The sequence below is a fragment of the Vicia villosa genome, linkage group LG2, assembly GCF_029867415.1.
Source record: "Vicia villosa cultivar HV-30 ecotype Madison, WI linkage group LG2, Vvil1.0, whole genome shotgun sequence".
NCBI classification, from domain to species: Eukaryota; Viridiplantae; Streptophyta; class Magnoliopsida; order Fabales; family Fabaceae; genus Vicia; species Vicia villosa.
In genome coordinates, this window is record NC_081181.1 from 17,050,094 (window position 1) to 17,122,182 (window position 72,089).

General features: G+C 39.4%; 2 protein-coding genes and 1 pseudogene across 2 annotated transcripts; all 3 read right to left on the bottom strand.

The window, feature by feature from the left end:
* Window positions 1–11,277: 11,277 nt before the first annotated feature.
* On the bottom strand, window positions 11,278–12,258 carry LOC131648644 (uncharacterized). The gene is made up of 2 exons (XM_058918383.1): window positions 12,096–12,258; window positions 11,278–11,768 (listed from the first exon to the last, which is right to left on the bottom strand). The coding sequence occupies exons 1-2, from the start codon at window positions 12,256–12,258 to the stop codon at window positions 11,278–11,280; spliced, it is 654 nt and encodes a 217-aa protein (XP_058774366.1).
* A 282-nt stretch (window positions 12,259–12,540) lies between these two features.
* On the bottom strand, window positions 12,541–16,339 carry LOC131648645 (uncharacterized; annotated as a pseudogene).
* Window positions 16,340–25,519: 9,180 nt separating this feature from the next.
* Window positions 25,520–29,815, bottom strand: LOC131648646 (uncharacterized). Its single transcript, XM_058918385.1, has 4 exons — window positions 29,292–29,815; window positions 27,730–29,221; window positions 25,967–26,221; window positions 25,520–25,819 (listed from the first exon to the last, which is right to left on the bottom strand). Exons 1-4 carry the CDS (start codon window positions 29,813–29,815, stop codon window positions 25,520–25,522), a joined length of 2,571 nt encoding a protein of 856 aa, XP_058774368.1.
* Between the last annotated feature and the right edge of the window lie 42,274 nt (window positions 29,816–72,089).

Below are 72,089 nucleotides of genomic sequence, written 5' to 3' on the forward strand. Positions count from 1 at the left end.
TTGAAGACTGCATTGTCATTTAGGCTTTCAGTAGCCTGTTTTCCAGTTGAAATTATCTCCGATTCAGCAACATCTATTTCAGACACTTCCACCATGTTGACGTCGAGTGGTTCACACAGGTTAGTGGCAGCAACATTCAAAGGGTCTGTGTCAACCTTCATATGATTCTTGGCTTTATCAGCGAATTTCAGACGTCCATCCTTGATAGCATTCTGAATTAGATCCCTGAAAAGAAAACATTGTGAGGTTTTATGGCCTAAAAAACCATGATATTTGCAAAAGCCTCGCTTCTTCCGTTGTTCTAACGGAGGAACTTTGGAATTGGGAGGCATTATCATCTGGCCATCCTTTACTAACAAATCAAATATTTTGTCACATTTAGTGACATCAAATGTATAAGTTTTCTTAGGAAATCTATCATTTTTATCATTGTCTACTGGATTTTTTCCATTGGCAGGGGTGAGCAATTTGCAAGAATAAGGTGGTGCTTCTTTTAATTCAGCAAGATCTATTTCGACCTCTTCCACGCTGTATGAATCCTCGAAAGATTCGCCATCAATGTCTTCGGCCTCAACATATGCTACTCTCTCCTTCTTGTAACTTTTATTTGCTCTGGCCTTTTCTGCTTTTAGTCGTTCGACTTATCGAACCCTATCTGAAAATTGAGCCATATCCCTTAGGTATTGGGTATCTAGTTTCTTTCTGATTGAATAATCTAGACCACCTGCAGCCATTTCGACTAATTCATGTTCTGGTAGAACCGTGAAGCATCTTGATTTCATCAAACGGAACCTGTTTAAGTAATCATCTATAGGCTCTGTGAACTTCCTCTTGATGCTAGCCAATTCTTTCAGACTTATCTTGGTTTGACCCATATAGAATTGTTCATGGAATAATCTCTCCAAGTGTGCCCATGCGTCTATGGAATTTGGGGGTAATGTGGTAAACCAAGTAAAAGCATTTTTTGTTAGCGAACTAGGAAAGTATTTAATCCTAAGGTCCTCGTTGCCTGCTAAATCGCCGGCTTCCGTCAAATATCTGGCTATGTGTTCCACAGTTGACTCACTGGTGTCCCCTGAAAATTTAGTGAATTTTGGTATTTTGGTACCCCTTGGTAATTATGTTTGCATGATATATTCCGCTATGGGGGACGTATAATTTGGACGTCGAAGTCCAGTATTGGCCATAATTCTCTCTATCAAGGCAGTTTAGTTATTTTCAGTGGCCATATTCTCTCTTCTAACCCTTTAAACTACTTCGTCTGGGTGTTCGTTCCTACCTACTATCCTTAACCTGGGTCTTTCCTCCGCAATATCCTGATGGACAGGAATAGTCCTTTGACTCGAACCTTCTAGGTCTATTACTTGGTTTCTTTCAATTGCTGCTGTTCTAGGTGGGGGAACTATGTCAGTGGTGGTTGCCCTAGGCGGAGGGACTACATCAGCGGTTGTTACTGTAACACCCCACTTTCCCATATCGAAAATAAACGAATTATAAATACATAGATAATCAGAGTAATACGAGTAGGATGTCACATCTTCTAAACAATTCACAATAACATCACTTTATTTAATATTCATTAAAATAGAATATCCTATACCGCAGCGGAATTCAAAAAACAGCTTATTAATTCTCATGGCACCACGGCCCCAACAAATAAATCATATCCACTAAACAAGTGGTCCAACAATAATGTCAAAATCAAGATACGTAACAATTTAACATTTAACTGAAAGGAAAACAAAACACAGCGTATCCCAACATCCCCGTGTTACGTATCAGAGCGACTCCTAAGACTCGATCAAGTAACACTCGAGAAAATCCAAGCACTACTCTGGTACCTGGTTATCTGTACTCCCGAAGAAGCACAGACACAACAACAGAAAAGGGGTGAGAATTACATTCAATAAATATACGGTGAAATATCACATGGTTAAGGAGTAGTATCTACACCACACACAACACACAATCATAAACAGATTCTCACACCATCAATCACACAACAACATCATTACATGACATTTACAAACAGTCAGATGAATGAAAATGTAACTATCGACTCTACATGCATGTGGTACCAACAGAGCATAAGCCCTCAACAGATGCCATTATATTAGAGGCAATAACAAGGCATAAGCCTTCAACAATGCCAATACAGGCCAACAACAGAGCATAAGCCCTCAACGACATATGTATGCAATATGGACATCCAATCAACACAATTCAACAACACAAGGATTCAGCCTTCAACTCGTTGCCATTTAGGCTATCAACCAGCTCAACAACATGCAACTATAATTTTATTATTTTGTAGTTACATTCACAACAGTCAACACAAACTTATCACAATATTTTATGTCCAAAGCATAACTCTTACAGTCTCTCTATGTTTACCTAAGTCCTACAGTTTAAGTAACTCAGAAAGGTATTTATTTCACTCAAGGATCAGGAGAAAATCACAAAAATGGAAAATTCTGCACACTAGCGTAACCATACGCGTACAGCTAAGCCATACGCGTATACCCCCTTGCCCATACGCGTATCATACGCGTTTTGCCAGAATCAGATTTGCACAAAAAACTCCTCCATACGCGTATCACATTCTCATACGCGTATGACCTCTCTCTCATACGCGTACCATACGCATTCCACCAGTAGGTTGTACTATGTTGGGACAGGGCTGCGTATCATACGCGTATAGCCCCCTGGGTGTGTCCCTCATACGCGTATGGCCTCAACCCATACGCGTATCATACGCAAACTGACAGGAAAATTGTCTTTCCAAGTCTGCATTCGCACCAGTCCGTTCTCACTCATTTTCATCACTTCCCGTCTGCGATTTCAGGTCTAAAACATCATAATTTCACCTATTAACTCACACCTTTCATCTAGATTCATTAACCTATTATGCTACATCAATTTTAACATGATAACAACCCAATTCCTACTCATCAAATTGGACAATTTTACACTCAGATTTAGTTCTTTTTATGAACACAACAACAACTCAACCAACACCCAAAACCACACCAAAATTCATCAATCCAGAACAGAATTTCGTCCACAATCATACAATACTCATTAATCATGAAGGACAACATACAATTCAAATCAATTCACACATCAAAGAAGGAATCAACATGTCAATTATGAAACCTAAAGAGGGAAAGGAACCCTCACTACCCTCTCATGTTGTAATCACCATTTAGAGAACCCATTCTCCCCCCTTACCTTAGAATTGAGCTTTGATCCTTCAACAATGGTGGAGTTCTTCTACCTCTTGCCCTAGCCTTTTTCTCTGTTTTCACGTTCCTCTAAATTTTGCCAAAAGAAACTATTCCTTCTAATTTTTATTTATTTTTATTAATCTCTCATTAATCCTTAATTTGCTAATGGGCTTACTACACACCCTCCCAATTACTAATCACTACTTGGCCCAAATAACTAATTAATTATTAAACTAATATAATAAAAATTAAATATAAGTTTAAGACACCAAATACACCCAACAATTACGGAATAAATAAATATCGAAAATTGGGGCGTTACAACTCTCCCCCACTTACGATATTTTCGTCCTCGAAAATCTTACCTCGTTCAAATAACTCGGGATAGGAGTCTCGCATCTTGCTCTCCATTTCCCACGTCATGCTTTCTCCGGTAGTCCCCGTCCATGTAACACCCTATAAAATTCTTTATTTAATTTAATTAATTTTTGGATTAAATATTAGAATTATTTGAGTTAACTGAGAAAAATGGGAATAATGAGACTGATGGGCCAGTGTCGCTTTTAGTAAAGAGGGGGGGGTGTATTGGTAGGCCCTATTACTAATTAAAATAGTTTTATTTTATTTTCCACAAAATAGAGGAATTGTGGGAAAGAGGAATAGAACTAAGGAGAAGAGAAGAGTCTGAACGTGAAAAGAGAAGAGGAGCGGAGAAGTGCGACACGAGGAAGAGCGAAGAATCAACCTTCAGGTAAGGGGGGACTCTTCCGTTTATCTTCTATTATGGGATTATAGGTAGTATGATAGAATTTGATCGTGTTATTCGTATCAATTGGGTTGTGCTTAGGTTATAGAAGTGTTAGGTTTTGGGAGGATTGATGCATAATGATTATATTGATCATGTATTGGTGATAATTGGATGGTTGAATGTATTATGAATGTGTAACTTTTAAACCGTAAACCGGATTTTGGTGCCGTTTCGAGTACAGTGAAGCTAATCAAATAATTTATATAATCAAATGGTGTTTTGAGTTGTGGCTTGAATTATTTTTAAAACACCCGATCTTATTTGTTGTGGTGGGATATGCTTATAGGTACACTAATGAATGTCTTACCTGTATGATGTTGTGGTTATAACTGGTGTTTATTATACATGTATTGTTGGTATGAAATATGTGTTTTATTGATGATTATGACATTGATCGATTTATGTGGGTGATGAGCATGTTATGGTTGATGCATGCATTCATAATCATTATGTGGCTGGTCCTTGACGATGGTGGATCAGTGGTAGCTAATTCCCATTGTGTGGAATTAGTGAGTGGGTGTTACCGTATCCTTGACGATGGTGGGTCGGTGAGTTGGGTTATCCCAGATTTTGGTACCACATGCATGTAGTTGCATGGCATTAGGCTGTTTTGCTATTATAACATGAATGGAAGATTGTCCAATGTTATAATATGTGTTAATTTGGTTGTTTGCTTATTGATTGTATGGTTTGAATCTGATCATAACTGTGATTGGGTGAATGGCATGTGAAATGATATTTTATTATCTATATCTTATAACATTAGTTAAATGTGAATGAGACTCACCCTTACTGTTGTTATTTTTCAGATTGAGGAGTAGCTCTCGTACTTGGTGAGGATTAGCTCGTCAAGTAGTTCGTTAGAGTCAGTTGGGTCCGTGTCATGCTCTGGTCGTGTAACACTGGGGGCGTCGTTTAGAGTTACTTGTTAAACTCTTTCTATTTGGGTGGATTCCTATGTTGGTGTTTTAAGTCTGTGACTTGGCTGTTTGTTATTCAGATGTTAAAGATAATTCCGCTGTGTTAAACATGATGATCTGAATAAATTTGGTTGACGTTCTCTTTTATGGCATGACATGAGTATTATTGTTTAATTATTTGGAAGTTGTAATGCCCTTTTCATGTTTACTCTGATTATTGTTTATTATTTATGCGGGGTATTAGAAGGGTGTTACAATAGTGGTATCAGAGCATAGTCGGTCGTTTGAGTCAGAGTCTTAGTGTCGGTTGACCCCTCGTATGCGATTAGTGTAAGATTGACACTGTCGATACTTCTTGTTCTAATAAATATTGTTTGATATTCAGCAGAACAATGGCCGGAAGAGGAGGAAGGAACGACGATGCGATTGCTGAGGCTCTCGGTATGATTGCTGGTGTGTTGGGAGGGAATGCCAATGGAGCTGGAATTGGTGCTGACAGGCAGCTGGATAGTTTTCAGAGGAACAACCCTCCGTTGTTCAAAGGCACTCACGATCCCGAAGGCGCCCAGAAGTGGCTAAAGGAAATTGAAAGGATCTTCCGGGTGATTGATTGTGACGAAAATCTGAAGGTGAGATATGGGACTCACATGCTGTCTGAAGAAGCTGATGATTGGTGGATGGCTAGTAGGGACGAACTGCAAGCTGCAGGTGTTGCAATCACTTGGGCTGTGTTCAAGAGAGAATTCTTGCGGAGGTACTTTCTTGAGGATGTTAGAGGCAGGAAAGAGATTGAATTTTTGGAGCTGACACAAGGTAACATGACTGTGCCGGAGTATGCGTCCAAGTTTGTTGAGCTGGCAAAGTATTATGTCCACTACAATAATGATGAGGCTAGTGAATTCTCGAAGTGTGTTAAGTTTGAAAATGGTCTCCGTGATGAGATTAAACAGGGTATCAGATACCAGAGGATTCGTAGGTTTGTCGATTTGGTTGACTGCAGCCGAATCTTTGAAGAGGACAATATTAAACTGAAGTCGTCACACTCTCGCGAGTTAGTCGACAGGAAAGGGAAAAAGCATATGGATCGTGGTAAGCCATATGGTAAGGGTAACCAGAAAGCTGGAGGCTGGAAGAAACCTAGTGGGGGAGACTCTAGTGCCCCTATTAAGTGCTTCAAGTGTGGAGAACCTGGACATCGCATTCACGAGTGCAAAAGTGAGGAAAAGAAGTGCTATAGATGTGGAAAGGCAGGGCACATTGCTATTGAGTGCAAAGGGAACACTGTAACTTGTTTCAACTGCGGGGAAGAAGGTCATATTAGTCCTAAGTGTCCTAAGCCGAGGAAGAATCAAGCTGGTGGTAAGGTGTTCGCCTTATCTGGTTCAGAGACTACTCCAGAGGATCGGTTGATTAAAGGTACGTGTTTTATCCATGGCACTCCTTTAATTGCAATAATAGATACTGGAGCAACTCACTCGTTTATTTCATTGGATTGTGCTAAACGACTGAATTTGGAAATATCTGATATTAATGGAAGTATGATCATTGACACTCCTGCGTCGGGTTCAGTGACTACTTCGCTTGCTTGTTTGAACTGTCCAATTGATATTTTTGGTAGAGAATTCGGAATGGACTTAGTGTGCCTTCCGTTGGAACAACTGGACGTTATCCTGGGCATGAATTGGTTGCAATTTAACCGAGTTCATATCAACTGTTTCACGAAAACGGTTATTTTTCCTGAAGATGTCATTGTTGAGGACTTAGAGATGACGGCTAGACAAGTGGATAAAGCAATGAAGGACGGAGCTGCCGTGTTTATGTTGATTGCGTCCATGGAAGTGAAAAAGAAAGAGGTGAGTAGTGACTTACCGGTAGTATGTGAATTTCCGAAAGTTTTCCCAGAAGATGTAAGAGAATTACCGCCAGAGAGGGAGGTGGATTTTGCTATTGAATTAATTCCTGGAACTAGTCCTGTGTCGATGGCACCTTATCGTATGTCGGCATCGGAATTGACTGAGTTGAAGAGTCAATTGGAAGAGTTACTTGAGAAGAAATTTATTCGTCCTAGTGTCTCACCGTGGGGTGCACCGGTGTTACTAGTGAAGAAGAAAGAAGGTTCAATGAGGTTGTGTGTGGATTACAGACAACTGAACAAGGTTACTATCAAGAATCGGTATCCCTTGCCGAGGATTGATGATTTGATGGATCAACTGGTTGGAGCGTGTGTGTTCAGCAAAATTGACTTGAGGTCGGGATATCATCAGATTCGGGTGAAGACGGACGATATTCAGAAAACGGCATTTAGAACGAGGTATGGTCATTACGAATATACAGTGATGCCATTTGGAGTAACCAATGCGCCGGGGGTTTTCATGGAGTATATGAATAGGATCTTCCATCCTTATCTGGATCAGTTCGTAGTAGTATTTATTGATGATATTTTAATATATTCTAAGAATGAAGAAGAGCATGCGGATCATCTTAGAGTGGTATTGGAACTATTGAAGGAAAAGAAACTTTATGCAAAACTGTCAAAGTGTGAGTTCTGGTTAAATGAAGTGAGCTTTCTTGGGCATGTAATTTCCAAGGATGGTATTGCCGTTGACCCAACGAAAGTAGAAGCAGTGTCTCAGTGGGAAGCTCCGAAGTCAGTTTCCGAAATCCGTAGTTTCCTTGGTCTTGCGGGTTACTATAGAAAGTTCATTGAAGGTTTTTCAAAGTTAGCGTTGCCGTTAACTAAGTTGACTAGGAAGGGTCAAGCTTTCGTCTGGGATTCGAAATGTGAAGAAGGATTCCAAGAGTTGAAGAAGAGGTTGACTAGTGCGCCGATCTTGATTTTGTCGAATCCGGCGGAATCTTTTGTTGTTTATTGTGATGTTTCGTTGTCGGGATTAGGAGGTGTACTAATGCAAAATCAACAGGTAGTCGCTTATGCGTCGAGACAACTCAAAGTGCATGAGAGAAACTATCCGACTCATGACTTAGAGTTGGCAGCAGTGGTATTTGTGTTGAAATTGTGGAGGCATTACCTATATGGTTCAAGGTTTGAAGTATTCAGTGATCACAAGAGTTTGAAGTATCTCTTTGACCAAAAAGAGTTGAATATGAGACAAAGAAGATGGTTAGAATTTCTCAAGGATTATGATTTTGAACTGAATTATCATCCGGGTAAAGCAAATGTTGTTGCCGATGCATTGAGTAGGAAGTCCCTGCATATGTCTATGCTTATGGTGAGAGAATTGGATTTAATTGAGCAATTCCGAGATTTGAGTTTAGTATGTGAAGACACTCCTACCAGTGTTAAATTGGGTATGCTGAAGCTGACTAGTGGTATTCTTGAGGAAATCCGAGAGGGTCAGAAGACTGATGTAGAGTTAGTTGATAAGTTGACTCTGATTAACCAAGATAAAGGAGGTGAATTCAGAATCGATGAGAATGGTATAATGAGGTTTGGTAATCGTGTTTGTGTTCTTGACATTGCCGAATTGAGGAAGAGTATTCTTGAAGAAGGACATCGTAGCGGATTGAGTATTCATCCTGGTGCTACCAAGATGTATCATGACCTAAAGAAGCTGTTTTGGTGGCCTGGAATGAAAAAGGAAATAGCTGAATTTGTATATGCTTGTTTGACTTGCCAGAAGTCGAAGATTGAGCATCAGAAACCATATGGAGCTATGCAACCGTTATTTATTTCGGAATGGAAGTGGGATAGTATATCGATGGATTTTGTTTCAGGTTTGCCGAGGACGGTAAGAATTGTGAAGCTATTTGGGTTATTGTGGACAGGTTGACAAAGTCTGCTCACTTTATACCAATGAGAATGGATTACCCAATGGAGAAGCTGGCTCAATTGTATATTGAAAGGATAGTGAGTTTACATGGTATTCCTTCGAGTATCGTGTCAGATAGAGATCCAAGGTTTACATCCAGATTCTGGGAAGGTTTGCAGAAGGCTTTGGGTACTAAGCTGAGATTGAGTTCTGCTTATCATCCACAGACGGATGGACAGACAGAATGAACTATTCAATCACTAGAAGATTTGTTGCGTGCTTGTGTGTTGGAAAAGGGCGGTGCTTGGGATAGTTATCTACCCTTGATAGAATTTACTTACAATAATAGTTTTCACTCGAGTATTGGTATGGCTCCGTTTGAAGCTTTGTATGGTCGGAGGTGTATAACGCCTTTATGTTGGTACGAATCTGGCGAAGGTGCTGTGATTGGGCCGGAAATTGTTCAGGAGACAACAGAAAGGATTAAGATGATTCAGGAGAAGATGAAGACTTCTCAGAGTCGTCAGAAGAGTTATCATGATAAAAGAAGAAGGACACTTGAATTTCAAGAAGGAGATCATGTGTTCTTGAGGGTGACTCCTACAACTGGTGTTGGTAGAGCACTGAAGTCAAGGAAGTTGACTCCGCATTTTATTGGTCCGTTTCAAATTACGGAGAGGGTTGGAGAAGTGGCGTATCGCATTGCGTTGCCACCGACACTTGCGAATCTGCATGATGTATTCCATGTATCGCAGTTGAGGAAATACATTGCTGATCCATCTCATGTGATCCAAGTCGATGATGTACAGGTAAAGGATAATCTGACAGTTGAAACTTTGCCTATGAGGATTGAAGATCGGAAGGTGAAACAATTGCGTGGCAAGGAGATAGCATTAGTCAGAGTAGCTTGGGGAGGACCAGCCGGTGGAAATGTTACGTGGGAATTGGAGAGCCAGATGAAGGACTCCTACCCGGAACTCTTTGCCTAAGGTATGTTTTCGAGGACGAAAACTTTTCTAGTGGGGGAGAGTTGTAACACCCCTTAAAATTCTTTATTTAATTTAATTAATTTTTGGATTAAATATTAGAATTATTTGAGTTAACTGAGAAAAATGGGAATAATGAGACTGATGGGCCAGTGTCGCTTTTAGTAAAGAGGGGGGGGTGTATTGGTAGGCCCTATTACTAATTAAAATAGTTTTATTTTATTTTCCACAAAATAGAGGAATTGTGGGAAAGAGGAATAGAACTAAGGAGAAGAGAAGAGTCTGAACGTGAAAAGAGAAGAGGAGCGGAGAAGTGCGACACGAGGAAGAGCGAAGAATCAACCTTCAGGTAAGGGGGGACTCTTCCGTTTATCTTCTATTATGGGATTATAGGTAGTATGATATAATTTGATCGTGTTATTCGTATCAATTGGGTTGTGCTTAGGTTATAGAAGTGTTAGGTTTTGGGAGGATTGATGCATAATGATTATATTGATCATGTATTGGTGATAATTGGATGGTTGAATGTATTATAAATGTGTAACTTTTAAACCGTAAACCGGATTTTGGTGCCGTTTCGAGTACAGTGAAGCTAATCAAATAATTTATATAATCAAATGGTGTTTTGAGTTGTGGCTTGAATTATTTTTAAAACACCCGATCTTATTTGTTGTGGTGGGATATGCTTATAGGTACACTAATGAATGTCTTACCTGTATGATGTTGTGGTTATAACTGGTGTTTATTATACATGTATTGTTGGTATGAAATATGTGTTTTATTGATGATTATGACATTGATCGATTTATGTGGGTGATGAGCATGTTATGGTTGATGCATGCATTCATAATCATTATGTGGCTGGTCCTTGACGATGGTGGATCAGTGGTAGCTAATTCCCATTGTGTGGAATTAGTGAGTGGGTGTTACCGTATCCTTGACGATGGTGGGTCAGTGAGTTGGGTTATCCCAGATTTTGGTACCACATGCATGTAGTTGCATGGCATTAGGCTGTTTTGCTATTATAACATGAATGGAAGATTGTCCAATGTTATAATATGTGTTAATTTGGTTGTTTGCTTATTGATTGTATGGTTTGAATCTGATCATAACTGTGATTGGGTGAATGGCATGTGAAATGATATTTTATTATCTATATCTTATAACATTAGTTAAATGTGAATGAGACTCACCCTTACTGTTGTTATTTTTCAGATTGAGGAGTAGCTCTCGTACTTGGTGAGGATTAGCTCGTCAAGTAGTTCGTTAGAGTCAGTTGGGTCCGTATCATGCTCTGGTCGTGTAACACTGGGGGCGTCGTTTAGAGTTACTTGTTAAACTCTTTCTATTTGGGTGGATTCCTATGTTGGTGTTTTAAGTTTGTGACTTGGCTGTTTGTTATTCAGATGTTAAAGATAATTCCGCTGTGTTAAACATGATGATCTGAATAAATTTGGTTGACGTTCTCTTTTATGGCATGACATGAGTATTATTGTTTAATTATTTGGAAGTTGTAATGCCCTTTTCATGTTTACTCTGATTATTGTTTATTATTTATGCGGGGTATTAGAAGGGTGTTACAGTCCAGACTACTTTCACCAACGGGATATCTTTACCTCTAAGGGACTTTATCTCACGATCTGTGATCCGAATTGGCATCGTCTCTACTGTAAGGTTCTCTCTCACTTGCACATCATCCATATGAATCACGTGAGACGGATCTGGAACATACTTCCGAAGCTGTGACACATGAAACACATCGTGCAGATTCGACAGGTTAGGCGGTAACGCCACCCTATAAGCGACAGTACCAACTCTCTCTGAAATCTGATAAGGACCGATAAATCGTGGGGTCAACTTCTTTGACTTCAGGGCACGACCAACACCAGTCACAGGCGTGACTCTTAGAAACACATGGTCACCTGATTCAAATTCTAACTCCTTTCTTCGCTTATCATGATAGCTCTTCTGTCTACTCTGTGAAGCCTTCATCTTTTCCCGAATCATCTTTACCTTCTCTGTGGTTTCTCGTACAATTTCCGGTCCAAGTACTACACCTTCGCCAGATTCGTGCCAATATAGCGGAGTTCTACACCTCCGACCATACAACGCTTCAAAAGGTGCCATCCCGATACTAGAATGATGACTGTTATTATAAGTAAACTCGATCAATGGAAGATAAGTGCTCCACGAGCCTCCTTGTTCGAGAACACATGCTCTCAACAAATCCTCTAGAGACTGAATAGTCCTTTCAGTTTGACCATCCGTCTGAGGATGATACGCCGAACTTAACCTCAACTTAGAACCCAAACTTTCTTGCAAGCTCTTCCAAAAATCTGAAGTGAATCTCGGATCTCTATCCGACACAATGCACAAGGGAATACCATGCAACTTCACAATCACTCGGACATAGATCTCAGCTAACTTTGCCACCGGATACGTGATGTTAATAGGTATGAAATGGGCTGATTTGGTAAGCCTATCAACAATCACCCATATCAAATCGTGTCCACTCGCAGTATTAGGCAACCCCGTTACGAAATCCATCGAAATGCTATCCCACTTCCATTCTGGAATTTCTAACGGTTGCATCAATCCTGCAGGCTTTTGGTGTTCAATCTTCGATTTTTGACAAGTTAAACAAGCATATACAAATCGTGCCACGTCTTCTTTCATTCTCGGCCACCAAAATATCTTCTTCAAGTCTTGATACATTTTAGTAGCTCCTGGATGAATACTCAAGTTACTTCGATGACCTTCTTCTAAAATCATCCTTTTCATATCATTGTCATCAAGGATACATATTCGATCCTGCAATCTCAACACTCCTTACGCATCCACCCTAAAATCACTCTTCTCGGATTTGCCACAACCCACTATCATGTCTACCATTTTCACATCCAATTTCTGAGCCTCTTTGATACTGTTCAGAAAGTCATTATCAATTTTAAGCATTCCCAACTTAACACTCTGCGGTGTCACTTCACAAATCAAGCTCATATCTCGGAATTGTTCGATCAGTTCTAATCCTTTAACCATCATAGCGGACATGTGCAAGGTCTTTCGGCTTAAGGCATCAGCCACAAAATTCGCCTTACCGGGGTGATAATTCAACCCGAAATCATAATCTTTCAGCAGTTCTAACCATCTTCGCTGTCTCATGTTCAGCTCCTTCTGGTCAAACAGGTATTTCAAACTCTTATGGTCACTATAGACTTCAAATCTAGAACCATAGAGATGATGCCTCCAAATGTTTAGTACGAAAACAACAGCAGCGAGTTCCAAATCATGTGTAGGGTAGTTCTTTTCATGAATTCTCAATTGTCTCGACGCATAAGCAATTACCTTACCATTCTGCATAAGTACACCACCTAAACCCATCAAAGAAGCATCGCAATAAACTACAAAAGGTTCTCCTGGGTTCGGTAACATCAAAACCGGAGCTGTCGTCAATCTCTTCTTCAATTCCACAAAACTTTCTTCGCATTGTGCATCCCATATGAACACTTTACCCTTACACGTCAACTTAGTTAACGGAAGTGTCAACTTAGAAAATCCTTCAATAAACCGTCTATAGTAACCGGCTAAGCCCAAGAAACTTCTAATCTCGGTAGCTGACTTTGGAGTCTCCCATTGTAACACAGCATCTACCTTAGATGGGTCTACAACAATGCCACTACCAGATATGACATGTCCCAGAAAACTGACTTCTTTCAACCAAAATTCACACTTGGACAACTTCGCATACAACTTCCTTTCTTTCAACACTTGCAATACCGTCCTCAAATGATCTGAATGCTCTGGCTCTGATTTAGAATATATCAAGATGTCGTCTATGAACACCACGACGAACTGATCTAAATATTCATGGAAGATACGGTTCATATATTCCATAAATACTCCTGGCGCGTTCGTAACACCAAATGGCATCACTGAATATTCATAATGTCCATATCTTGTTCTGAATGCTGTCTTCTGTACATCTTCATCTTTAACCTTAATCTGATGGTAACCCGACCTCAGATCGATCTTGCTAAAAACACTCGCACCCACCAATTGGTCCATCAAATCATCTATTCTCGGTAGCGGGTATTTATTCTTAATGGTTACTTTATTCAGCTGTCTATAATCTACGCAAAGTCTCATGCTTCCGTCCTTTTTCTTCACTAACAGCACTGGGGCTCCCCACATCGATACACTTGGTCTGACAAACTTCTTCTCCAGTAAGTCTTCTAATTGCTTCTTTAATTCTGTCAACTCAGATGCGAACATCCTGTACGGTGCCATAGAAATAGGTCTGGTACCAGGTACAAGATCAATCGTAAACTCAATTCCTCTTTCTGGCGGCACATCGGGAATCTCATCGGGAAAAACTTCAGGGAATTCACATACTACCGGTAGCTCACCGATGATGTTCTGATTCTCGATTGACAATGTTGCCATCAACGAGAACATCTCTACCTCTTCCTTCAGCAATTGTCGTACCTGCTTAGATGACACTAAACCAGCTCCTTCTTCTTCGGCAGTTGAAAATCTCACAGTCTTGTTATAACAATTGATATGAGCATAGTTATATTCTAACCAGTTCATTCCCAAAATTACGTCCAGCCCGGCTAACGGTAAACATACTAAATCAACAGCAAAGTCCCTGTCGAAGATCGACAACGGACACTTCAAACAAACAAGAGATGTAGTCACAGATCCTTTAGTTGGAACCTCAACTACCATCTCGCCATTCATCGAAGATAGCACAAGACCCAACTTTTCAACACATTCAGCAGCAATAAAACAATGAGTAGCACCAGTATCGATAATAGTAATTAAAGGCATACTATTGATGAAGCAAGTACCTCTAATGAGTCAGTCCTCAGTGGTTGTCTGAGTACCAGCCAATGCGAACACCTTACCACCAGCTTGTGCCTTCTTTGGTTTCTGACATTGACTTCCAATGTGTCCTTCTTCACCGCAATTAAAACAAACCACTTCTTTATGTCTACATTCAGACATCATATGACCAGTCTTGCCACAACGGAAACACTTCTTAACGTCAACAGTGCAATAAGTACTCTTGTGACCAGCCTTGCCACATTTAAAACACACAATCGGGGCGGGAGCACCTCCCCCACTTGTTCTCTGGCCCGGAGCAGCTCTCTGTTTGCCCTTGCCAGCTGGAGTGTCATAAGGCTTGCCATGTTGCTGACTCTGCTTACCTCTTCTATCACTGACAATCTTATAGTGAGCAGCATTATCTTCCTCAAAGATTCTGCAGCTGTCTACCAAGTTAGGGAAAACGCGGATCTGCTGATACCCTATAGCCTTCTTGATCTTCAGAGCGTAACCCATTTTCAAACTTAACGCATTTTGAAAACTCTGCACCCTCTCCATCATAGTATGGATAAAATTTGGCCAATTCAGTGAACTTTGCAGCATAGTCAGTCACTGACATGTTCCCTTGTTTCAGTTCGTGGAACTCGATTTCCTTCTTGCCACGGACGCTCTCAGGATAATACTTCCTCAGGAATTCTCTTCGGAATACGTCCTAAGTGATCTCTTCACCTGCAGCTTCTAGTCTAGGACGTGTTGCTAGCCACCAGTAGTCAGCTTCGACTGCTAGCATATGCGTCCCATAGCGAAGTTTTTGAGCCTGAGTACAATCCATTACACGAAAGATCCTCTCGATCTCTTTCAACCACTCTAGGGCTCCATCAGGGTCGTGCTTGCCTTTGAAGACCGGCGGGTTCTCCCTATGGAAAGTAGCCAAACTGCGAGACCCAGCATTCTCACCAGCATTAGGTTGATGTTCCAGAGCTTGAGCCATAGCCTCCAAAGCAGCAGCAATCGCAGCATCGTTTCTTCCAGCCATTTCAACTAAACACTGCAACAGAAACATAGTTTAGATAACGAGATTAACAATACTCGATTTGTTAGCGACTCAACTACTTGGTCGGACGGACCGAACTGCTCTGATACCAATTGTAACACCCCACTTTCCCATATCGAAAATAAACGAATTATAAATACATAGATAATCAGAGTAATACGAGTAGGATGTCACATCTTCTAAACAATTCACAGTAACATCACTTTATTTAATATTCATTAAAATAGAATATCCTATACCGCAGCGGAATTCAAAAACCAGCTTATTAATTCTCATGGCACCACAGCCCCAACAAATTAATCATATCCACTAAACAGGTGGTCCAACAATAATGTCAAAATCAAGATACGTAACAATTTAACATTTAACTGAAAGGAAAACAAAACACAGCGTATCCCAACATCCCCGTGTTACGTATCAGAGCGACTCCTAAGACTCGATCAAGTAACACTCGAGAAAATCCAAGCACTACTCTGGTACCTGGTTATCTGTACTCCCGAAGAAGCACAGACACAACAACAGAAAAGGGGTGAGAATTACATTCAATAAATATACGGTGAAATATAACATGGTTAAGGAGTAGTATCTACACCACACACAAACACAATCATAAACAGATTCTCACACCATCAATCACACAACAACATCATTACATGACATTTACAAACAGTCAGATGAATGAAAATGTAACTATCGACTCTACATGCATGTGGTACCAACAGAGCATAAGCCCTCAACAGATGCCATTATATTAGAGGAAATAACAAGGCATAAGCCTTCAACAATGCCAATACAGGCCAACAACAGAGCATAAGCCCTCAACGACATATGTATGCAATATGGACATCCAATCAACACAATTCAACAACACAAGGCTTCAACCTTCAACTCGTTGCCATTTAGGCTATCAACCAGCTCAACAACATGCGACTATAATTTTATTATTTTGTAGTTACATTCACAACAGTCAACACAAACTTATCACAATATTTTATGTCCAAAGCATAACTCTTACAGTCTCTCTATGTTTACCTAAGTCCTACAGTTTAAGTAACTCAGAAAGGTATTTATTTCACTCAAGGATCAGGAGAAAATCACAAAAATGGAAAATTCTGCACACTAGCGTAACCATACGCGTACAGCCAAGCCATACGCGTATACCCCCTTGCCCATGCGCGTATCATACGCGTTTTGCCAGAATCAGATTTGCACAAAAAACTCCTCCATACGCGTATCACATTCTCATACGCGTATGACCTCTCTCTCATACGCGTACCATACGCATTCCACCAGTAGGTTGTACTATGTTGGGACAGGGCTGCGTATCATACGCGTATAGCCCCCTGGGTGTGTCCCTCCTACGCGTATGGCCTCAACCCATACGCGTATCATACGCAAACTGACAGGAAAATTGTCTTTCCAAGTCTGCATTCGCACCAGTCCGTTCTCACTCGTTTTCATCACTTCCCGTCTGCGAATTCAGGTCTAAAACATCATAATTTCACCTATTAACTCACACCTTTCATCTAGATTCATTAACCTATTATGCTACATCAATTTTAACATGATAACAACCCAATTCCTACTCATCAAATTGGACAATTTTACACTCAGATTCAGTTCTTTTTATGAACACAACAACAACTCAACCAACACCCAAAACCACACCAAAATTCATCAATCTAGAACAGAATTTCGTCCACAATCATACAATACTCATTAATCATGAAGGACAACATACAATTCAAATCAATTCACACATCAAAGAAGGAATCAACATGTCAATTATGAAACCTAAAGAGGGAAAGGAACCCTCACTACCCTCTCATGTTGTAATCACCATTTAGAGAACCCATTCTCCCCCCTTACCTTAGAATTGAGCTTTGATCCTTCAACAATGGTGGAGTTCTTCTACCTCTTGCCCTAGCCTTTTTCTCTGTTTTCACGTTCCTCTAAATTTTGCCAAAAGAAACTATTCCTTCTAATTTTTATTTATTTTTATTAATCTCTCATTAATCCTTAATTTGCTAATGGGCTTACTACACACCCTCCCAATTACTAATCACTACTTGGCCCAAATAACTAATTAATTATTAAACTAATATAATAAAAATTAAATATAAGTTTAAGACACCAAATACACCCAACAATTACGGAATAAATAAATATCGAAAATTGGGGCGTTACAACTCTCCCCCACTTACGATATTTTCGTCCTCGAAAATCTTACCTCGTTCAAACAACTCGGGATAGGAGTCTCGCATCTTGCTCTCCATTTCCCATGTCATGCTTTCTCCGGTAGTCCCCGTCCATGTAACACCCCATAAAATTCTTTATTTAATTTAATTAATTTTTGGATTAAATATTAGAATTATTTGAGTTAACTGAGAAAAATGGGAATAATGAGACTGATGGGCCAGTGTCGCTTTTAGTAAAGAGGGGGGGGGGGGGTGTATTGGTAGGCCCTATTACTAATTAAAATAGTTTTATTTTATTTTCCACAAAATAGAGGAATTGTGGGAAAGAGGAATAGAACTAAGGAGAAGAGAAGAGTCTGAACGTGAAAAGAGAAGAGGAGCGGAGAAGTGCGACACGAGGAAGAGCGAAGAATCAACCTTCAAGTAAGGGGGGACTCTTCCGTTTATCTTCTATTATGGGATTATAGGTAGTATGATAGAATTTGATCGTGTTATTCGTATCAATTGGGTTGTGCTTAGGTTATAGAAGTGTTAGGTTTTGGGAGGATTGATGCATAATGATTATATTGATCATGTATTGGTGATAATTGGATGGTTGAATGTATTATAAATGTGTAACTTTTAAACCGTAAACCGGATTTTGGTGCCGTTTCGAGTACAGTGAAGCTAATCAAATAATTTATATAATCAAATGGTGTTTTGAGTTGTGGCTTGAATTATTTTTAAAACACCCGATCTTATTTGTTGTGGTGGGATATGCTTATAGGTACACTAATGAATGTCTTACCTGTATGATGTTGTGGTTATAACTGGTGTTTATTATACATGTATTGTTGGTATGAAATATGTGTTTTATTGATGATTATGACATTGATCGATTTATGTGGGTGATGAGCATGTTATGGTTGATGCATGCATTCATAATCATTATGTGGCTGGTCCTTGACGATGGTGGATCAGTGGTAGCTAATTCCCATTGTGTGGAATTAGTGAGTGGGTGTTACCGTATCCTTGACGATGGTGGGTCGGTGAGTTGGGTTATCCCAGATTTTGGTACCACATGCATGTAGTTGCATGGCATTAGGCTGTTTTGCTATTATAACATGAATGGAAGATTGTCCAATGTTATAATATGTGTTAATTTGGTTGTTTGCTTATTGATTGTATGGTTTGAATCTGATCATAACTGTGATTGGGTGAATGGCATGTGAAATGATATTTTATTATCTATATCTTATAACATTAGTTAAATGTGAATGAGACTCACCCTTACTGTTGTTATTTTTCAGATTGAGGAGTAGCTCTCGTACTTGGTGAGGATTAGCTCGTCAAGTAGTTCGTTAGAGTCAGTTGGGTCCGTGTCATGCTCTGGTCGTGTAACACTGGGGGCGTCGTTTAGAGTTACTTGTTAAACTCTTTCTATTTGGGTGGATTCCTATGTTGGTGTTTTAAGTCTGTGACTTGGCTGTTTGTTATTCAGATGTTAAAGATAATTCCGCTGTGTTAAACATGATGATCTGAATAAATTTGGTTGACGTTCTCTTTTATGGCATGACATGAGTATTATTGTTTAATTATTTGGAAGTTGTAATGCCCTTTTCATGTTTACTCTGATTATTGTTTATTATTTATGCGGGGTATTAGAAGGGTGTTACAATAGTGGTATCAGAGCATAGTCGGTCGTTTGAGTCAGAGTCTTAGTGTCGGTTGACCCCTCGTATGCGATTAGTGTAAGATTGACACTGTCGATACTTCTTGTTCTAATAAATATTGTTTGATATTCAGCAGAACAATGGCCGGAAGAGGAGGAAGGAACGACGATGCGATTGCTGAGGCTCTCGGTATGATTGCTGGTGTGTTGGGAGGGAATGCCAATGGAGCTGGAATTGGTGCTGACAGGCAGCTGAATAGTTTTCAGAGGAACAACCCTCCGTTGTTCAAAGGCACTCACGATCCCGAAGGCGCCCAGAAGTGGCTAAAGGAAATTGAAAGGATCTTCCGGGTGATTGATTGTGACGAAAATCTGAAGGTGAGATATGGGACTCACATGCTGTCTGAAGAAGCTGATGATTGGTGGATGGCTAGTAGGGACGAACTGCAAGCTGCAGGTGTTGCAATCACTTGGGCTGTGTTCAAGAGAGAATTCTTGCGGAGGTACTTTCTTGAGGATGTTAGAGGCAGGAAAGAGATTGAATTTTTGGAGCTGACACAAGGTAACATGACTGTGCCGGAGTATGCGTCCAAGTTTGTTGAGCTGGCAAAGTATTATGTCCACTACAATAATGATGAGGCTAGTGAATTCTCGAAGTGTGTTAAATTTGAAAATGGTCTCCGTGATGAGATTAACAGGGTATCAGATACCAGAGGATTCGTAGGTTTGTCGATTTGGTTGACTGCAGCCGAATCTTTGAAGAGGACAATATTAAACTGAAGTCGTCACACTCTCGCGAGTTAGTCGACAGGAAAGGGAAAAAGCATATGGATCGTGGTAAGCCATATGGTAAGGGTAACCAGAAAGCTGGAGGCTGGAAGAAACCTAGTGGGGGAGACTCTAGTGCCCCTATTAAGTGCTTCAAGTATGGAGAACCTGGACATCGCATTCACGAGTGCAAAAGTGAGGAAAAGAAGTGCTATAGATGTGGAAAGGCAGGGCACATTGCTATTGAGTGCAAAGGGAACACTGTAACTTGTTTCAACTGCGGGGAAGAAGGTCATATTAGTCCTAAGTGTCCTAAGCCGAGGAAGAATCAAGCTGGTGGTAAGGTGTTCGCCTTATCTGGTTCAGAGACTACTCCAGAGGATCGGTTGATTAAAGGTACGTGTTTTATCCATGGCACTCCTTTAATTGCAATAATAGATACTGGAGCAACTCACTCGTTTATTTCATTGGATTGTGCTAAACGACTGAATTTGGAAATATCTTATATTAATGGAAGTATGATCATTGACACTCCTGCGTCGGGTTCAGTGACTACTTCGCTTGCTTGTTTGAACTGTCCAATTGATATTTTTGGTAGAGAATTCGGAATGGACTTAGTGTGCCTTCCGTTGGAACAACTGGACGTTATCCTGGGCATGAATTGGTTGCAATTTAACCGAGTTCATATCAACTGTTTCACGAAAACGGTTATTTTTCCTGAAGATGTCATTGTTGAGGACTTAGAGATGACGGCTAGACAAGTGGATAAAGCAATGAAGGACGGAGCTGCCGTGTTTATGTTGATTGCGTCCATGGAAGTGAAAAAGAAAGAGGTGAGTAGTGACTTACCGGTAGTATGTGAATTTCCGAAAGTTTTCCCAGAAGATGTAAGAGAATTACCGCCAGAGAGGGAGGTGGATTTTGCTATTGAATTAATTCCTGGAACTAGTCCTGTGTCGATGGCACCTTATCGTATGTCGGCATCGGAATTGACTGAGTTGAAGAGTCAATTGGAAGAGTTACTTGAGAAGAAATTTATTCGTCCTAGTGTCTCACCGTGGGGTGCACCGGTGTTACTAGTGAAGAAGAAAGAAGGTTCAATGAGGTTGTGTGTGGATTACAGACAACTGAACAAGGTTACTATCAAGAATCGGTATCCCTTGCCGAGGATTGATGATTTGATGGATCAACTGGTTGGAGCGTGTGTGTTCAGCAAAATTGACTTGAGGTCGGGATATCATCAGATTCGGGTGAAGACGGACGATATTCAGAAAACGGCATTTAGAACGAGGTATGGTCATTACGAATATACAGTGATGCCATTTGGAGTAACCAATGCGCCGGGGGTTTTCATGGAGTATATGAATAGGATCTTCCATCCTTATCTGGATCAGTTCGTAGTAGTATTTATTGATGATATTTTAATATATTCTAAGAATGAAGAAGAGCATGCGGATCATCTTAGAGTGGTATTGGAACTATTGAAGGAAAAGAAACTTTATGCAAAACTGTCAAAGTGTGAGTTCTGGTTAAATGAAGTGAGCTTTCTTGGGCATGTAATTTCCAAGGATGGTATTGCCGTTGACCCAACGAAAGTAGAAGCAGTGTCTCAGTGGGAAGCTCCGAAGTCAGTTTCCGAAATCCGTAGTTTCCTTGGTCTTGCGGGTTACTATAGAAAGTTCATTGAAGGTTTTTCAAAGTTAGCGTTGCCGTTAACTAAGTTGACTAGGAAGGGTCAAGCTTTCGTCTGGGATTCGAAATGTGAAGAAGGATTCCAAGAGTTGAAGAAGAGGTTGACTAGTGCGCCGATCTTGATTTTGTCGAATCCGGCGGAATCTTTTGTTGTTTATTGTGATGTTTCGTTGTCGGGATTAGGAGGTGTACTAATGCAAAATCAACAGGTAGTCGCTTATGCGTCGAGACAACTCAAAGTGCATGAGAGAAACTATCCGACTCATGACTTAGAGTTGGCAGCAGTGGTATTTGTGTTGAAATTGTGGAGGCATTACCTATATGGTTCAAGGTTTGAAGTATTCAGTGATCACAAGAGTTTGAAGTATCTCTTTGACCAAAAAGAGTTGAATATGAGACAAAGAAGATGGTTAGAATTTCTCAAGGATTATGATTTTGAACTGAATTATCATCCGGGTAAAGCAAATGTTGTTGCCGATGCATTGAGTAGGAAGTCCCTGCATATGTCTATGCTTATGGTGAGAGAATTGGATTTAATTGAGCAATTCCGAGATTTGAGTTTAGTATGTGAAGACACTCCTACCAGTGTTAAATTGGGTATGCTGAAGCTGACTAGTGGTATTCTTGAGGAAATCCGAGAGGGTCAGAAGACTGATGTAGAGTTAGTTGATAAGTTGACTCTGATTAACCAAGATAAAGGAGGTGAATTCAGAATCGATGAGAATGGTATAATGAGGTTTGGTAATCGTGTTTGTGTTCCTGACATTGCCGAATTGAGGAAGAGTATTCTTGAAGAAGGACATCGTAGCGGATTGAGTATTCATCCTGGTGCTACCAAGATGTATCATGACCTAAAGAAGCTGTTTTGGTGGCCTGGAATGAAAAAGGAAATAGCTGAATTTGTATATGCTTGTTTGACTTGCCAGAAGTCGAAGATTGAGCATCAGAAACCATATGGAGCTATGCAACCGTTATTTATTCCGGAATGGAAGTGGGATAGTATATCGATGGATTTTGTTTCAGGTTTGCCGAGGACGGTAAGAATTGTGAAGCTATTTGGGTTATTGTGGACAGGTTGACAAAGTCTGCTCACTTTATACCAATGAGAATGGATTACCCAATGGAGAAGCTGGCTCAATTGTATATTGAAAGGATAGTGAGTTTACATGGTATTCCTTCGAGTATCGTGTCAGATAGAGATCCAAGGTTTACATCCAGATTCTGGGAAGGTTTGCAGAAGGCTTTGGGTACTAAGCTGAGATTGAGTTCTGCTTATCATCCACAGACGGATGGACAGACAGAATGAACTATTCAATCACTAGAAGATTTGTTGCGTGCTTGTGTGTTGGAAAAGGGCGGTGCTTGGGATAGTTATCTACCCTTGATCGAATTTACTTACAATAATAGTTTTCACTCGAGTATTGGTATGGCTCCGTTTGAAGCTTTGTATGGTCGGAGGTGTATAACGCCTTTATGTTGGTACGAATCTGGCGAAGGTGCTGTGATTGGGCCGGAAATTGTTCAGGAGACAACAGAAAGGATTAAGATGATTCAGGAGAAGATGAAGACTTCTCAGAGTCGTCAGAAGAGTTATCATGATAAAAGAAGAAGGACACTTGAATTTCAAGAAGGAGATCATGTGTTCTTGAGGGTGACTCCTACAACTGGTGTTGGTAGAGCACTGAAGTCAAGGAAGTTGACTCCGCGTTTTATTGGTCCGTTTCAAATTACGGAGAGGGTCGGAGAAGTGGCGTATCGCATTGCGTTGCCACCGACACTTGCGAATCTGCATGATGTATTCCATGTATCGCAGTTGAGGAAATACATTGCTGATCCATCTCATGTGATCCAAGTCGATGATGTACAGGTAAAGGATAATCTGACAGTTGAAACTTTGCCTATGAGGATTGAAGATCGGAAGGTGAAACAATTGCGTGGCAAGGAGATAGCATTAGTCAGAGTAGCTTGGGGAGGACCAGCCGGTGGAAATGTTACGTGGGAATTGGAGAGCCAGATGAAGGACTCCTACCCGGAACTCTTTGCCTAAGGTATGTTTTCGAGGACGAAAACTTTTCTAGTGGGGGAGAGTTGTAACACCCCATAAAATTCTTTATTTAATTTAATTAATTTTTGGATTAAATATTAGAATTATTTGAGTTAACTGAGAAAAATGGGAATAATGAGACTGATGGGCCAGTGTCGCTTTTAGTAAAGAGGGGGGGGGGGGGGGGTGTATTGGTAGGCCCTATTACTAATTAAAATAGTTTTATTTTATTTTCCACAAAATAGAGGAATTGTGGGAAAGAGGAATAGAACTAAGGAGAAGAGAAGAGTCTGAACGTGAAAAGAGAAGAGGAGCGGAGAAGTGCGACACGAGGAAGAGCAAAGAATCAACCTTCAGGTAAGGGGGGACTCTTCCGTTTATCTTCTATTATGGGATTATAGGTAGTATGATAGAATTTGATCGTGTTATTCGTATCAATTGGGTTGTGCTTAGGTTATAGAAGTGTTAGGTTTTGGGAGGATTGATGCATAATGATTATATTGATCATGTATTGGGGATAATTGGATGGTTGAATGTATTATAAATGTGTAACTTTTAAACCGTAAACCGGATTTTGGTGCCGTTTCGAGTACAGTGAAGCTAATCAAATAATTTATATAATCAAATGGTGTTTTGAGTTGTGGCTTGAATTATTTTTAAAACCTTCGATCTTATTTGTTGTGGTGGGATATGCTTATAGGTACACTAATGAATGTCTTACCTGTATGATGTTGTGGTTATAACTGGTGTTTATTATACATGTATTGTTGGTATGAAATATGTGTTTTATTGATGATTATGACATTGATCGATTTATGTGGGTGATGAGCATGTTATGGTTGATGCATGCATTCATAATCATTATGTGGCTGGTCCTTGACGATGGTGGATCAGTGGTAGCTAATTCCCATTGTGTGGAATTAGTGAGTGGGTGTTACCGTAACCTTGACGATGGTGGGTCGGTGAGTTGGGTTATCCCAGATTTTGGTACCATATGCATGTAGTTGCATGGCATTAGGCTGTTTTGCTATTATAACATGAATGGAAGATTGTCCAATGTTATAATATGTGTTAATTTGGTTGTTTGCTTATTGATTGTATGGTTTGAATCTGATCATAACTGTGATTAGGTGAATGGCATGTGAAATGATATTTTATTATCTATATCTTATAACATTAGTTAAATGTGAATGAGACTCACCCTTACTGTTGTTATTTTTCAGATTGAGGAGTAGCTCTCGTACTTGGTGAGGATTAGCTCGTCAAGTAGTTCGTTAGAGTCAGTTGGGTCCGTGTCATGCTCTGGTCGTGTAACACTGGGGGCGTCGTTTAGAGTTACTTGTTAAACTCTTTCTATTTGGGTGGATTCCTATGTTGGTGTTTTAAGTTTGTGACTTGGCTGTTTGTTATTCGGATGTTAAAGATAATTCCGCTGTGTTAAACATGATGATCTGAATAAATTTGGTTGACGTTCTCTTTTATGGCATGACATGAGTATTATTGTTTAATTATTTGGAAGTTGTAATGCCCTTTTCATGTTTACTCTGATTATTGTTTATTATTTATGCGGGGTATTAGAAGGGTGTTACAGTCCATACTACTTTCACCAACGGGATATCTTTACCTCTAAGGGACTTTATCTCACGATCTGTGATCCGAATTGGCATCGTCTCTACTGTAAGGTTCTCTCTCACTTGCACATCATCCATATGAATCACGTGAGACGGATCTGGAACATACTTCCGAAGCTGTGACACATGAAACACATCGTGCAGATTCGACAGGTTAGGCGGTAACGCCACCCTATAAGCGACAGTACTAACTCTCTCTGAAATCTGATAAGGACCGATAAATCGTGGAGTCAACTTCTTTGACTTCAGGGCACGACCAACACCAGTCATAGGCGTGACTCTTAGAAACACATGGTCACCTGATTCAAATTCTAATTCCTTTCTTCGCTTATCATGATAGCTCTTCTGTCTACTCTGTGAAGCCTTCATCTTTTCCCGAATCATCTTTACCTTCTCTGTGGTTTCTCGTACAATTTCCGGTCCAAGTACTACACCTTCGCCAGATTCGTGCCAACATAGCGGAGTTCTACACCTCCGACCATACAACGCTTCAAAAGGTGCCATCCCGATACTAGAATGATGGCTGTTATTATAAGTAAACTCGATCAATGGAAGATAAGTGCTCCACGAGCCTCCTTGTTCGAGAACACATGCTCTCAACAAATCCTCTAGAGACTGAATAGTCCTTTCAGTTTGACCATCCGTCTGAGGATGATACGCCGAACTTAACCTCAACTTAGAACCCAAACTTTCTTGCAAGCTCTTCCAAAAATCTGAAGTGAATCTCGGATCTCTATCCGACACAATGCACAAGGGAATACCATGCAACTTCACAATCACTCGGACATAGATCTCAGCTAACTTTGCCACCGGATACGTGATGTTAATAGGTATGAAATGGGCTGATTTGGTAAGCCTATCAACAATCACCCATATCGAATCGTGTCCACTCGCAGTATTAGGCAACCCCGTTACGAAATCCATCGAAATGCTATCCCACTTCCATTCTGGAATTTCTAACGGTTGCATCAATCCTGCAGGCTTTTGGTGTTCAATCTTCGATTTTTGACAAGTTAAACAAGCATATACAAATCGTGCCACGTCTTCTTTCATTCTCGGCCACCAAAATATCTTCTTCAAGTCTTGATACATTTTAGTAGCTCCTGGATGAATACTCAAGTTACTTCGATGACCTTCTTCTAAAATCATCCTTTTCATATCATTGTCATCAGGGATACATATTCGATCCTGCAATCTCAACACTCCTTGCGCATCCACCCTAAAATCACTCTTCTCGGATTTGCCACAACCCACTATCATGTCTACCATTTTCACATCCAATTTCTGAGCCTCTTTGATACTGTTCAGAAAGTCATTATCAATTTTAAGCATTCCCAACTTAACACTCTGTGGTGTCACTTCACAAATCAAGCTCATATCTCGGAATTGTTCGATCAGTTCTAGTCCTTTAACCATCATAGCGGACATGTGCAAGGTCTTTCGGCTTAAGGCATCAGCCACAACATTCGCCTTACCGGGGTGATAATTCAACCGAAATCATAATCTTTCAGCAGTTCTAACCATCTTCGCTGTCTCATGTTCAGCTCCTTCTGGTCAAACAGGTATTTCAAACTCTTATGGTCACTATAGACTTCAAATCTAGAACCATAGAGATGATGCCTCCAAATGTTTAGTACGAAAACAACAGCAGGGAGTTCCAAATCATGTGTAGGGTAGTTCTTTTCATGAATTCTCAATTGTCTCGACGCATAAGCAATTACCTTACCATTCTGCATAAGTACACCACCTAAACCCATCAAAGAAGCATCGCAATAAACTACAAAAGGTTCTCCTGGGTTTGGTAACGTCAAAACCGGAGCTGTCGTCAATCTCTTCTTCAATTCCACAAAACTTTCTTTGCATTGTGCATCCCATATGAACACTTTACCCTTACACGTCAACTTAGTTAACGGAAGTGCCAACTTAGAAAATCCTTCAATAAACCGTCTATAGTAACCGGCTAAGCCCAAGAAACTTCTAATCTCGGTAGCTGACTTTGGAGTCTCCCATTGTAACACAGCATCTACCTTAGATGGGTCTACAGCAATGCCACTACCAGATATGACATGTCCCAGAAAACTGACTTCTTTCAACCAAAATTCACACTTGGACAACTTCGCATACAACTTCCTTTCTTTCAACACTTGCAATACCGTCCTCAAATGATCTGAATGCTCTGGCTCTGATTTAGAATATATCAAGATGTCGTCTATGAACACCACGACGAACTGATCTAAATATTCATGGAAGATACGGTTCATATATTCCATAAATACTCCTGGCGCGTTCGTAACACCAAATGGCATCACTAAATATTCATAATGTCCATATCTTGTTCTGAATGCTGTCTTCTGTACATCTTCATCTTTAACCTTAATCTGATGGTAACCCGACCTCAGATCGATCTTGCTAAAAACACTCGCACCCACCAATTGGTCCATCAAATCATCTATTCTCGGTAGCGGGTATTTATTCTTAATGGTTACTTTATTCAGCTGTCTATAATCTACGCAAAGTCTCATGCTTCCGTCCTTTTTCTTCACTAACAGCACTGGGGCTCCCCACGGCGATACACTTGGTCTGACAAACTTCTTCTCCAGTAAGTCTTCTAATTGCTTCTTTAATTCTGTCAACTCAGATGCGGACATCCTGTACGGTGCCATAGAAACAGGTCTGGTACCAGGTACAAGATCAATCGTAAACTCAATTCCTCTTTCTGGCGGCACATCGGGAATCTCATCGGGAAAAACTTCAGGGAATTCACATACTACCGGTAGCTCACCGATGATGTTCTGATTCTCGATTGACAATGTTGCCATCAACGAGAACATCTCTACCTCTTCCTTCAGCAATTGTCGTACCTGCTTAGATGACACTAAACCAGCCCCTTCTTCTTCGGCAGTTGAAAATCTCACAGTCTTGTTATAACAATTGATATGAGCATAGTTATATTCTAACCAGTTCATTCCCAAAATTACGTCCAGCCCGGCTAACGGTAAACATACTAAATCAACAGCAAAGTCCCTGTCGAAGATCGACAACGGACACTTCAAACAAACAAGAGATGTAGTCACAGATCCTTTAGCTGGAACCTCAACCACCATCTCGCCATTCATCGAAGATAGCACAAGACCCAAATTTTCAACACATTCAGCAGCAATAAAACAATGAGTAGCACCAGTATCGATAATAGTAATTAAAGGCATACTATTGATGAAGCAAGTACCTCTAATGAGTCTGTCCTCAGTGGTTGTCTGAGTACCAGCCAATGCGAACACCTTACCACCAGCTTGTGCCTTCTTTGGTTTCTGACATTGACTTCCAATGTGTCCTTCTTCACCGCAATTAAAACAAACCACTTCTTTATGTCTACATTCAGACATCATATGACCAGTCTTGCCACAACGGAAACACTTCCTAACGTCATCAGTGCAGTAAGTACTCTTGTGACCAGCCTTGCCACATTTAAAACACACAATCGGGGCGGGAGCACCTCCCCCACTTGTTCTCTGGCCCGGAGCAGCTCTCTGTTTGCCCTTGCCAGCTGGAGTGTCATAAGGCTTGCCACGTTGCTGACTCTGCTTACCTCTTCTATCACTGACAATCTTATAGTGAGCAGCATTATCTTCCTCAAAGATTTTGCAGCTGTCTACCAAGTTAGGGAAAACGCGGATCTGCTGATACCCTATAGCCTTCTTGATCTTCAGAGCGTAACCCATTTTCAAACTTAACGCATTTTGAAAACTCTGCACCCTCTCCATCATAGTATGGATAAAATTTGGCCAATTCAGTGAACTTTGCAGCATAGTCAGTCACTGACATGTTCCCTTGTTTCAGTTCGTGGAACTCGATTTCCTTCTTGCCACGGACGCTCTCAGGATAATACTTCCTCAGGAATTCTCTTCGGAATACGTCCCAAGTGATCTCTTCACCTGCAGCTTCTAGTCTAGGACGTGTTGCTAGCCACCAGTTGTCAGCTTCGACTGCTAGCATATGCGTCCCATAGCAAACTTTTTGAGCCTGAGTACAATCCATTACACGAAAGATCCTCTCGATCTCTTTCAACCACTCTAGGGCTCCATCAGGGTCGTGCTTGCCTTTGAAGACCGGCGGGTTCTCCCTCTGGAAAGTAGCCAAACTGCGAGACCCAGCATTCTCACCAGCATTAGGTTGATGTACCAGAGCTTGAGCCATAGCCTCCAAAGCAGCAGCAATCGCAGCATCGTTTCTTCCAGCCATTTCAACTAAACACTGCAACAGAAACATAGTTTAGATAACGAGATTAACAATACTCGATTTGTTAGCGACTCAACTACTTGGTCGGACGGACCGAACTGCTCTGATACCAATTGTAACACCCCACTTTCCCATATCGAAAATAAACGAATTATAAATACATAGATAATCAGAGTAATACGAGTAGGATGTCACATCTTCTAAACAATTCACAGTAACATCACTTTATTTAATATTCATTAAAATAGAATATCCTATACCGCAGCGGAATTCAAAAAACAGCTTATTAATTCTCATGGCACCACAGCCCCAACAAATAAATCATATCCACTAAACAGGTGGTCCAACAATAATGTCAAAATCAAGATACGTAACAATTTAACATTTAACTGAAAGGAAAACAAAACACAGCGTATCCCAACATCCCCGTGTTACGTATCAGAGCGACTCCTAAGACTCGATCAAGTAACACTCGAGAAAATCCAAGCACTACTCTGGTACCTGGTTATCTGTACTCCCGAAGAAGCACAGACACAACAACAGAAAAGGGGTGAGAATTACATTCAATAAATATACGGTGAAATATCACATGGTTAAGGAGTAGTATCTACACCACACACAAACACAATCATAAACAGATTCTCACACCATCAATCACACAACAACATCATTACATGACATTTACAAACAGTCAGATGAATGAAAATGTAACTATCGACTCTACATGCATGTGGTACCAACAGAGCATAAGCCCTCAACAGATGCCATTATATTAGAGGAAATAACAAGGCATAAGCCTTCAACAATGCCAATACAGGCCAACAACAGAGCATAAGCCCTCAACGACATATGTATGCAATATGGACATCCAATCAACACAATTCAACAACACAAGGCTTCAGCCTTCAACTCGTTGCCATTTAGGCTATCAACCAGCTCAACAACATGCAACTATAATTTTATTATTTTGTAGTTACATTCACAACAGTCAACACAAACTTATCACAATATTTTATGTCCAAAGCATAACTCTTACAGTCTCTCTATGTTTACCTAAGTCCTACAGTTTAAGTAACTCAGAAAGGTATTTATTTCACTCAAGGATCAGGAGAAAATCACAAAAATGGAAAATTCTGCACACTAGCGTAACCATACGCGTACAGCTAAGCCATACGCGTATACCCCCTTGCCCATACGCGTATCATACGCGTTTTGCCAGAATCAGATTTGCACAAAAAACTCCTCCATACGCGTATCACATTCTCATACGCGTATGACCTCTCTCTCATACGCGTACCATACGCATTCCACCAGTAGGTTGTACTATGTTGGGACAGGGCTGCGTATCATACGCGTATAGCCCCCTGGGTGTGTCCCTCATACGCGTATGGCCTCAACCCATACGCGTATCATACGCAAACTGACAGGAAAATTGTCTTTCCAAGTCTGCATTCGCACCAGTCCATTCTCACTCGTTTTCATCACTTCCCGTCTGCGATTTCAGGTCTAAAACATCATAATTTCACCTATTAACTCACACCTTTCATCTAGATTCATTAACCTATTATGCTACATCAATTTTAACATGATAACAACCCAATTCCTACTCATCAAATTGGATAATTTTACACTCAGATTCAGTTCTTTTTATGAACACAACAACAACTCAACCAACACCCAAAACCACACCAAAATTCATCAATCCAGAACAGAATTTCGTCCACAATCATACAATACTCATTAATCATGAAGGACAACATACAATTCAAATCAATTCACACATCAAAGAAGGAATCAACATGTCAATTATGAAACCTAAAGAGGGAAAGGAACCCTCACTACCCTCTCATGTTGTAATCACCATTTAGAGAACCCATTCTGCCCCCTTACCTTAGAATTGAGCTTTGATCCTTCAACAATGGTGGAGTTCTTCTACCTCTTGCCCTAGCCTTTTTCTCTGTTTTCACGTTCCTCTAAATTTTGCCAAAAGAAACTATTCCTTCTAATTTTTATTTATTTTTATTAATCTCTCATTAATCCTTAATTTGCTAATGGGCTTACTACACACCCTCCCAATTACTAATCACTACTTGGCCCAAATAACTAATTAATTATTAAACTAATATAATAAAAATTAAATATCAGTTTAAGACACCAAATACACCCAACAATTACGGAATAAATAAATATCGAAAATTGGGGCGTTACAGTTACTCTAGGAGGAGGAACCGTATTTTGAACACGTTCCATAATGGGTTCACCCTTTCGATAAGGGGGTTGATTACTTTTTCGCCTAGGTTGTGGTACTCCTAAGAAATCCGCCATTCGCCCTATTTGTGACGATATTTTTTGATATGTTTCCACATTGTCTTGGTTAGTCCTTGTAATGTTTGCTACTAATGGATTGAAAATCGACCCCAATTCTCTAGCGAGGACTCTTAACATATCATGGTAACTTGCATCCATCTCCTGTCGAAATGCTGCTTGACTATTTGTGGTTAAGGGAGGTATTTGGGCATAGAAACCAGTGTTTTGTGCGCTTCGACCTATCGAACCGACATTAGGCGAAAACGCTATTGGGTTAGTTGTAGTGTATGTAGGACATGTTCCTCGTAATCCTGCCATGTATGAATATGGCATTCCATATGGGTTGTTGGGTCTCCAACCTTCGAAAGTGGTTGATGGTCCTGGGGTAAATAATTGACTTGCGGCGTTTGTCGAGAAAAGTGGTATCTCGTTTACGCCTGTGAGTGGAGGCACGGTAGTCGAACATGAGACTGGAACAATCCCTGTTGTCCCTGAAATATTCTCGGGTATAGCCTGGGAACTACTTATGGGTCCAGACCCTGTCGAAACCGGTATATCCTGCGCCTCTTGAGTAGAAGTCGAAACGTGCGTGGAATTTGCCGCTACTGTTCCTGACCCCTGTGGGGGATCTTGATCTCCCCCTCCACTGGCCGCATTGACCATTTTCTTGTTGTACCTTCGTTTAGGAATCAGTTGTGCACTGTTGGTTAATTTACCGTTCCTAAGGTTCATACAAGGTCTTGATATTTTCTAGATAAAACAAAACAATCAATTAATAACAATCTGTTTGACACTGTCCCACTGGGCGTGCCAATTTGTTTACGGTGATTTCCGGTAAACAACCGCTAGTCCTCCAAACTATAAAATATACTTTGGTTACTTGCAGGATCGACTAGATTGATCCTAGGAAAAAGTCAAACAATTGCCTCTCGATATGATTTGATTCATGTTTGTTTGTTCTGACTTCAAGAAAACTTGTTCGTGATGTGATCGAATGAATATTTACTTAAAAACAACACTTGTTACATATGTTAATATGTCTTTTGACAAAAGAAACGTAAACAAAAGCATGTAAATTGCAGGAATGTAAAGTGCAGAAATACAACGTGCAAGAATGTAAAATGCAGAAATGTAAAGTGCTTCGAAATGAAAGTTAAACAAAGAAAATAAAAGGAATTGAAAAGATACTTGAATAAAGAAAGATACAAATGTGTTTAAAATGGTGTTGGTGTCATACGTACATTTCTCAGCGAACCCGTTCTCTAAACACTTGATACTTGAGTGATTTATGAGTGATTTGTACAAAATGAACACACAGAATCCTAACATTAAGACCCTTATTTATACTAATTTCGACCCTAACGGTCCTACACTAATCTGATGCCACGTTGCCCACAAGAATCCCTGGGGCGCCATCTGTCCTTGTGCAGTTACACAAACTACCTAGAAATTCAAATCCTCCCGCCTGAATCCTCTTTCGACACGAAACACGTTCAGCCTCAGTACCTTACGTATTTCGCAAAACGTTTAAGTCTTTAAAGATAATTCACTTTGAATTAGCTCCAATTCTAACCATCCTTACTCCAACTCAAACAATAATTCTCGAAACATGGCCATCAGTAGCCATTTTTAATCTCAAAAATGGTCATCAGTAACCATCTTCCTTCGAATTCTAACTCTTCAAAGAATATCCTTTCTAAACGAAATCTTCAGCCAACACATTCATCGACTCTTCGGGGTTTAAACAATAGACAAACTCTCTTTCTGAAGAAGGACTGCCACTTGCCAACTCTGCTGAGGAATCCGAACTATCTTCCTGGAGAAGGTCTCCATTCATCGACTCAGCCACTTGTTGGGGAATCCTTGGAGGTGAATAAACTATCCTCTGGAGGAAGACTGCCATTTGTCAATTTCGTGGGGAAATCCAAAAGTGAACAAACTATCTCTTGAAGAATTTTGCCATCTGTCGATCTGCAGGAGAATCTCAGTTGGGGAATCCCAAAAGTGAACAAACTATTTTTTTGAAAAAGATCGTCATTTGTTGACTTTGCTCGGGAGTAACAACGGAAGTGAACAAACTATCTCTATGAGGGAGATTACCAATTGCTGAATTGCTGGGGATTTCCAAAAGTAAACAAACTATCTTCCTGAGGAACACTACCATTTGTTAACCTTCTTGAGGAAATTCCGGCGGATGAACTGTCTTTACGAGGAAGACTGCCCTCTCATGGCTCGCAGGGGGAACTCGAGTTGAGGTCCAAGTGACTCGGGCAATAATAGGATCAAAGCTTTAACTAGACAATGCTGACTATGCAACCATATGATATGATGCGTGAAACATGTATGAAGGTTATGATAATCATAAAATGTAAAGTGAATGTGAATAGAATTGTCGCGGATGTGAAATACTGTAATACGACTTGAGTTTTTGTTGATCATAAGACGTCTTCTTCTTGAAAAGTGTAGTTTGCACTCCGTTGGGGATACCGGGTCATCGGTGGTCCGCTGTTTGAAGTGAGTGAAATGATATGAAGTGAAGACCCGTCATCGGGAGATGTTCGCAAAGCGACCTCACGGGAAAATTTATTCTCGGAGTCTCGACCGTTCTCGGAGCAACTGTTGAAGGATAGAAAAACACTTAGAAAGGGGGGGGGGGGGTTTGAATAAGTGTGACTTTAAAAAATCTTAAGATAAAAACAATGAACACAATATTTTTATCCTGGTTCGTTGTTAACGAAACTACTCCAGTCCACCCCCTTAGAGTGATTTACCTCACCTGAGGATTTAATCCACTAATCACACAAGATTACAATGGTTTTCCACTTAGATACCCTCTAAGTCTTCTAGAGTATTCTGATCACAACCTGATCACTCTAGGAACACAATGCTTAGATACCCTCTAAGACTTTCTAGAGAATCCAATCACAACTTGATCTCCTCTAGTTCTTTACAAATGAATGTAAACAAATTCTTACAAGAGTTATACAATGCTTCTTAAAAGCTATAATCACAACTGTGATATTTCTCTTAAAGTTTAAGCTTAATCTCACTAAGATATTACAACAGTAATGAAGTGAGGTTGAAGATGAAGTTTGAGAGCTTTTGAATTTGACAGCGTTTCTGTATGTTTGCGCAAAATGTTGTATATAGCTTCTCATCAGAACTTCTATATATAGGCGTTTGAGAAGATTACCGTTGGGAGCATTTAATGCGTTGCGTGATCCGTACAACATTGCATTTAATGTTTCACTCTTTTGTCAACTACCTCGAGCCTTGCTTTTCCCGCTATTACTGACTTTACCGTTAATAGCTTCTAACGTTCCTTTTGTCAGTCAGCATAGCCTGCTATCTTGTACTTACTTCTGATCTGATCTTTGTAGATACAACATTTGAATATATCAGAGTCATAGCAGCTTGGTGCAGAGCATCTTCTTGTCTTCTGACCTTGAAGTGCTTCTAGCGTGATACCATGAGAACTTCAGTGCTTCTGCTTCTGATCTCAAGTTCTTCTGATGCTTTAATAGACCATGTTCTGATTCTGCTTGACCATCTTCTGATGTCTTGCCAGACCATGTTCTGATGTTGCATGCTGAACCTTTTGAGTCAGTGCTTCTTGCGCTGATTTTGTGCATACTCTTTATATGTTTCCTGAAATGAAAATTGCATAGGATTAGAGTACCACATTATCTTATACAAAATTCATATACATTGTTATCATCAAAACTAAGAATATTGATCAGAACATTCTTGTTCTAACAATCTCCCCCTTTTTGATGATGACAAAAACATATATAATTGATATGAATTTGCAATCAGAATATCAGACGGCTAAAGACAATTACACAGTTATAGCATAAGCATATAAACATAGTGTGTGAATATGTCTCCCCTGAGATTAACAATCTCCCCCTGAGATGAATAATATCCCCCTGAAATAAATACTGGAAGAAATTATAAATAAAGGACTTCCCTGAGTATTTTTCATTTCAGTTGAGACGTTCACATATGCTTAGAACTTCAGGACATTCAGAGCTTCTGCTTCTTGCTTCCATAGGACAGCTTCAGAGCTTTGAATTTCTTCTTGAATCATTACATGCTAGATTGTATCAGAACATTGTTGAATGTACCAGAGCATCATCAGAGCATCTCTACATCCTGAAATGTTTCAGAACAAACTAAACGACAAAAGTCAGAGCATGAATGAATCAGAACACAAAATATGTATCAGAGCATATAGTATGTATCAGAACACATAAAATGCATCAGAACATATAAGAGATAAGAATGTGTTATAGCATATTCTGCCACGAGAATATCAGAACATTCTTCCTTCTTGCTTATGATCTTGAAGCTTCACAACACTAAGCTTGCTTCAATTTCCATGAGCATGTTTCTATATAGAATTGCTTTTCCCCATGTCTTTGCTTATCATGTTGAGCTTTTTAGAATGTCTTCAATCCTGCAAAAAACTCAAAGACATAGAACTTGCAAATTCTGTTAGAAATGTGGAGACTTACTCCCAACAACTGATATAATTAATCAAATCAATTATCACATTTTGTCCCCCTTTTTGTCATAACATCAAAAAACATAAAAGATTCAGATGAAAAACAAACAATATGAGAGAAGAGAATATTTCATTGATCATTAGAAGATATCAGAAGATACAAAAGCATATGCAGGAAACTGATGCAAGAAGAACAAGAGACAACTAAGACACAAAAGACTACGACTAGCCTAGCCTAGAGACTATCTTGGCCAAAAGGTCATGAATCTCAGAAGTGCTTTCAGTTTGCTTCTTCATGAAGGTCCGGAACTCATCATGAGTGTCTTCATGCCTATCCAAGCGAGAAGCTAGAGCATCTTGATTCTGTTGAAGAACCTCCAAAGTCTTCTCCAGACGAGAGGGTTCACCAGAAGAAGCTTCACTACCAGCATTCAGTGGGATAGCATTACCAGCAGCAGCATCCCATGTGAGAACATCATCTTAATTTTCCTGAACAGGAACTTCCTCAGCAGGATGATTCTCAACATCTTCCATCTCAACATCTGAGTCTGACTCGGAAGCATCTTCAGCATATTCTAGATCAGGGATCTCAGAATCTTCATTCTCCAGAGCTTGAAGAATCTCAGCCAGATTCTTTGGAGGAATGGGAGCAGAAACTTCTGAAGGATAGACAACTTCAGGAATGACCATGTTAGGTGCCTTCTTGGAAGGATTCACCTTTAGCCAGTTGAACAGCCATTGGAAATCTCCAGTCAGAACAGGATACTGAGGTTTCCATACAACAATCTCCCAAGAATGTGCTTCTTGTTCAGCTTCAGGAACTTCTGCAAGTTCATCAACAAAAGCTTTCTCTTCAAAGAAATACCTGCCTCCAAGAGGTCTATGCCAGAACTCTTCATAGGATCTCAGGATTCCAAGATGATCAGGAGCTTCTGCTATGCATTCCTTCTGAAGTTTCATAAAATCAGAGTCCATTTTCCTTTTGAAGATCATTCAGAGATTTCTTAATTCAACATCATCCATCCTGACATGATGTGCTGCCTTTAGCGTCTCTAAACCTGTCTGCATTCTCAGAGCGTCTCTAAACCTGTCTGCATTCTCAGATTTAATAGTTCAAAACATACACCAACAGAAAATTCCCGGCGGGATTTGAGTATGGTGACAGCAAAATTTGGTTTTAGAAAGAAGTAGGGTTGAGGTTCTCTATCGATACAGAGAGAGGATTCTGCTTCATTCTCAGAGTCTAACACAACCAGCTCATGTGACTCAAAATTTGGGATGTCAGATAAGGAAGGATTATTTTGTGTGGGGGAAGAGATGGGTTCATAGTTAGCATGAGGAGGAGGTTGAGAAGTGGAGATATTTGAATGAGGAGGAAAACGAGTTTGAAGGGATTGGATATCAAGAACAAGAGTTTCAAGGGGATGGTCAGAAACATTGTTGGTTATGGGTGAAGGAGGAGGAGTAAGAACATTTGTAAAGGGAGAAGAAGGAGAGGTGAGAACATTGGTGTGTTGGGGTGATTATGCTGGGGCTGTTTCTGGTTGATTTTCTGGTTGAGGAGTAACCGAAACTTCTATTGGTACAGGTTCTGAAATTAAAACAGAGACAGATGCAGGTTCAGAGATATGTATACCTTTGGATATCTTCTGAGATCCTTCAGAATCATTTTCCAGCCTTTTTCTTTTCTTCTTCTCATAGACTGATTTTAACTTGCCCAGAGCAATTTCTCTCTTTCTGGCAGTTTCCATCAGTTGCTCTTCCTTATTCAGCTCTTCTTGAAACACTTCTTCTACTTGCTGATTCACAGCTTCTAGAAATTCTTCTTCTTCAACAATAACTTCCTTTTTCTTTTTATTTTTCTTCATCTTCTTCTTTTCACCTTCCTTCTCATCCTCTGCTTTCTTAGACTTTCTCTTCTTCTTCTTTTTCTTAGCAGCTTCTTTTTCTGTATTTTCAACTAAGACTTCTTGATTTTCTTCAGCTACATCTTCTTCCATAGCTACATTTTCATTTTTCAACTTCTGCAGCAGCTTCTTCTTGGATTTCCTTCTCCTGGTTAACAGAAGGACGATCAAACTTACGCTTTGTCCTTCTTTCTTTGTTGACAACAACTTCTGGAGCAGCTTCTGAAACATCTTCTGAAACTGCAGGCTTGGAAGTGGAAGCTTTCTTTCGACCAACTTTAGCCGGAGCATCTTGTGCTTCACCTTCCTTGAGAGTGTTAAGATATAGAACCTTAACTTCTGGCAGCTCACTTCTGAAAAACATTTCAAACTCAGCAAGAACAGGGCTTCTTCTGCTTCTTGCTCCAGGGAGAGGTTGAGGAATAACTCTAACAGCTTGAATAAGATTCATATTTCTCAAGGTGTTGGCATTCAAGCAGCTTCCTGTAGCAGTAACATGATCCTTGATGATTCCTTGAGCTTCCAAGTCTTCAATAGTCTTGGTATGAACCAGAAGATTGGTAATGATTCTTCCAAAGGGAATAATATTTCCTTTCTTTGTTCTGAACGTATTTCTGGAGTCCCTTACAACATGCCACATATGATTGAAAATTATGTAGATAATATCAACCTTCTTCCGAGTGCCAATGCAGTACAGAATGTATTGCTGCTCTTTGTTAACAAAATCTGGGGAATGGGTTGATTTTCTGTGATAGAAACACCCTAGAAGAATCTTGGTCCAGACTTTGTAAAGATCCTTCATATCTTTGACATGCTTTGTTTTCTTCGCATCTGTGTATAGTACAGTTAGAACATCATCCCAATCCGTTCTTTGATCAAATTCAAAGACACCTTCAGGGTTTCTCAAATCGAACATCATTCTCAGAATGTTCTCAGTGATGACGACCATTCTTCCATGAACAAAAGATATAATCGATTTAGGCGCTACGACAGCATGAACCCAAAATTCTTTTACCAGTTATGGGTAAACCGGTCCACAGAACTCAGAAAATAATGACGTCCAACCTTGAAAGAGCATGTTATCCTTGAGATGAAACTCATGTTCTTCAAGACTGTCGAAATCAACCACTAATTCACAAATCACTTCTAACTCATTCCTAGGAATCGAGCAAGTGATTACAGGAACAATCTGTTGTTCTTCTCCTTGTTGAAGTTGCTGAGAAGATGAACCAACGACTTGTGATGAAGAAGCAGCCATTTTAGCACAACTGAGATTACTGGATTTCTTTTTGGGTTTATGTTTAGGGTTAGAGAAAATGGCGAACAGGTTGCAGAAATGCATGCAAGGAGAGAGATAATGAGAGCGAAAAAGATAAACGATATGATTTGAAATGAATATATAGAGGCGGATTTGAAAAAGAAATGCAATGAAATTATGAGAATGAACAGTTACAAAATCAAAAGGAATCAAGTGCATTAAATGATGAATGATGTTAGGTGAGAGAATGTGATATTTGAAATGATACGCACAGTTACCTAGGGCGGCGTCCCATCAGTTACACGCACGCTTTTACCTATCATGTGAACACGTGTTCACCATCAGAAAGCGCTTGGTGAAAGTTGTTTTACATTGAATTTGCTTCTGATGAAATATGGAACTTCTCATCTTCTAATTTTGATCAAATGTTTTGACTATCATTCTTTAGAGAAGATCTAGTTCTGATAGGATCATCCTTCTTTCCAAGAATGACATCTTTTGAGTGAGCAGAAGTGAGTCTAGAAGATCTTCTGACTATTGGCTCTTCAGAAATTCTGAGATTCTCTAAAGATGCAGCAACTTGATCTTCTGATCCTTTGCTTATGAGATCTTCAGCTTCTGATACTTTGCTTCTTGGTTCTTCAGCTTCTGATATATCAATATCTAAATCTGCAAAATTCTCAAACTGCTCTGGCTTTTCAAGACCAAGCTTATCATCAAATCTGATATTGATTGATTCTTCTACAACCAATGTTTCAGTATTGTATACTCTGTAGCCTTTAGAGTGTTCAGAATATCTAAGAAGGAAACACTTCTGTGCTTTAGAATCAAACTTACCAAGATGATCTTTAGTATTCAGAATGAAACAGATACATCCAAAAGGATGAAAATATGAAATGTTGGGCTTTCTGTTCTTCCACAATTCATAAGGAGTCTTATTTAGAATAGGTCTTATAGAGATCCTATTCTGAATGTAACATGCAGTATTTATTGCTTCTGCCCAGAAATGCTTAGCCATATTGGTTTCATTGATCATGGTTCTGGCCATTTCTTGTAGAATCCTATTCTTTCGCTCTACAACTCCATTTTGCTGTGGAGTTCTAGGGAAAGAGAAATCATGGGCAATACCATTTTCTTTGAAGAACTCCTCAAAGAATCTGTTCTCAAGTTCGCCACCATGACCACTTTTGACCTTTATGATTTTGCACTCCTTCTCAGATTGAATCTGAGTGCAGAATTCAAAGAACACTAAATGAGACTCATCCTTGTGTTTTAAGAACTTTACCCATGTCCAGCGGCTATAATCATCTACGATGACTAATCCATATTTCTTCCCTCTAACAGATGCTGTTTTGACTGGTCCAAACAGATCAATGTGCAGAAGTTCTAGCGGCCTAGAGGAATAGACAACATTCTTAGATTTGAATGCAGGTTTGGAGAACTTGCCCTTCTGACATGCTTCGCAAAGAGCATCTGATTTGTATTTCAGATTTGGGAGACCTCTGACTAGATTTAGTTTGTTAATCTGAGAAATCTTTCTCAAACTAGCATGGCCTAATCTTCTGTGCCAGACCCATTGCTCTTCACTAACAGACATAAGGCAAGTCACCTTCTACTTCTCAAGATCAGAAAGATCAATCTTATAAATGTTGTTCTTTCTCTTGCCTGTAAATAGGATTGAGCCATCCTTCTGACTTACACCCTTGCAAGACTTTTGATTGAAGATTATGTCATAACCATTGTCACTTAATTGACTTATGGACAATAAGTTATGCGCTAACCCTTCTACAAGAAGTACATTAGATATGGAAGGAGAGTTACCAGTACTTATGGTTCCAGAGCCAATAATCTTGCCCTTCTGATCTCCTCCAAACTTGACTTCTCCACCAGACTTAAGCATCAGGTCTTGGAACATAGACCTTTTTCTCGTCATGTGTCGCGAGCACCCAGAGTCCAGGTACCCTGACATGTTGTGCTTTGTCTACTTTGCTGCCAAGGATATCTGCAACAGAAATTATCTTCTCCTTAGGTACCCACAACTTCTTGGGTCCTTTCTTGTTATTTTTCGTCAAGTTCTGATTGAACTTGGGTTTAGCATAATAAACAACAGGAGGTACAACATGATATTCCTTAGGTTTAGCAACATGATATTTTCTAGGTTATGTCACATGCTTCTTAGTGTGTGTAACATGAAAGCTTTTGGCATGTGAAGTGAGCCTAATATCATGTGAGTGGCCATACTTGAATTGATCATACAATGGCTTGTATGTGATTTTCATATCATCTACAGGTTCAAATTTATGTGGGGTATCACCCTCATAGCCAATGCCAACTCTTTTGTTTCCAGAAACACCATATATCATAGAAGCAAGATGACTTCTGCCAATAATTCTAGATAAGAACTTCCTAAAACTCGAGTCATATTCTTTCAGAATATGATTGAGACTAGGAATGGATTTTTCTGAGTCAGAAGGAGATCCAATATCTTTGGATAATTTTAAAACTTTTTCCTTCAGTTCAGGATTTTCCACTTCCAGCTTCTTAGTTTCAGAATCAAACAACTTTTTCAGCTTTTTGTATTTGATACTAAGATGAGCCTTGAGTTCCAGAAGTTCTGTTAAACTGGAAACTACCTATTCTCTAGATAGTTCAGAAAATACCTCTTCAGAATCTGATTCTGATGTAGATTATGATCCATCATCAACTGTGGCCATCAGTGTAATGTTTGCCTGCTCGCCTTCAGAGTCTGATTCTGATTCTGAATCTGAATCATCCCATGTTGCCATAAGACCTTTCTTCTTATGAAACTTCTTCTTGGGATTCTCCTTCTGAAGTTTTGGACACTCATTCTTGTAGTGATCAGGCTCATTGCATTCATAGCATGTGACCTTCTTCTTGTCAGATCTTCTGCTTCTAGAAGATTCTCCTCGTTCAATCTTCTTAGAACTTTTAAAGTTCTTGAACTTCCTATGCTTGCTCTTCCAGAGTTGGTTTACCGTTCTGGAGATCATGGACAGTTCATCTTCTTCTTCTGATTCTTCAGAATCTTCTTCTTCAGCCTGAAAAGCGTTAGTGCATTTTTTATAATTAGATTTTAATGCAATAGACTTACCTTTCTTCTGAGGTTCATTAGCATCCAGCTCTATTTCATGACTCTTCAGAGCACTGATCAATTCTTCAAGAGAGACTTCATTCAGATTCTTGACAATTTTGAAAGCATTCACCATAGGACCCCATCTTCTAGGCAAGCTTCTGATGATCTTCTTGACATGATCAGCCTTGGTGTATCCCTTGTCAAGAACTCTTAATCCAGCAGTTAGCATTTGAAATCTTGAGAACATTTTCTCAATGTTTTCATCATCCTCCATCTTGAAGGCTTCATATTTCTGGATCAAGGCAAGAGCTTTGGTCTCCTTGGCTTGGGCATTTCCTTCATGAGTCATTTTCAATGATTCATACATATCATATGCAGTTTCCCTGTTAGATATCTTCTCATATTCAGCATGAGAGATAACATTCAGCCAAACAGTCCTACACTTGTGATGATTTTTGAATTGCTTCTTTTGATCATCACTCATCTCTTGTCTTGAGAGCTTTACACCACTAGCTTTCACTGGATGTTTGTAACCATCCACCAGAAGATCCCATAAGTCACCATCTAAACCAAGAAAGTAACTTTCGAGTTTATCCTTCCAATATTCAAAGTTTTCACCATCGAATACTTGTGGTCTAGTGAAGCCATTTTTACCATTTCCATTGTATTGCTCAGCAGAGCCAGATGTAGATGTAGGTGTTAGAGTTTCAACCATCTTGACTTAGCGTTTTTCTCTTCCTGAATCTTTTCTAAACACGGTTAAGTGCTTTCACCTTAGAACCGGCGCTCTGATGCCAATTGAAGGATAGAAAAACACTTAGAAAGGGGGGGGGGGGGGGGTTGAATAAGTGTGACTTTAAAAACTCTTAAGATAAAAACAATGAACACAATATTTTTATCCTGGTTCGTTGTTAACGAAACTACTCCAGTCCACCCCCTTAGAGTGATTTACCTCACCTGAGGATTTAATCCACTAATCACACAAGATTACAATGGTTTTCCACTTAGATACCCTCTAAGTCTTCTAGAGTATTCTGATCACAACCTGATCACTCTAGGAACACAATGCTTAGATACCCTCTAAGACTTTCTAGAGAATCCGATCACAACTTGATCTCCTCTAGTTCTTTACAAATGAATGTAAACAAATTCTTACAAGAGTTATACAATGCTTCTTAAAAGCTATAATCACAACTGTGATATTTCTCTTAAAGTTTAAGCTTAATCTCACTAAGATATTACAACAGTAATGAAGTGAGGTTGAAGATGAAGTTTGAGAGCTTTTGAATTTGACAGCGTTTCTGTATGTTTGCGCAAAGTGTTGTATACAGCTTCTCATCAGAACTTCTATATATAGGCGTTTGAGAAGATGACCGTTGGGAGCATTTAATGTGTTGCATGATCCGAACAACATTGCATTTAATGTTTCACTCTTTTGTCAACTACCTCGAGCCTTGCTTTTCCTACTATTACTGACTTTGCCGTTAATAGCTTCTAGCGTTCCTTTTGTCAGTCAGCGTAGCCTGCTATCTTGTACTTGCTTCTGATCTGATCTTTGTAGATACAACGTATGAATATATCAGAGTCATAGCAGCTTGGTGCAGAGCATCTTCTTGTCTTCTGACCTTGAAGTGCTTCTAGCGTGATACCATGAGAACTTCAGTGTTTCTGCTTCTGATCTCAAGTTCTTCTGATGCTTTAATAGACCATGTTCTGATTCTACTTGACCATCTTCTGATGTCTTGCCAGACCATGTTCTGATGTTGCATGCTGAACCTTCTGAGTCAGTGCTTCTTGCGCTGATTTTGTGCATACTCTTTATATGTTTCCTGAAATGGAAATTGCATAGGATTGGAGTACCACATTATCTTATACAAAATTCATATACATTGTTATCATCAAAACTAATAATATTGATCAGAACAATTCTTGTTCTAACAACTGTTTGTATTCTTCCTATTGTTCGCAAACTTTTAGAAAGAAATTTCACCATTTTGCAAGTAAATTCATTTCATTTTTTTTTTGAAAATGTTTGTTTCAAGAAAATGACTGTAAGACTTAAAAAAATGTAATTTTAAGAAACTGAATAAGACTCGATTGCAAAGAAAAGGCATAGAGCTCAAATTGTTATTTATGGAATGGTTATCAGCCAAAGGCTCGATTCCATGGAGTATTTACAAGGTTGGAAATTGGTAATTTTCGGGAAAAGGACTACACTGAAACGTGACGACCGTTATCTTTCCCTTCCACTCTGAATTGCACTGTATTCGTGCTTCATAGAAGATGACCTACTGATGATGAATACTCCGCCATGGACTTTCAGAATAACCAAGTTTGTCCTGAACACAATTACTTGCCATATATCCCTAACTTTTGCGTAGATTACCATTTCGGGTTTTAAATCTACCGGGATTGATTATTATATTTTTTATGTCTCTAACTTTTTCCTGAATCGCTCTTTCAGGTTTTCGATTCACCGAGACACTCTTTTTTGCCTAAGTCGTTCTTTGCGAGTTTTCAACTTAGCGAGCTGTTCTTTTGTTTATTTAGGTGAAGTATTTCTTGACTGTGTCAACGTTCACAGGACGGGTGAATTATTCTCCATCCATAGTCGTGAGTATTAGGGCTCCTCCTGAGAATGCTCTCTTGACCACGTATGGGCCGTCATAATTGGGAGTCCATTTGCCCCTGGAATCTGTGAGAAAATATTGAATCTTTTTTAGCACAAGGTCGCCTTCTTTGATTGTGCGAGGTCGAACCTTTTTGACGAAAGCTTTCTTCATTCTTTGTTGATATAGTTGTCCGTGGCATAAAGCTGTCATGCGCTTTTCTTTGATTAAATTCAACTCATCGAATCTGCTTTGACACCACTCGGCTTCTATTAATTTTGCCTCCATCAAGACTCTCATTGATGGGATCTCAACCTCTATCGGTAGGACTGCCTCCATGCCATACACAAGGGAGAAAGGAGTTGCTCCAGTTGAAGTAGTCTATGGCTACCAAGATGAAGTGATGTCCATTGGACGTTTTTGGCTCGATCATTCCAATCATGTCGATTCCCCACATGGAGAAAGGCCAAGGGGAAGAGAGTATATTGAGAAGAGATGGTGGCACGTGAATTCTATCTGCGTAGATCTGACATTTGTGACACCTCTTTGCATACTGGTAGCAATCTGACTCCATCGTCAGCCAATAATATCCTGCTCTCAGTATTTTCCTTGTCATGGTGTGTCCATTGGTGTGAGTACCAAAGGAACCTTCATGTATTTCTCTCATGAGTGTTTCTGCTTCGTTTTTGTCAACGCATCTGAGCAGAATCATGTCAAAATTTCTCTTGTACAGAACTTCATTTAGGAAGAATCTGCCAGCTAACTTTCTCAAAGTTTTTCTATCTTTCTTTGATGCCCCAAGAGGGTACTCTTGCCTTTGAAGAAAGTTTTTGATATCGTGATACCACGGTTTGTTGTCGATGATTGCTTCTGCTGTGAAAACATGAGCGGGCCTATCCAGGCGTATGACATTGATCTGAGGAATGTCATTCCAATGATTTATCCTGATCATGGAAGAGAGTGTGGCTAATGCATCAACCAAGTTATTTTCTTCACGAGGAATGTGATGAAAATCTACCCTGTCGAAGAATGGTAACAATCTTCTTGCGTAGTCTTTGTAAGGGATTAGCCCAGGTTGGCGTGTTTCCTATTCTCCTTTGATTTGATTAATGACCAAAGCAGAATCTCCGTATACATCCAAGTGTTTGATTCTTAGATCCACAGCCTCTTCGAGACCCATGATGCAAGCTTCACATTCGGCCTCATTGTTTGTGCACTTGAAAGTTAATCTGGCGGTAAATGGAACATGGGTACCTCGAGGGGTAACAATGATTTCCCCAATTCCTCGTCCATAAGCATTGACGGCTCCGTCAAAGATCAAGCCCCACTGGGATCCTATCTCAGGTCCTTCGTCTGGTAGTGGCTCGTCGTAATCTTTAATCTCTCATCCGGAAAGTCGAATCCGATTGATTCATGATCATTGAGTGGGTGGTGAGCCAAGTGCTCAGCTAGGATGCTTCCTTTCACGGCTTTTTGAGCGTGATACTCAATGTCGTATTCTGATAACAGCATCTGCCAACGGGCGATTCTCCCAGTTAAGGCAGGCTTTTCGAAGATGTACTTGATTGGATCCATCTTGGAGATCAAACAAGTATTATGTCGAATCATGTATTGGCGGAGACGCTTGGCAGCCCAGGCCAAAGAACAACAGGTTTTCTCGAGCATGGAGTAGCAGGATTCACATTCGGTGAATTTCTTGCTCATGTAGTAGATGGCATGCTCTTTTCTTTGTGTCTCGTCTTGCTGTCCAAAGACACATCCCATGGAATCTTCTAAGACGGTTAAGTACATTATCAAAGGTTTTCCTTCCACTGGAGGAGACATGATGGGTGGTTCGAGCATATATTCCTTAATGCTGTTGAACGCTTTCTGACTGTCGCCTCGGTTTTTTTGTGGGATGCGAACTGACTCTTCTTTTATTTTTGAGTTGTGAAAATTAGAGAGTCGCCACCGACTTTTATTTTATCTAATTAAGGAAAGGTTTATAAAAGAAACAGAAAAGACCTTAAAGAGATTTTGGGTTCGGGGGTAGGTTATACATGGGCTCTTAATTGCTTAGCTCACTTGTTTGAATTGTTTGCTTTGCTTGAAATGCTTGTATGTGGTTTTAAATATTTTGTAAAGAGTTAACTATGTAATGATCCTTGTGCGGATGTATACAAAGTATTTATCTTTCGAAAGAAGTTTTGATGGTTTGAAAAAGATTTTTAACTTCGTAATGATCCTTGTTTGGATCTATACAAAGTGTAGTCTTTTGAAAGTTTGTTTTGGAAAAACAGTGATATGTGAGAACTTTTGTTGTTTTTGATTGAGCAAGCAATTAGGAGGTATACCCTAAGTTTATAAGGTTTTTTCCCATTTCTTTAGAAAGTTTTCTTTGACTGGATACAGAAGAAAAATTTGAACTTTTGCATTTGAAATAATATGATTGGTTTTGAAAAGAGTAACAGAGGGATTACTCTAAGAGGTGCAAGTGTGATTGTGTTTTGTTTTCAGATATGTTTTGTCTGGAGATTAGTGATCTAGTGCTTCAGTTATTATTCTTGACATACACGCAGTTTTATATGTACTGAAATTTAAAGTGCGGGAATGTAAAATGTGGAAAGTAAATCTACGCTATTACATCGATTGTGCGAGAAATGTAAACTATGCTATTTACATGAATTTGACAACCTATACACTTATCTATGAATTTAAATTGCAATAAGATAAAGGGAAAATATTTTTGGATTTTTTGGATTGGTTAATTTAATTATAATTAAGGCATATTTAATTTAATTAAAAGGTTAAGAATTAGAAATAAAATTTAATCTAAAAAAATTTAAGTCTAAAATATGTTCAAATTGTTTGTTAATTAATTTTAAAATAAAATTAATTTTTTGTGATTTTTGAAATTGTTTTGGAGATTCTTAAGTTAATTAACATATAATTATACAAATAATTATACACATAAATTAAACTTAAAGATAAAAATATTCTAATTATGTACAAAATTATTTCATGATATGTAAACTTAATTTAATAAAAGAAAATATTTTTTTTCTGATTTTTTGATAGGTTAGAAATAATGAAAAGATAAATATATAAGTATTATCTAATTAATTAAACATAATATTTTAATTATGAAGAAAAATATAATATTTTTGTGTAAAAAAATAATACAATATTTTATCAACCTAAAAATGTTTTTTATATATTTTTTTTGATTTTTTAAACTATTTTTAAATAATTTTGCAAAGAAAATTAAATAAAATGGAAAATATAAAATCAATGGTCATGTGTGGTTGAAGGGGGAGTCCATGGTATGGACTGGCATGTCATGTGCGTTGGATTGAGTAACCAGATGAATCTGATGGTGACTGGAGCGAAGGCGTATGGCACAAACATAACCTGCAAAGCACCGGATCAGAGATTTTAAAAAAAATAAAACGCGCGTGCCCTCTGGCCAATGGGAGGGAGCCACGTCTCATCTTCTTCCTCAGAAAAGCTTTTTACACCGCTCATTTACAGGGAGCTGTAAAAAGCTTCAATCTTTTACACCTGTGCAACACAAATAGGGGTTAGACACAAAAGAAATTTGGCGCGAGGTCATGGTTCGATTCGTCTGGTTCATACGAGTTTAATAGTACCACTTAGAACCTGCAATTTTGCCTAAATCCTAAATCCCTAATTTTGAGCTCAAGAACCCTAAAATGGTAATTGCTCGTACAGGTGTCCAAACACCAATTAAGTTTCCAGAAACGATCAGAACATCAAAACAAACTTAAATATATGATTACATCGTGTTAAATATGCATGTGCAATCGTATTTTTGTAAGTTTTTGTTTGAACAAACCGTAGGCTTTAATGGATGATTCAGGGCGTTTTGATTATTGGAAAGGATTGGGATAGTTTCAGAATTACTTGAGGAACGTGTTTGGATGTTTATTTGTACTTGAAATTAGCTTAAACTCAGAATTCGAAATTTATATTTCTTTGAAAATTTCAAGTGTGATACAAGTATAATATTGGCTCTGAATTTGTGTGTGTTTGATGCTGATGGACTCAAGCTACTTATAGGCAATATTGAATGCTGAGAACTTAAGCAACCATGCCTTTCTTCCATACTTGAGTGCTTTTGAATCTTTGAATTTTTTATGAATAAAAACTTTGAAAATCTTGGCCATGGCTTCAATTTTCTTCACCCATCTTGCCATAGGTCTTCTGTACATCTCTGCCCCATGATTTGAATCAATCTTGGTGACTCATGCTAGAGACAAAACCTTGGATAATTGTCTTGGATCATTTCTTTTTTAATTTAACTTTAAATGAAGTAAAATTAAATCAAAAAAGAAATAAAAATGTCATGGGCCTAAGGTTGGTCGTGGGTGGCCTTAAACATCCTTAGGAACATGTTTGGATCACAAATGCTTGGGCCCTTTTGGAAAAAAAACAAATTTGACCAATGTTGGTTTCATGCATTTCCCCAAAAAAATGGACAACTTCAACAAGGCATAACTCCCTCACTTTTGATCATATGAAGAAGTTCTTGTACTTTTTAGAAACCTCAAGATGTCCTCTACAAGCTACTTTGGAAGCTTTTTTGCATTTGGAGAAGTTATCTTGATGTTATGGGCTTTGACAAAAAACTGCTTTTTGTTGACTTTGAAAATGACCTATAATGTCTTGGCTCATATTTTCCAAATGGTAAATCCAATGACCATGGGACCAATTTCATTTGAAAGATAATTGAATTTCCTTCAAAATGAGCTTTGGTTGGAATTTTTCGGATGAACGAGGAGAGAGTTATGGCCGGTCAAAGTTCAGTTGACTTTTTAGGAGAAAACCCTAATTTTGAAACTTAGAGTTTTGTCGATTTCTGAACTTTTCTTGATGAATTATGATCAAGCATTTATCAAATGATGAATATTTTTACAAAATGTGGATGTTGACAAAAAATTGCATTTTTGACTGTCTGTTGACTTTTCGGTCAAACTGGTCGTCTGTTGACTGTTTGAGCTGTTGACTGTGCGTCCGAGCGAATCGAAGTTTGAAAATTTGTCTGGTGGTACTTTGAGACATATGGAGATCCATGAAATCCATTTTGAGGTCTCAAAAACTTTTTCTCCTGAAAAAAAAGCAAAAACCCTAGTTAGGGACTGTTTGTGTAGGAGACAGTTAGGCGTACCTGATTTTTGTGCAGTGTTGAGTCTCTGCTGATCATGTGATTATCAGAAGACTTCTAGAACAAAAATCTTGGAAATTTGAAATGCAAAAGATTGATTTGACTGATGGTACAAACACGGAGAATCGTGCTGTCAGCGGGTTTGACTGTTAACTGGCTGTCCGGATATTATCATAGCAGTTAAAGGGAAAACTTAACAGTTAAAGTTAATTTTTTTTTTGTTTTTGTTGTGTTAATGGTGAAAAATTATTTACATGAGTTGTTAGAAAAACATAAACATAATAAATAAATAAAATATACTGTATGCGAACGAAAATACCGATAATAAAATTGAAAAGGATTTAATGCACAAAAATAAATATTTAACTAGCAATAAACACACATAATATTATCTCGATAATTAAACGACGGTACAACAGATAGTACAATATTTAATACTGACAGTACAAATATTACATAAAAATATAGCGAACAGTACGACAAATATAATGAACGGTACATTATTTGAAAGCGAAAGATACGACAAACTTTAAGTATGACGATTAAAAATCCATGCTATAAACAACAGTATATAGATGTACGGGAGTGTAAACATCCCAGGTCCGCATTTTTCAGGACTATGCAGACAGAAAAAGGACATGATCACCACAAAAACAGTGATGACCACAAGAAGAAACGTATCCACCCACTTTGCCATTTTTTGCCGGGGAAGAAGAGGAAATGATTAGGAGATAGTATGATAGAAATTTGGGAGATGAGTGAAATTTGATGTGAGAATTTACGGAAAAAATGAGGGGTATCTATAGAGTGAAAAGAGAGAGAGACGTTGGGGAATGGAGTGGTACCGTAAAAGGAAAATTTGAATGATAGTAGGATTTGAAAAAAAAGAAATATGGTAGGGTTTGAAAAGAAAGATGTATAGAATAAAGTTAGGATTTGATTTGAAAGAAAGAGATTTGAAAAGAAAGAAAGAGATTTGAAAAGAAAGAAAGAGATTTTTGAAAAAGAATATAGTATAAACATTAGTGGGAAACAAAAAACCAATAATAACTTAATTGTTACCAGTATGATCTGAAACCCCAGACTCTGCGCCTGCAAATTTAATTCTGTACCAACTGCGTCAGTATTATTTTTCTGAAAATAAATCTCAAATAAACAGTGTATGAAGTGATAAACAGTATTTGGCGTTTGTGTAAGAATAAATTCAACAGCGAACCAAAATACCGTATAAAAAATATTCTAAAAACTGAGTATTCATAAAATCAGGATATTTATGAAATAAGATCCAAGATTATATAACACTCCAAATTTTTAGACAGAAGTCTGTTGCATTCTCTTTGAAAAAAGATGAGGGCAAATTTTGGGGTATAACACTGACCATCGTCTGTCCAGACACAACTTTGATTTTTCCGTAGAAGTTTGAAAATTGGAGCACAAGATGCAGTCATGAGATATATGAATCTCGAGATGTAATTCAGACGTCCAAGAAATCCTCTAACTTGTTTCTTGATTCTGGGCGAAGGCATTTCTTGAATTGCCTTGACTTTGTCTGGATCTACTTCAATTCCTCGCTTGGTGACGATGAAACCAAGGAGTTTTCCTGAGTAGACACCAAAGGTACACTTGTTGGGATTCAGGCGAAGCTGAAACTTCCGTAAGCGTTGAAATAACTTTGTCAGATTCTGTATATGATCTTCCTCATTTTCTGATCTGGAAATCATGTCGTCCACATAGACTTCCATTTCTTTATGCATCATGTCGTGGAAAAGTATAGTCATGGCTCTTTGATAAGTTGCCCCTGCGTTCTTTAGTCCAAAAGGCATAACGCGGTAGCAGAACGTTCCCCAGGGGGTGATGAAAGTTGTTTTCTCCATGTCTTCAGGTGCCATTTTGATTTGGTTTTATCCTGAAAATCCGTCCATGAACGGGAAAACGTTGGATTTTGCTGTACTTTCAACCAACATGTCAATATGTGGTAGAGGAAAGTCATCCTTAGGGCTTGCTTTGTTCAAATCTCTGTAGTCGACGCACATGCAGACTTTTCCGTCTTTCTTAGGAACAGGAACAATGTTGGCTAACCACTGAGGGTATTCTGAGGTGACGAGGAACCCAGCGTTGATTTTATTTTGAACTTCCTCTTTGATTTTCATGGCCATCTCCGGATGAGTTCTTCTCAATTTCTGCTTGACCAGAGGGCATTCTGGATTTAATGGCAAGTGATGCTCCACTATACTGGTATCCAACCCTGGCATATCCTGATAGGACCAAGCGAAGACATCCGAGAATTCTTTGAGCAGTTGTATCAAACTCTCTCTGATCTCTGAACTGAGCGAAGCTCCAATCTTAACCTCTTTTATGTTTCCATTGGAACCATGGTTAATGATCTCTAAAGGTTCACTGTGCGGCTGAATGGCCTCTTCCCTTTGTTGAAGTAACCGAGAAATTTCCTTTGATATTTCTTCGTCTTCTTCTTCCTCTGCCTCGAATACAGGAAACCCAAAGCTTGGAGAAGTCATACGATCTGTAGCAACCTGCCTAAAAATTTCAGCTTTAGAGTCGCCACCTATTCTGAAGGGCGAATAGGAAACCCTGCGCAGATAAGAGATTGAGGGTAAGTTATTATAATCAGGCTGAGGGAAGGTGTTAGGCACCCTCAGCCCTTTCCTAAAGGCTAATGTTCAAAGATTAGGGTTGCATGGCAGGGTTTGTAAAGAAATGTGGCAAACAGAATTTTAATGACATGATTGAGATTTTGAAGAGGGGGACTCGCCTTGTTGCCAAGTGCCTACGTACCTCCTTAGGGAGGATCAGAGTCTACGTAGTTCGGGGAAGGTTGTACGCCATTAGAATTGAATTTGATTGAAGATGTATTTTTTAGAGGCTTTTTGGATAGCCTATCGTAGTTTGATTGTATTGTAGTTTTGAATGGATTTTAAAATTATTTTAGGGTTCGGGCGTACAACCCTGATTTGGCACAATTAACCGCAATGATCAATAGGTTTGATCACCATAGTTAAAAGATTAAGGTTTGCGTCATTACCGATTCAAACCGATTGATTCGATTATCACTAATAATGACTTATTGTATTTTATTATTTTACGAATTTTATTTTATACTGTTACCTCTCATGACCGGTTAATACGGTCACAAATAATAACAGATTAATTATAGAACGAGGCAGGATTAATCACCACAATCAATAAGATAATTGCAGCCATTTAATCGAATATAGTTTGATTTTATTTTAATTTAACATTATTTTAATTAAAATTATTGTTAACCACAGCGATCAATCGATTTAATCGGCGCGAATAACAAATTAAAAATTTTATATATAAATGTCATGCATTGATTTTATTTAAAAAAATAATTATAACACAATATATATAAAAATAAATGTTTTAATTAAAGATAATACAATAATCAAAATTTATTAAGTTTTTTATTAGGGATTTGATTAAGTGTGGTATTTTAGGAGGCTCATGTTATAAGGACTCAACCAGGGGCGTTAGATCTGAAGTTAATGGGATTGTATGGTCAGATCAAGAGGGTGTACGATGAGAGCCCTGATGAGGAGCGCACAGGATCATGTAGGAAATTTTAGAAAAATAGTATGTTGGAGGGGAGGCTCGAACCTGCGACCTCACCCTCCCATGTACGCTTGCCAACCAACTCAGCTAAGCCATCAATTTGTTTAACAAACACATTCAAAACAATATATATTAACTCAACACACGCCACTGGAAACGCGCGCCGCTTTTTGAACCGGCGAATCAGACCATGACAACTCATCATCACCTACCTCCAGACACATGAAACCTGTACATTTAGCTACGACTTCGCTAGAGGTATTTCGTAGCAACCCAAAACCACCAAAAATAACGAATAGAGTATAAGTGCAAATAAAAAAGGCGCGACCCCTTAATCCTCTTCGTCTGGATCATACGAGTCTAACCCCACCCTTAATTCGTTCCAATTTCACTTCTAACAAAAACGCCCAAATCAAACCCTAGAAACTCGATGAAGACGTTAATGGCAGAACGAGTTTCAACCACACAAACTCCACAAAATTAACCCAGAAACAACCCATGCATCAAGACAAAACAGGATATACAATCAAATCATCATGAGGATGCCTCTAATATGCTAATCGAATCCAAGTTTGAGGAGACTTACTTTGACAAAATTGAGGTAATTCTGGGGGTGTTGTAGTAGTGTACCGATCCGATCACCTTCAGAATCACTTGAGGAAGCTTTTAGGGCCTTTGAATCTCCTTGAATCCTCTTAATTTGCCGAATTCGAATTTGAGTTTCTTGAAGATTTTTTGTTCTTGCGCCTTTGCTCCTGATTCGAATTCTTTCAACCCCTATTCATGTGGTATGTGCTAGGTACTTATAAGCAATGAATTAGGTTAAGAAAGAAAGCCCAAAACTCCTTTGGATCCACTCTTGCAAATTTGAGAAAATTTGATTTTATTCTTGCATGACAAACTTCTATTTTGGTCCAAATATTGCATCAATCCTTTCCATATTCTTTTGTCACGAAAATAGACTATATTTTGCCATTAATATTGATTGAAAAACAATCAAAACATATTTTCTACCAAATATTTGATTTTTCATTTAATTAAATCATTAAAAATTAATTTTAAATGAAATAAAATTATGTAAAATCAAATAAAAATGATATAATTCATGGCATATGTTTTGGATAGCTTGTGGACCAAGTTTGGGTCATAAAATGTAGGCCCATTTGTAAGAATTTCAATTTTTTGCCTTCTTATTTCACATTTAGTCCCTCAAAATCCCCTGACTTTGATCAAGCATATCTCCTCCAATTTTTAAGCTATGAGGGAGTTCTAATACTTTTTAGAAACCTCAAGAGGTCCTCTATAAGCCACTTTGGAACATATTTCTCATTTGAAGCTTTTATCTTGATCATATCCTCTTTGGAAAAAAACTGTTTTTGAAGGATGCTTGGAAATGACCTGTAATCTTTTGCTTTGTATCTCTTAAATGAAGCATTTCTAGCCCTGGCTTGTGAGACACAAAGTTGTAGAGAATCCAATTTCCTTCAAAATAGGCTTTGAGTGGGAAATTTTTGATGTTCCATGTGAAAGTTATGCCCAGTCAAAGTTGGGTTGACTTTCTCCTGAAGAAACCCTAATTTGAACCTTTTTGTATTTGTTCATCTCTGAGTTTCTATTAATGGAATCATTATCAATTCTTGATCAAATGATGATTATGCACCCTATACTTGATGTTTGCCCAATGATCATGGTTTGAATCATGCTTTCATATTAGTTGACCTTCCAGTTTGAATTAGTTGACTGTGAATTATCTGGATCATTTGAGTGAGCCATGTCTTGAGATTTGAACTTGGCCTTTATTATGAGAGAGGTGTGGGAGGTAAATTTTGGGGTATGACAGCTGCCCCTATTTAATTACCTTGGATTGAATGACTAGAGGGTGTATAGACCTCGCGTCGTTCAAATCAAAGGGTTATTAAATACTGGAAGACCCTTAAATTTGCCTTGAGTTTGAGTATGAGTGAAGTGAAATGTCCTGCTAAGGCCTGAGTCTTACATAGCGAGGACTTTTTGTAGGTTGTGTAATTGGCTTGCTATGGTCAGCAAGCCTCCGCAGTTTGTGAACCCCCACTTACTATAGTTCTAGTAAGTTTCCGTAGTTTGTGGACCCCAAATAGGATTGCTTGCTATAATTCTAGCAAGTTCACCTGCTCCGACAGGGTTATCTGCGAATATCATCGCAGAATTTACCTGTGTCACCAGGGTTATCTGCGAGTGTTATCGCAGAATTTACCTGTACCACCAATAGGGTTATTCGCGAGTGTTGTCGCGAAATTTACCTATGTCACCAGGGTTATCTGCGAGTGTTATCGCAGAATTTACCTGTACCACCAATAGGGTTATTCGCGAGTGTTGTCGCGAAATTTACCTATGTCACCAGGGTTATCTGCGAGTGTTATCGCAGAATTTACCTGTACCACCAATAGGGTTATTCGCGAGTGTTGTCGCGAAATTTACCTATGTCACCAGGGTTATCTACGAGTGTTATCGCAGAATTTACCTGTACCACCAATAGGGTTATCCGCGAGTGTCATCGCGAAATTTACCTATGTAGAATTTTGTTTTGTAAATGCGTATGCATCATGCTTATGCGTTATGCACATGCCCCTGTTGTTTGTATAATGCGTATGTGTGAATGCTTACACATGCATATGTTGTATGTATATTGATGAATGTATGTAATGATGTATGTATGATAACCCCGCCACCTTATCTCCTTATCACTCATCTCCTTATCACCCATTGCCTTTGTTTAACCTCTTTTGAATTGTTTGTGAACTCTGGCTCAGTTCGTATTCGAATGACTTGCCGACCCCCTTTTTTGTGAAAGGATCAATCTGGGGTAACACCAGTGCAGGGCGTGTGTAGCCTTCCGGAGATTTTGTCTTTTTGCTTTTGTGTTGCAAGTTTGCAAGTTTCTCATGTTAAATCCATGTTAAAGTTTATAAAAATAAATTATCCTTTGCAAATGGTACTGAAATTAGAAATGAAGCGTAGTATGCAAAAAAAGGAAGTTTTATTGATATTGCCTTAAATTGGCGAGTGTACAGAAATGCGAAGAAAGAAAATGACAAATAGAAATGATATTAATACTGCCGTTGCTTTTTTGTTATCGAGGGCCCCAATAATCCTTCGACTTCAGAAGTAGATGATTGCACGACCCCTTATCCTTCGTAGTTTGCCTTCGGCTTATGTCCAGTAATCCTGCTTTTGCTAGGCATAGTACTTCTTGACCGCGTCTGAGTTGATTGGATGCGGTAGCTCATCCCCATCCATTGTAGTGAGGACTAATGCCCCTCCTGAGAACACCGTTTTTACAATGTATGGACCTTCATAGTTAGGTGTCCATTTTCCACGGGCGTCGAGTCGAGGTAACAATATCTTCTTGAGGACAATGTCACCTTCTTTGTAGGTTCGAGGTCGGACCTTCTTATCGAACGCTTTTTCATCCTCTTCTGATAGAGTTGTCCATGACACAAAGCTGTCAGTCGCTTTTCTTCAATGAGATTAAGCTGATCAAAACGAGTTTTTACCCATTCCGATTCTTCTAACTTTGTGTCAGCTATGACTCTTAGTGACGGGATCTCCACTTCGATTGGGAGGACAGCTTCCATACCGTAGACTAGGGAGAAGGGGGTTGCCCCTGTAGATGTACGCACCGAGGTTCTGTAACCGTGTAAGGCGAAGGGAAGCATTTCGTGCCAATCCTTGTACGTTTTCACCATCTTTTGTATTATCTTTTTGATATTTTTGTTTGCAGCTTCGACAGCGCCGTTCATTTTAGGCCTGTATGGTGAAGAATTGTGGTGTTCAATCTTGAACTCCTCGCACAGCTCCCTCATCATGTTATTGTTCAGATTCGACCCATTATCGGTGATAATCTTGCTTGGAACCCCATACCGACATATGATATTATGCTTGATGAACCGAGTGACTACTTGTCTCGTCACGTTGGTGTAAGAGGCGGCTTCGACCCATTTGGTGAAGTAGTCTATGGCGACCAGTATGAATCGGTGCCCATTTGAAGCTTTTGGTTCTATCATTCCTATCATGTCAATTCCCCACATTGCAAATGGCCATGGTGAACTCAAGACGTTCAACGGATTTGGAGGTACGTGTACCTTGTCAGCGTAAATCTGGCACTTGTGGCATGTCCTTGCATATTGGAAACAGTCGGCCTCCATTGTTAACCAGTAATACCCTGCTCGCAGTATTTTTCTAGCCATTGAATGTCCGTTTGCATGAGTTCCGAAGGTTCCTTCATGTACCTCCCTGATAATCTCCTTGGCCTCGTTTTTATCTACACACCTCAACAACACTGAATCATAGTTCCTTTTGTATAGGATGCTTCCGCTTAAGAAGAACTTGGATGCAAGTCTCCTCAGTGTCTTTTTATCAATTGTTGAGGCATTCTCCGGGTATTCTTGTTTTTCCAGGTACTTTTTAATGTCGTGGTACCATGGTTTGTTGTCAGACTGCTCCTCAATCGCAAGGCAATAGGCAGGTTCGTCGAAGTGTCTAACAGTTATCCGTGGTTCATGGTTTGGCCAGGTCACCTTGAACATAGAGGAGAGCGTTGCTAGTGCGTCGGCTATTTGATTTTCTTCCCTCGGGATATGAGTAAAAGTGATAGTATCAAATTCAGCCGTCAACTCCAGTATAAGGTCTCGGTATGGGATTAGTTTTGCATCTCGAGTGTCCCATTCTTTGTTGACTTGATGGATTACCAATGCTGAGTCTCCGTATACATCAAGGAGTTTGATCCTTAGGTCGATTGCAGCTTCTAGCCCCAATATGCATGCTTCGTATTCTGCAATGTTGTTGGTGCAGTCGAAACATAGTCTTGCAGTGAAGGGTAAGTGCCGGTCATCGGGAGATGTCAATACTGCCCCTATGCCATGTCCTAGTGCATTTGAGGCACCGTCGAACATGAGTTTCCATACCAAACCCGGTTCGGGTCCCTCGTCGGGTCCTGGTATTTCATAGTCTCTTACTAGCATAATATCCTCATCGGGGAAGTCGAACTTCATAGATTGGTATTCCTCGAGGGGTTGGTGAGCAAGATGTTCTGCCAATACACTCCCTTTTATTGCTTTTTGAGTTACATACTGTATGTCGAATTCGGACAACAACATTTGCCACCTTGCAATTCTACCCGTGAGCGCCTGTTTTTCGAACACGTATTTTAAAGGATCCATTCTCGATATTATCCATGTGGAATGATTCAGCATATATTGCCTTAGACGTTTAGAGGCCCATGCTAGGGCACAACATGTCTTTTCCAATGGTGAATACCGAGATTCGCAATCCGTGAATTTCTTACTGAGATAGTAGATAGCGTGTTCTTTCCTGCCTGTTTCATCTTGTTGCCCCAGTACACACCCCATAGATCTTTCAAGTACTGTGAGGTACATGATTAGTGGCCTTCCAGGTACAGGAGGTAAGAGTATAGGTGGTTCTTGCAAGTAGTTCTTTATGATTTCGAAGGCTACTTGACAGTCATCGTTCCACTTGATAGGTTGATCCTTCCTGAGTAGTTTGAATATAGGCTCACATGTAGCTGTCAGGTGTGAAATGAACCTTGAGATGTAATTCAATCGGCCCAGGAAACCTCGTACCTCTTTTTCTGTCTTCGGGACGGGCATTGCTTGTATGGCTTTTACTTTGTCAGGATCAACCTCTATACCTCGTTGGCTTACAATGAATCCCAACAGCTTTCCCGATCTTACACCAAATGTACACTTATTCGGGTTCAACCTCAGCTTGTACTTCTTTAGGCGTTCGAACAGCTTATGTAGGTTTGTAATATGCTCTTCTTCTGTGCCGGATTTGGCAATCATATCGTCTGCATATACTTCGACCTCTTTGTGGATCATATCATGAAACAACGTGACCATGGCCCTTTGATATGTTGCCCCTGCGTTTCTCAACCCGAAAGGCATTACTTTGTAACAGAAAGTGCCCCAAGATGTCATGAAGGTTGTTTTCTCCATATCTTCGGGCGCCATCTTGATCTGATTATACCCGGAGAAACCATCCATGAAAGAGAACACTGAAGCTTGAGCTGTGTTGTCCACCAAGATATCTATATGTGGTAGTGGGAAATCGTCCTTCGGACTTGCTTTATTTAGATCCCTGTAGTCTACACACATGCGTACCTTCCCGTCTTTCTTAGGAACTGGCACTATGTTTGCAATCCATGGTGGGTAGTCAACTACAGCAAGAAACCCGGCATCAAACTGTTTGAGCACCTCTTCCCTAATCTTACTATCCATATCTGGTCGAACCCTTCTGCGCTTTTGCCTGACCGGCGCACACCCTTCTTTGAGAGGTAACCTGTGTACCACGATGTCTGTATCCAACCCCGGCATGTCACGGTATGACCAAGAAAAAATCTCTGCATACTCGTGGAGGAGCTTGATTAGCGTTGCTTTTACGTCCTTACCTAGTGTTGCCCCAATCTTAATGTTCTTAGGTTCTTCATCCGTTCCCAAGTTTATGATTTCAATGGCCTCTTGTGGAGGGAGCATGCTTTTGGATTCCTTATCCACTAACCTTGACAACTCTTCCGGAAGTTCATCGTCTTCCTCATCCCCTTCTTCAGCCTGATTAGCGAGAGCCTCGAGTTTGTATAGAGTCTCAGCAGTATTACTATCGGTGGTGTCAGAAGGTGATCTGCACATGTTTTATGTTTTGTTTTCTTTTAGTATGCAGATGTGAACGTGCTTTGTTTGTGCAAGAAATTTATTTGTCATTTTCAGAAATGGAAAAGGAATAAATGCGAGAAAAGACAATGTTTTCAATACCAAAATGCAAAGACAATTTTATTAATAAACTTCGAACTTGAAAGTAAATGGGGCCCTTACAAACTAGCTCTATGCTTCGGGCGAGGCATGAGCGTTATTGTTTTTCTTTATTAAAAAGGGAAATAAAACACACAAAAGCAAATTACTTTGAAATGAAAACTATCTCCGGTATCTCCAGGCTTGTCCAATTCTGAAGCTGTTCTCCTGGCCTGATTTCTCGAATGAAATCGGACGTCCCTTCTCGAGAATCCTGGTTGGACACCATAGCCACATGTTCATACCCGCCAGTCACAAAAGTTTGCATTATTGGGGGAAATGGTCGTTCCTCTTTCTTAATGCTTGTGACCTTGGTGGGTTGGTATCCTAACCCTGAGCGGTCTTTCTTCTCTGACACCTCTGGTAGCTTGCCCCATCTTTTAGCATCTGTGTCTTGTAGATCCTTCCATGATGTCACCGCCCTTCTTATCTTCTCCACTGGTAGTGTGATAGCGGTTGCAATTTCTAGAGCTTGAAATGCGGTACCCAATGCTTCGTCTCCAGCCTCAATATATCTGTATGAGTTTAGATTGCTGACAAATATATCCTCTTCTCCATTAATAGTCACTATGGAATTCCCATTCACAAACTTTAATTTCTGATGGAGGGTGTAGGTGACTGCCCCAGCTGCGTGGATCCAAGGGCGTCCTAGTAGGCAGGTATAAGCTGGCTCAATTTCCATCACTTGGAAATTGATGCAGAAGGTATGAGGACCGATTACAACGGGCAGATCCACTTCTCCCAACACCGGACTTTGTGATCCATCGAAAGCTTTTACCACCAGGCGACTTGGTCTGACTACCAATCCTTCTAAGGCTATCTTGTCAAGTGTTGCTTTTGGCATCACATTTAAAGATGACCCTGTGTCGATCAAAACTCTAGCTAGATGAGCCTTCCCACATTGCATGGAGATATGCAAGGCTTTGTTGTGTGACTTCCCTTGTAGGGGTAGCTCATTGTCACTGAAACCTAGGCATGCCCCAGCAGTTAGATTAGCCACCATTCCGTCAAATTGATTGACTGTGATGTCCTTAGTTACATGGGCAGCGTTTAGGATCTTCATCAGAGCATCTCGATGTTTCTCAGAGTGTATTAATAGCGATAAGAGCGATATCTTAGATGGTGTCTGTTGCAACTGATCTACCACTCTATAATCACTCTTCTTAATCAGAGCGAGAAACTCCTCAGTGTCCTTATTAGAAGCCTCTTTGTCCTTAGGTTCAGCCTCGTCACTTGGTCTCATGAAAACTTGTTCTCCAGATTGCGTCAAGTTTTCACTAGACGTTGGTTGTACTTGCGCAGTTTTGAATATGCGCCCATTACGGGTCATGCCCCCAGGTCCAACGATGCTTGATACTGCAGTATTAGTATCGGTCTCATATTCCCATGGTACCGCTTTCATCTTGTCCAGAGGATATGGTCCTCTGATTGGGATGATCTTGGTACGCTCTTGCGTAGGTATCATCACTGGTGGTCTAGAGCATGGGATAATCAATGGTTTCCTTGCCCCTTGTGCAGGTATCATTAAAGGCTCGTTTCTTTCTACCATCGCCACATATTCCTCCTCAGGGTGTTCCTCCAGTTGGATCAATCCTTGATCCATGAGCCTTTGCAAGGTGTCTTTGAAAGCTTCGTTATGTTCCAGGATAAACCCCTTTATAAGAAGATACCTCTTAAGTGCATCTATGGGGGAGTTCCGTTGTTGAACCAACTCTTGCTCATTGACAACTTCTATTGCATTGACTGCGCCTTCATGGTGTGGCATCGGATTTGTTTTCACATTAGGTTTGTCAAAGGCGATTGCCCCTGACTCAATCAGATCTTGAACTATGTGTCTAAAAGCCCAACATTTCTCCAAGGTATGTCCAGGAGAATTGGCGTGAAATTCACACCTTTCATTTGGCTTGTAGTTGGGTGTAACCTTGCCTGGAGGAAGAGGTGGCAGTGGCCTAACTTCTACCAAGGATTCATTTATTAAATATTTCAGAATTTCTTTCTTGGAAGTAGGTAGCGGATCGAATCTCCTTTGTCCTCCCTGAAACCGGTTTTGTTGTGGTGGATATGACATGGGAGGTCTGTTCTCCTGATGCCCTACAGCATTAGTCTCTCCTTCCTTCTTCTTTGTGAAGTTGGGGGTAGGCCTCTTCGCCTGATAGGATCCAGATGATGCCCCTTGTATCTTCCCATTCTTGATTCCGTTCTCAATCCTTTCACCGATGACTACCAAGTCTGAAAATCCTGATGACACGCTTCCTACCATTTTATCGTAATATGGCCCTTGCAGTGTAGCCATGAACATGTCTACCAGCTCTTTCTCCAACAGGGGGGTTGAACTCGGGAAGCCATTTCCCTCCACCTCTGTGCATACTCTTTGAATGATTCCTCTTTCTTTTGTGACAAATTTTGGAGTTGCATCCGATTGGGCGCCATGTCCAAATTGTACTTATATTGCTTCAGGAATGTGTTAGCAAGGTCGGTCCAGCTTCGGATATGAGACTTCTCTAACTGCATATACCAGTCGACCGATGCTCCGCTCAAACTATCTTGGAAGAAATGAATCATCAGCTTTTGATCATGAGCATAGGCAGCCATTTTCCGCACATACATGCGCAGGTGATTCCTTGGGCAGGTGAGCCCTTTGTATTTTTCAAAGTTCGGAACCTTGAACTTGTGTGGAATTGTTAGATCTGGGACTAAGCTCATTTCAAAAGTATCCACGTCAAAAGCGTCATACCCTTCCACAGCCTTCAGCCTCTCTTCCAGTGCCTTGATTTTTCCACTGTCTTTAGAATCCTCTCCGGAATTAGCAGAGTTCAGCTTTGGTTGGAGACCTTGGTTTATGTCATTGGTATCCCCATATTGCAGGTCCAAGTAGTCTTCATCCCTAAGGGGGTTACTGACAGGAATGCGAACTGTGCGAGACGTCCCTTCCTTCTGAACGGCAGGAATAAACCCTTCTCGGGAGGCTTCTCCTTCTTCATGAGTTGTAATAACCCTTTTTGAGGAGTGAGCATTTGTCTTGTGGAGGTCATGACCTTTAACATATCCTAGCAATGGGTTACCGTCGTTAGGTATCTCCTCATACTGATCCTGAACCTCCTTAGCCTTATCTTGCTTGTCCTTAAGATCTTTCATGAAGCTCAGCATTTGGGTCATTCCTCCCTTGAGTTCCTCCACAGTGCCTTTCAACTGGGTCATTTCCTCGCGAAGGGCGGCTTGATTCTGTTCCAATTGTTCCATTGCCTTTTTCTTTTTGGGATCTTGTCTGAATTAGCGGTCGAGTTGCAATGGCGTGACTGGAGATGAAGATAGTTTTTTTTGCTTTAATGTTTTGAAAAAATAAATATGATATGCATGCTATGAATGATATGGTTATGCAATGTTTATGTCTTATCCACACTATTATAATACACATATATATTTATATATTATTTTTATTCCTCTCTTTTTTTTTTTTATATACATGTACATTTTCTTTTTTTTGCACATATGTATTATGTATATATTTTTGCATATGTATTTATTTTTTCTTTTTTTTTACATGTATATACACATATGTTTTCTTTTTTTTTTTTTTTTTTTTTTTTTGAGAGGTAAACAAGGTTGGTGAATATTTATAGAAACGATGAGTAACGAAAAAGAAACACACTTTATTGAAAGAAAATACTAAAAAAAAAAACTCCATTGTTGGTTGACAAAGATAGAAATTGAAATAACAAATTGAAAATACTTGGAATGCAATAAAAGGAAAAAAAAAGCCTAAAACTAAGAACGCCTTTGGATGTCTTCTTTGAACTTATCCACCATATCTCTACAAAGCTCCATGAATTCCTTGACTTCTTTGGGAAGGATAACAAGAGATGATTCCGCCTTTGCCAAACTTTTTGGAATGTCTAGGATTAAATCGTTGCACAAGTAAACCAACTTATCATAATTATCGCGGCATTTTTCGTAGTCTTTGAGCATCTTGGGAACCATACTCACGTGCTCATAAGCAGTAGAAACAATTGTGTATTGTCTTTCCCAATAATCCCTTTCATCCCTTGCAGCATCACATAACTCTTTTTGCCTTAGTAGTAATTGCCTAAGCACGGCTAAAGCTTGAAGTGCTCTATGACGCTCATCAGTGCGCTGTAAAAGTGCTTCTTCCGCGGTTAACCTCCTTGTGCGTTCTTCTTGTCCAGCATTGCGAGCCTCTTGAAGATCAAACTTTAAATCCCTTATTTCTACTTCTTGGTCCTTAGTTCTATCCGTTAATTCAAAGACCACAGCTTCTAGATTTTTTTCGGATTCCGCTTTGTCATGGGAAGCCTTTTCATAACGCCTTCTCCATTTTGCAATCTCTACATCCGCTTGTGCCAACCTTTCATTATGCGATTCTAGATTAAAATTAGCACTTAGAACTCCTTCGGTTGCACGCTTTCTTTTACTTCTTTGCCTATCATTTTCTTCTTTCATCGCTTGGAGTTCTTGATTTTTCTCTTTAAGGTCAAAGCGTAGTTGGCTCCTTTCATTAGTAAGTTGATGCAAATCAAGTTCTAATTTCTCTTTCTCCTTTCGGGACGCCTCTAGGGCAGCCCTGATTCCTTCTATCTCTTCGATGGATAAAGGAACAGGATCAGGAGAATCAGGCTTGTAGGCGGGATCCACAACAAAAGGAAGCAACACTTTCTTAACTCTTTCTTGAACCCATGCGGTATAAGATGCTTTTGCAATTACATTCTTTGGCCCAAAGTCTCTCCTTTGCACATTACTCCAAGCTTGAATTACTTTTTTCCATGTTCTTGGTTCACCTTTACCATTGTCATGCAAAATTAATTCTTTTATACGTTGTTCAGAAGGTTCCTTATCCATGGAATGACCCAATTGGCGTAGTGCTAAAGCAGGATTATAATTAATACAACCAAGAGTTCCTATCAATGGCACATTGTTGAATTCTCCGCATTTGTAAATGATCTTATCTGAATTTAATTTTCTTGCATACCATAGAATAGAGTCCGCTTTAAGAGCCCTTAATTTTTGAGACCAATCGTTCCTAGTTAATTCTTTGATAAAGCAACTAGCTTTGTAGAGATGGGAAGTCAACTAAGAATAGAGCAAATGAACGCAACAAACTAGCACTCCTCTCTTTCTTTCATACCTCATATGAATAGCATAGTAAATGTTAGCGAGGATAGTCGGAGTTGGATCTTTGTCAAAAAGCCTAAAAGAAGTGAAAGCATGAATAGCGGTAGGATCAATATAGTCAATATTCTTTGGCAATAAAACAACACCGAAAACCAAGAGAGCTAACACATGTCCACAAATGTCCCATTGTTTCCTTTGAGCAAACATTAATGCTTGATTTTCTAAATAAGATCTTTTGAACCCATGCACTTCTCCCTCAGTTTTATAATGAACTTTTAGTTCTGCAGCGGACATTCCCAAAGCCTTTTCTAGATCTGAAAAGTCAACTTCCTTACCCACACCAGTATAGAATTCCTTTTTTATCCTCGAAAAACCCAACATAGCATCCATTTCTTCTATGGTAGGTGCTAACTGAAAATCCTGGAAAGTAAAACATCTCAAAGGCGGATCATAGAATTGTACCAAAGCGGTGATAGCTTCTTCTTGCACTTTTACCCTTAGCAAATCCAAGATATTACCATAGCGAATCTCAAACCTATCCAAAGCACCTGATGGCAATTTTTCTTTGATGATCTTCAATTTCTTAATGTCTGGAGTAGAAACAGTAAAGTGCACGATTGTCTTCTTCGTACTCATCCTTCCTACACATTCACCAACAAAATACATTTTACCAAATATATATACATATATGTGTATTATTATTTTTATTTGTGGATAAGACATGATGAAAAATGCAAATGATTAGATGATGCATGCAAACACATAACAAAAAAAAAATAATAATAATACAAACATAAAAAATAATTAAGCAAAAAAACATGGTATTTCAAAGAACCCAGGTTCATAGGTTCGACGTAGGGGGCTCTTGGGAGCCAACCTTTATATGGGGGTTCTAAAAGGTCTCATGGGGTCGTTCGTAGCCTCCGAGACTTTTTCGTCTCTTCGGATTTTGGAACAACTCATTTTATCCATGAGGTTCGAATTTTTGGGTAGGTTCCTGGAGAGATCAGCTAAGTATCCAGTCCAGCCCTCCACAAAGTCAAGCTTCGTTTCGGACCTTTCCAAATACCTAACCCACTCCGAGTGGAGTTATCAGTGAGATTCGTAAGGCGATTCATGTCCCCTTTTGGTCTCAAAGTTAACTCCCACATTTAAGGTTTAACCGACATAAAAATAGAGCAACTATATAATAATAAAAGCAGATATTTTCAGGCAGATAAAAAACATAAAACAAATAAACAAATAAATAATTTAATGTTTATTAAAAGATAAACCTCCCCCCAAACCCTAAATGTGGCAACTTGCCAACCCTAAAGTGCGCCACAAACCCTAAACCATAAACCACGAGCCATAAACCTAAACCCACTCAAGCCTTAGGAGCATAATAATTCACTAAAAGTGTCCCCAGCAGAGTCGCCAGCTGTAGCAACCTGCCTAAAAATTTCAGCTTTAGAGTCGCCACCTATTCTGAAGGGCGAATAGGAAACCCTACGCAGATAAGAGATTGAGGGTAAGTTATTATAATCAGGCTGAGGGAAGGTGTTAGGCACCCTCAGCCCTTTCCTAAAGGCTAATGTTCAAAGATTAGGGTTGCATGGCAGGGTTTGTAAAGAAATGTGGCAAACAGAATTTTAATGACATGATTGAGATTTTGAAGAGGGGGACTCGCCTTGTTGCCAAGTGCCTACGTACCTCCTTAGGGAGGATCAGAGTCTACGTAGTTCGGGGAAGGTTGTACGCCATTAGAATTGAATTTGATTGAAGATGTATTTTTTAGAGGCTTTTTGGATAGCCTATCGTAGTTTGATTGTATTGTAGTTTTGAATGGATTTTAAAATTATTTTAGGGTTCGGGCGTACAACCCTGATTTGGCACAATTAACCGCAATGATCAATAGGTTTGATCACCATAGTTAAAAGATTAAGGTTTGCGTCATTACCGATTCAAACCGATTGATTCGATTATCACTAATAATGACTTATTGTATTTTATTATTTTACGAATTTTATTTTATACTGTTACCTCTCATGACCGGTTAATACGGTCACAAATAATAACAGATTAATTATAGAACGAGGCAGGATTAATCACCACAATCAATAAGATAATTACAGCCATTTAATCAAATATAGTTTGATTTTATTTTAATTTAACAGTATTGTAATTAAAATTATTGTTAACCACAGCGATCAATCGATTTAATCGGCGCGAATAACAAATTAAAAATTTTATATATAAATGTCATGCATTGATTTTATTTAAAAAAATAATTATAACAAAATATATATAAAAATAAATGTTTTAATTAAAGATAATACAATAATCAAAATTTATTAAGTTTTTTATTAGGGATTTGATTAAGTGTGGTATTTTAGGAGGCTCATGTTATAAGGACTCAACCAGGGGCGTTAGATCTGAAGTTAATGGGATTGTATGGTCAGATCAAGAGGGTGTACGATGAGAGCCCTGATGAGGAGCGCACAGGATCATGTAGGAAATTTTAGAAAAATAGTATGTTGGAGGGGAGGCTCGAACCTGCGACCTCACCCTCCCATGTACGCTTGCCAACCAACTCAGCTAAGCCATCAATTTGTTTAACAAACACATTCAAAACAATATATATTAACTCAACACACGCCACTGGAAACGCGCACCGCTTTTTGAACCGGCGAATCAGACCATGACAACTCATCATCACCTACCTCCAGACACATGAAACCTGTACATTTAGCTACGACTTCGCTAGAGGTATTTCGTAGCAACCCAAAACCACCAAAAATAACGAATAGAGTATAAGTGCAAATAAAAAAGGCGCGACCCCTTAATCCTCTTCGTCTGGATCATACGAGTCTAACCCCACCCTTAATTCGTTCCAATTTCACTTCTAACAAAAACGCCCAAATCAAACCCTAGAAACTCGATGAAGACGTTAATGGCAGAACGAGTTTCAACCACACAAACTCCACAAAATTAACCCAGAAACAACCCATGCATCAAGACAAAACAGGATATACAATCAAATCATCATGAGGATGCCTCTAATATGCTAATCGAATCCAAGTTTGAGGAGACTTACTTTGACAAAATTGAGGTAATTCTGGGGGTGTTGTAGTAGTGTACCGATCCGATCACCTTCAGAATCACTTGAGGAAGCTTTTAGGGCCTTTGAATCTCCTTGAATCCTCTTAATTTGCCGAATTCGAATTTGAGTTTCTTGAAGATTTTTTGTTCTTGCGCCTTTGCTCCTGATCCGAATTCTTTCAACCCCTATTCATGTGGTATGTGCTAGGTACTTATAAGCAATGAATTAGGTTAAGAAAGAAAGCCCAAAACTCCTTTGGATCCACTCTTGCAAATTTGAGAAAATTTGATTTTATTCTTGCATGACAAACTTCTATTTTGGTCCAAATATTGCATCAATCCTTTCCATATTTTTTTGTCACGGAAATAGACTATATTTTGCCATTAATATTGATTGAAAAACAATCAAAACATATTTTCTACCAAATATTTGATTTTTCATTTAATTAAATCATTAAAATTAATTTTAAATGAAATAAAATTATGTAAAATCAAATAAAAATGATATAATTCATGGCATATGTTTTGGATAGCTTGTGGACCAAGTTTGGGTCATAAAATGTAGGCCCATTTGTAAGAATTTCAATTTTTTGCCTTCTTATTTCACATTTAGTCCCTCAAAATCCCCTGACTTTGATCAAGCATATCTCCTCCAATTTTTAAGCTATGAGGGAGTTCTAATACTTTTTAGAAACCTCAAGAGGTCCTCTATAAGCCACTTTGGAACATATTTCTCATTTGAAGCTTTTATCTTGATCATATCCTCTTTGGAAAAAAAACTGTTTTTGAAGGATGCTTGGAAATGACCTGTAATATTTTGCTTTGTATCTCTTAAATGAAGCATTTCTAGCCCTGGCTTGTGAGACACAAAGTTGTAGAGAATCCAATTTCCTTCAAAATAGGCTTTGAGTGGGAAATTTTTGATGTTCCATGTGAAAGTTATGCCCAGTCAAAGTTGGGTTGACTTTCTCCTAAAGAAACCCTAATTTGAACCTTTTTGTATTTGTTCATCTCTGAGTTTCTATTAATGGAATCATGATCAATTCTTGATCAAATGATGATTATGCACCCTATACTTGATGTTTGCCCAATGATCATGGTTTGAATCATGCTTTCATATTAGTTGACCTTCCAGTTTGAATTAGTTGATTGTGAATTATCTGGATCATTTGAGTGAGCCATGTCTTGAGATTTGAACTTGGCCTTTATTATGAGAGAGGTGTGGGAGGTAAATTTTGGGGTATGACACGATCACACGTTTCAACGGGGTGTTTTATGATTAATCTGCATATGTGTGATAAGTTTTATTTAGACAACGAGAGAAGACTCGGTGTATGTAGTTAATGGAATGTTTTGATGTTTTTTTAAGGGTGTTTTTTAGGATTACCAATTTCCGAAAAAAAAAGAAAAGGGAAAAACTAACGAAGGAACAAAATGACATTTTTTATTTATCGACAGTCACTTCTTGAAACAAAGACCCTATAAAACAAAGCTCTATTGCTTTGGGCGAAGAAAAGAGGGACATTTTTCTAAGAAATAGTAAAATGCAAAGCTCTATGAAACATCTCTTCACCCTGGGCTATGGTGAGAGGACAAATAACGGTGAAAGTTCCTACTTAGGAGTGCGAATAACAGTCGAAACTTCAACAGCCGTCCAATAGTGGCGAACCCCATTGTGCACTATGTAATCTGGTACTTTAGGCTTGAGTTGGCCTGTGGTAGGTCTTGATTTACCAACCACTGTCTTTGTAACACTCAGACGGTCTTCTTCTGCTTCAGCAGACTGAGCGGTGTGAGCATACCCATTTCCAAGTGGAGTATGTCGGACTTTCTTTTGAGGAAACTTCCAATCTTTTGAATGGAGAGACTCGTTGTCGGAGACAATTTCGAGATCATCCTCTTCTGTATTTTGGTCTTGCTCTTCTCCCAAGATGGCATTGACTAGGTATGTATACTCTAGACCTGTAGCCTCGGAAGGTGACTTGGGGATATAATCCTCAATGATGACTTCACCAGACGCTGATGATGAATAGCAAGGTTTGTATATCTCTTTTGGCTGAGTAAGGTACTCATGATCAATGTCCCATCCAGTTGGAATAATGTCTTCAAGAGAGATTTTTGAACTTTAAGGAGCGGAGTATTTCACCATGTAGTCGAATTTTCCGCTTGGTTCTCCTAATGTATCCCAGGTTTCTTCGGGGATATGAGGAACTTCTTCTGATGAACCATGACTTCTGGTGGTGAAGCTATTAGTAGCTTCGTCACTGTTTGGTTGAGTCTTACTTCTAGATCCTTTAGTCGGATAACATCAAGGTGAATCAGACTTTGTTAGGGAGATGTATCCTGCTTCGAGAAGGTAGGACATACATTCCACTTGAAAACTCTCGTTGGTGTTTTCTCTACCGATGGTGTTGACTGTTTGTTGAACAGGTTGAAGAAAACCTCCGCTGCGGAAAGTTTCTTGAATTGGGAGGACTACCTCAATTCCTTGAGTAGCCTTTGATGATGTCGGAAAGAATCCAACTCCTATTCTGTTCTTGTTGTTGGTAGGAATCTCAATGTGCCCCTAACTACTGGTAGTGCCATCCTTTACAACTTGGATTGCATCTTTGTAGGAAGAAATAGATGCTGCTTTCTCCTTTCCCTTTTCCTTGTCCAAGGAAAGCATTTGGAATTTAGTTCCAGCGACTTCTTTTGGTTCTATGTCGGAGAATGATGACAGGCTGCTGACGATCAGAGCTCGTTCTCCACATACGGTTACCAATTTGTCATTTCGAATGAACTTCAGTT

What these genes read in the sequence shown, in the direction of transcription:
- LOC131648646 (XM_058918385.1), bottom strand. Translation starts at nt 29,815, where the DNA reads ATGGCTGGAAGAAACGATGCTGCGATTGCTGCTGCTTTGGAGGCTATG. An exon ending in TGCGTTAAGTTTGAAAATGG is followed by an intron (nt 29,222 to 29,291) that starts GTTACGCTCTGA and finishes CTTGGTAGACAG; the next exon opens with CTGCAAAATCTTTGAGGAAG. An exon ending in TACGAGAAACCACAGAGAAG is followed by an intron (nt 25,820 to 25,966) that starts GTAAAGATGATT and finishes CGTGCCCTGAAG; the next exon opens with TCAAAGAAGTTGACTCCACG.
- LOC131648644 (XM_058918383.1), bottom strand. Translation starts at nt 12,258, where the DNA reads ATGGATTTCGTAACGGGGTTGCCTAATACTGCGAGTGGACACGATTTG. An exon ending in AGTGATTGTGAAGTTGCATG is followed by an intron (nt 11,769 to 12,095) that starts GTATTCCCTTGT and finishes AATCTGGCGAAG; the next exon opens with GTGTAGTACTTGGACCGGAA.